The sequence below is a fragment of the Centropristis striata genome, chromosome 9, assembly GCF_030273125.1.
Source record: "Centropristis striata isolate RG_2023a ecotype Rhode Island chromosome 9, C.striata_1.0, whole genome shotgun sequence".
Lineage (NCBI taxonomy): Eukaryota > Metazoa > Chordata > Actinopteri > Perciformes > Serranidae > Centropristis > Centropristis striata.
Window position 1 is genome coordinate 7,768,651 of NC_081525.1, and position 72,089 is coordinate 7,840,739.

The 72,089-nt window shown below is 37.9% G+C and overlaps 2 protein-coding genes across 2 annotated transcripts; both read right to left on the reverse strand.

The window, feature by feature from the left end:
- Positions 1-12,461: 12,461 nt before the first annotated feature.
- On the reverse strand, positions 12,462-49,938 carry LOC131978196 (regulator of G-protein signaling 8-like). Its single transcript, XM_059341732.1, has 5 exons — positions 49,798-49,938; positions 25,181-25,291; positions 22,517-22,578; positions 16,153-16,319; positions 12,462-14,330 (listed from the first exon to the last, which is right to left on the reverse strand). The coding sequence occupies exons 2-5, from the start codon at positions 25,279-25,281 to the stop codon at positions 14,136-14,138; spliced, it is 525 nt and encodes a 174-aa protein (XP_059197715.1). The 5' UTR covers positions 25,282-25,291; positions 49,798-49,938; the 3' UTR covers positions 12,462-14,135.
- Positions 49,939-63,634: 13,696 nt separating this feature from the next.
- Positions 63,635-70,972, reverse strand: LOC131977806 (serine/threonine-protein kinase pim-2-like). Its single transcript, XM_059341249.1, has 8 exons — positions 70,866-70,972; positions 69,329-69,817; positions 67,409-67,503; positions 67,267-67,314; positions 66,939-67,160; positions 64,176-64,353; positions 63,909-64,082; positions 63,635-63,800 (listed from the first exon to the last, which is right to left on the reverse strand). The coding sequence occupies exons 1-8, from the start codon at positions 70,909-70,911 to the stop codon at positions 63,709-63,711; spliced, it is 1,344 nt and encodes a 447-aa protein (XP_059197232.1). The 5' UTR covers positions 70,912-70,972; the 3' UTR covers positions 63,635-63,708.
- Positions 70,973-72,089: the final 1,117 nt, after the last annotated feature.

The window sequence follows — 72,089 nt, forward strand, 5'->3', positions numbered from 1 at the left end:
CTTTCAGGTTTGTTTGTTTTTTTCAGACCCCATGAACCAGACGAGACTTTTACCGGAGAGAGCTCCAGATAAAAGGTCACATCTCACTCAGAGCTGTGCTTTATCTCTGAGACAGAATCAAGGTTGGGGCCATTTTAGTACGTCTCAGGGCCCCACTTTACCTCAACCCACATCTATTCATATTATTTACAAATCCCTTTTACCTCATGCTACCTAACATTGTCCTTTTTTCATATCTTTCCTGTGCTTTTCATCTGTCCATTCAGCCAGTGAAGACCTTTTAGTTTCATTTAGGCTCAGCTGTGATGAAGGGAAAACTCATCTCCAGCTCAGCGTGCTCCTTTCAGAGTTCAGCTCCATCTGGGTTCCGCTGCAGAGATGAGAAATCAGAATTGGGATCATCCTCTCTTCGGGGGACGCTGTTATGCCACCCTCCATGACCTATTGTTGTCAAAAAGAACATGACAAATCAAATGAGGTCACCGATACCTCACTTTAATCCTCTTGTTGAAAGCAGAGCCCACCAAAAGAAAAAGATAAGGCAATAATCGTAAATTATTAGTTTGTGAATTACACCCCGAATGCGTGTTTCAGATCTGGTCTTCAAATGTGTGTATGAGCAATTTCTGAACTTTGTGGCATGCATCAATAGTTATGTATGTTGCATTTGTTCTTAGGTACGATGAAAATCTAACAGAGCCCCGGACCTTAACCCTTTATCAGACGAAGAACCGTATTTGGTAACTTCAGCGGATATCCAAAATAAAAAATAAAAATATTTTGAGTAAAAAGTTGCAAATTTGCTAGATTAAAGTGGCAGATCTACAAGAAAAAAAGTAGCAGATTTAAGAGATTTATAGTAGCAAATCTGCGTTGAAAAAAGTCACAGATTTATGAAAAAGAAGTGGGAAAAAAGCAACTTTTTTCGCAGATTCACCACTTCAAATCTCGTAAATCTGCGACTTTTTTTCGCACAGATTCGCTACTTTAAATCTCTTAAATCTGCGACTTTTTTTCTTGTAGATTTGCCACTCTAATCTAGTAAATTTGCAACTTTTTTCTCGACCCCATTTTGATATCCACTGAAGTTACCAAATATAGTTCTTTGCCTGATAAATGGTTAAAGCTATGCACAAGCTATATGCACAAATCCAATTTACATTTTGTGATGTGAAATCAATCGTCTCTTGATGGATTTAATCAGAATATTGAATCAGAATTGGGTCAAATTAGGTTTTCAGTTGAACAAATAGTTTCCAACAGGATGACCATCTTGCTCCTTGTGTTCCTATTGATGAAGAATACACAGCTAAAAGAACAATTGTGCTCTGGAGGACAATGCAGCTCTCCACATGCTCCAACAAAGGCTGCACTCCTTTGTTTCCCCATGAAGCATTAACCAGCTGTTAAACTTGCTTAGCTTTGTGATGCCAATCGCAAATCACTTCCACAATACAAAGTGTACACTTTAGGCTGAACAAACACCCCGAGCAGCTGTTCAGATGACACACTTGAAATTAACTGAACAAGTTGTCTTATGCCTGAACTTCCAGTGCCCTGCCAGGCTCCTGATGCATGTGTGCACCATCACTGTGCAGTCAATAAAACTAAATGGAGACAAATGTGGCAAGCTTCCCTGCAACCTTGGTGTGGCTTTATGCCCGAGGAAGTGTTGAAAGCACAGCAGAAGCTATCGTTTTCCAGCAACAGCCACGCGTTTGTTTGTGTTCATGGCCTATATGTGCACAAGAAGAGAAGGTGAACTAGGGAAAACCCAACATCCGAGTCTCAGGTCAGTGCCACAGGAAGTGTTTTAATGTTTCCCGGCATTACATCTTCTTCTTTGTTTGTTTGTTTTTTACAGAAGGTCCTTGAGAGCGGTGACTCAGTAGAGAGCGGAAGGGGACGGCTGAAAGCCCATTCAAACAAATAACTGAATGGAAACACTCAGACAGAAAGATGACTTGCTGGAAAAGTCTTGTCAGTATATCTGCACTATAGTAGAAATGTTCATTATTCAAATAGAGAAACCAAACAACAAGGACGGAGGATTTGGTGCAGATTGTGCAGAATTAATTGATTTTGTTGGATTATGAGTGAAACAGTCATAATGACTAACACTGAGGGGGTCCAGACTCATAACACAGGATCACTGACTGGATCAAGCATGTCTCAGTAGACTATGACCATGACTATGTTTTTAGACATATTAAAAAAGATAAAAAATTTAATTATTAGGCCTTGAGGATGATGTAGCTTTGGTCAGAGTCAGGCTCTCTGTTTTTAATCTATAAGCCTAGCCAATAGCTCTATGAATCATGTAAACCTCAGCAATAAAGGGGAACAAATGCATTTATTCTGTTGATTTTATATGAAAAATAGGTCATGCTGTTCCATAAACGTAATGATTCGTAAACACAGACAGCAGATAATGTTCTATAACTGCAGTTTCTGGGAATATGACATGTCATGATACAGCAACACCTTTAAATGAGGACAGACCATGTTTGCCTGGATTGCTAATAGGGCTAAACTGTCACATGTTCTCAGTGCATATATTTGCACCATGCCTGTAAACTCATCATCTGGTTCTGTCCTATGAAAAAAAAAATGCAGGAAAATGTTTCCATTATGATACTTCAATCCTTCCATTTTCTTTTGCTTATCTCTGGCTGGGTTTGGGGTCTTGTGGGGTCTTGTGGGCAGAAGACAAAGCAAGGTATTCCAGACGTCCCTCTCCCCAGCAATGTTTTCCAGCTCTTCCTGGGGAGGCCCAAAGTGAGATACCAGTTGGATGTGCCTGGAACTAAAGCAGCTTTAGTCCAAACTCCCTCTGGATGTCAGAGCTCCTCACCCTGTCTCTAAAGCCTGATTTCCACCGGGCGCGTTACTGCAGCGTCACGTCAGCGTCGCGTATGACGTTGCAAATAGGTAACACTCTAATCAATGAGAGCATTTTCACCGGGCATGCTGCGTAACGTTACAGCAGCGTCGCGTCATCGTCTCTACGCGAGCATTAGGTAGGACTTCTGTTTCTCCGCGAGACGCTGCCAAATCGCGTGAATCTCAACAGAGCAGATCGCACCAGACAGGAAGTCCGACTCAGAATCAGCGTAAAACACTTCCACCCCTTTCAAAATAAAACACAATACGCAGTTCATGCAGCCTAAAACTACTTCACATCAACATTATGTTATGACCGGGGCACCAGATCAGCAATCAATCAATCAAAGGGTCTCAGAGGATCGGCGACACGGACGACAAGAGACTGATTGTTGAAGTGGAACATCATACAATCATTTATGACATAAGATATTGTTTCTATAAGGATAGATGGTCAGATCAACATATCTTTCACCTCAGAGAAGCAAAGTAAGTTGGTTTTTGTTGTTGTTGTTTACTTTATACACACAGTTTATCCATAGACTGTATAAATAGAGTTTAAAGTTTATCATGGGATCTTGCGGTCTCCCGTATGGTCAGGATTATTGCGTGATCTCGTTATCTCGCGTGTATACGACCGGCTCGCTAAGCTGACGTGCTGCTGCTGTAACGCGTCCGGTGGAAATCCCCAGTAAGGGCGTTTTCACACCTGAAAGTCCATACCAAGGTCCGAACCAAGGGCTATGTTCTGGTACATTGTATACATTTGGTCCTGTTGGTTTTGGTTTCACACTGCAAAAGGAATAACAAACTTTACAAGACAATTCTACTGGACATGTCATCTCCCTGTGTACTTCCGCGGCTCATTTTGTTTTGGCTACGCTGCGTTGTTAGGCCGGCCGGCATCTTACGTCAGTGTTACTTCCTTAACGTGTTTACAAAAAATGAATCCAGCGAGCCACCTTTTACCTGTGCTTATACTTTTGCTGGTCTTTTGCTACCAGCAGCACCAGCTTAATGAGCGATATGTGAGAGTGCTTGGTGTTCGCAAGATGAGCCTCCTCATCATGCCAAAACCGTATCGCCGTCGACAGGAGAGGAGGAGAAAACGGCTCGCAATCCTGCCAGTTATGGCAAAGTCTTTTCCTGTACCGTAATTCGAGAGCAGAAGAAGAAAAAAACTTCCTGTCATTGATACGAAGGTCCAAACTATAAAAAAAGTGGTTTTCACACTGCAAAAGGTTCGGACGTTGGTTCGTTTGGTCCGGGCCGAGACCACCTCTTTTGGTCGGACCAAACTTTGGTCCTTTGGTCGCGGCACCTTTCACACCTGGAATTTAGGTTCGGATCAAACTGAAAAGTCCTTAAGTCCGGATCAAACGAGATAGGTGTGAAAGCGCCCTAAGGCTGAGCCTTGAATCTGCGATCTCATTCTTTCAATCACTACCCGAAGCTCAGGACCATCGGTGAGGGTCAATCAAGAGCTTCTTCACCAAAACTGTTCGGTACACGCCCCTATCACTGCTACTTTAATAATGCAACTCAGCTGTGAAAAACATCCAAATATTTACTGAAATATCATAAAAAAACTGGGTTCATATGATCTAGTCTGGAGGATTTAAATTTAGTTTCAGGAATTTTTTTCTCGGTCTCAACCACTTGAAAATCCAGTAACACTTTACAATAACCATCTAAGTGATGTTTATAGATGGTTTATAAACCAATTATTAACCATTTACAAAATGCTATACATATTTAATCTTTAAATGTTTTCAAACATTTTCTTAAAGGTATATGAATCATTTAAAAATCATTAAGATACTTAATATGGTGTTTAAAAATGTTAAAATGAGTGCAACTAAAACTATTAATAAACTATTGATTATAATTTATTGGTTTGTTAATGGTAAAGGAACTATAAACTTACATTAATATACCATCTTTTTTGTCATTTATAGATGATGTAGTTAGTTAAACATTAATAAATGATGAATTTACCATTCTAAATGAGCTATATACGGTTTATAAATGACGATTAAACATTAATAAACTATCTGTTTGCCATTTATAAATGATGGTTATTGTACAGTGTCACGAAAATCCTCTGAAATAATTGATCAAAATTCAAAAATTTAAAAAAAGATACGGTAACACTTTACAATAACCATCATTTATAGATGGTAAATAGACCATTTATAAATGGTAAACAGATTTATTTACATTTATAAACCGTATATAGGCCATTTAGAATGGTGAATAGAAAATGTAATAATGTTAAACTATAATTTATAAATGCCAAATAGATTACTTTACCATAAACAAACATAATTATTAGTTTATTAATAGCTTTACACTCATTATAACATTTTTAACACCATATTAAGTATGTAAATTATTTCATTTCTTTCTTTTCAAGAATTTTCTTATGCCTTTAAAAAATAGCTTGAAAACATTTAAAGATTATGCATATGCTATATCGAATATGCATAGAATTTTGTAAATGGTTAATAATAATTGGTTTATAAACCATCTATAAACATCACTTAGATGGTTATTGTAAAGTGTTCCCAAAGATACATGGCAGTTTTGATCGGGATGCCAATTATTGCATAATTCGAGAACTGTGGTCCATCCAGATAAATATAAGTTGTATTTATAGCTCGGACAAAAAGTGTTATAATTCCTGCTGTCTCTGTCCCGAGCCTCTCAGCATTTGTCAAGTGGTCGTGTTTGGTCTCTGTGGGAGTGAGTCTGGCAGTGTGCACAGAGCAGCCTCAGGTTGCTCATCTGTCTGAACATCCTCTGGGGAGGAGAGGAGCAGCCTGCCGCGGGCCCGGCCAGATGCTCACTGTGGCCGTTAAACAATAACCACTGGAGTGTTCTTCCCCCTCAGCAACACTATGATCCCGAAATACTCCCAGGAGACTGTTTAGACGGAGGTCCGCCCATCCTGCAATATGCAAACTGTCCTGGCATTTAAAGTGATTATCTGTTAAATAATCTATGCATTTTCTGCTGTTTTTGCACTTATCACTTTATGTTCCAGCATTGTCTTGAATTCTGTTAGCTTTTCCTTTTGCATTCCATTGTCTGTCTGTTCAGTTATGCAAGATGTGTGTAGTCACACCACCTGCTACTTACTCTTGTTACTTCTCAAGTTTCATAAATTGCACTGATGGTACTGTCTGCACTACTTCCATTCACAGTCTCAATTATACCTCAGGCAGTACAGAGGAAGTCACACGAGCACATACAGTACCAGGTGGTATGGTTATGAAACAAAACGTCTGTTTGAAATAACTTTGCTTTGAACTAAATGCTATCATTAGCATGCTAACATGCTCATATTCACAATCTTGGCTTTGAGCATGGTCACATTTGCTAATTAGACAGTACAGTGAGATTGATGGGGATTTTGTTAATTTTGCAGGTGTTTTGCAATAAACCAAAGTATAGGTGAATAGAAATATTGAGCTACTAATGGCTTGAGATTTTAAAAAAAAGTTATTATGGTTCACTGTCTGAGAACCATGTACTATACTGTATGTCTTCAGCAGATTTTGCTCCATTAACCCTTTATCGGGCGAAGAACAATATTTGGTATCTTCAGTGGATATCAAAATGGGGTCTCCATGTCTCTCTGTGAGGTTGTAGAACCACATGGATTTCTTCCAGCTAATCAGCAAAGATCAGATTCTCAATATTTTTTAGAAAAAAGTTGCAAATTTACTAGATTAAAGTGGCAAATCTACAAGAAAAAATGTTGCAGCTTTAAAAGATTTAAAGTGGCAAATCTGCACGAAAAAAGTCACAGATTTACGAGAAAAAAGTGCAAAAAAAGCAACTTTTTTCTCGCGAATTCACCACTTTGAATCTCATAAATCTGCACATTTTTTCTCGTAAATTTGCCACTTTAATCTCGCAAACTTTTTTCTCAAAATATTACCCCCCTCCACCAGGTCCGTATGTTTTTTTTTTTTCATTCATTCTGGCTGTATGTAATATCCTCCAATATTCTCTAGGGTTGAAATTTGGAATTTGCAAGTATTTCAATGAGTGCCCTATTAAGGGTTAAGAACATTTAAATAGAAGACATTTCATTAAAAAGGACCATTTTGACCTGCTGGTGGTGTTAAATTAAGTCATCAAGTGAGGAACATGCATTTTTTGTTGAGTTTTTGACATGAATAGTCAAAAACTCAAAAAGTCGTATTCGATTCAAAAACAGTTGGGACGCTGTGTATACTAAGTATTTACAATAACATTAAACATTTATGTTTATCACCAAAAGTGTTGCTGCTGGTCAGACGTTAGGATTCATCCTTCTGACCAAAACTTTGCCCTACATTCATATTTATCATAATATTGTCACCAAGCTCAGTGGCACTTCCACCTTCAGATACCGTTACTTTGTCATGGTTTTCGTTGCGTGATACTGACACACTAAACTACATTGCTGGCCGTATCATTGACTGTATTTCAACCGTTTCTCACTCGCTCCAAAGAGGGTGAAAGGCTTGCTCAGGGTGGGCGGGTGACGAGGTGGATGGGTCAAACAAACCCTGGACTTTGACCCATGAGATCAGTGTTCATGTCCTGTGTGTCAGTGAGTCACTGTTGTTATATGGAGTGAGTTCTGTATGCACACAGCCGGCGGAAGTCTGATTGAAAAAAGAAAAAAAGGACTTTCATCAACTTTTTGATATCATCTCTGAAAACTTTGAAACTAAAATGATGGGAGGCACTGTTTACAGCTGCAGGATCTTGGAAAACAAAACAAATATGTAACATGTATAGACATTAGGCGCTCTCTTTGTGGGTTTTTACACAGTTTGACATTGTGTCATTGACCGACACACAAATCCTATAATATCTTGTTGGTACAAAAAGTGAAAGAATATTGATGTAAACAACTTCCAAAAGTAGGTCACACAATAAAGATTAGTATGTAATGTTATCATAAAAATGCACTTCAAACACTTAATTTAATTTAACTCCATCCAATAATTTGCTGTGTTATTTCAGACTTAACCACAGTCCATTTCCAGACATCAGAGATAATTTCAAATTGTATTATAACATAAAAGCAGCTATTCACTATCCACCTTATCAGACAAACAAAGCCATATCGTCCACTGCAAAACCAACAACTGGTTTTATCAGTGATCATCACGTGTTATATTTAGAAAAACAACCCAGTGGTAGAAAACATGTTTCGCTCTGAGCAATTAGCTACGATCTCATCTATCTATGAGCTGATGTCTTCGTTATCACTACCTCATCTTCTGAACATTATGACGTGTGTGTGTGTGTGTGTGTGTTCATCATTTCCTTTGTACATATTTATATACAGTATTTGGTGGAGCCTGCCACTAACACTGGTAACTAGGCACATATTTTTTTAGAACGGACAGTGGTATCTTTATACGTGATCATTTAAATTATAGTCTATCCACAGCAATATCAAATATTACTGGGTATTTTATTTGGTTCTGGGCAACATACCAAAAAGATGAACAAAACCCAAAAATCACTAAATTAATTGGTAACGCTTTATACTAAATTAATTGGTAACGCTTTATATTAAGGTCCTTGTAATAACCATTAAGTAACAAGTAATAAGGCCCTTGTAAGTCCTTACAAGATGCTTATTAACATTACTGTGTGTTTATAAGCCTATATAAGTGTTAATAATGGCATTATAATACAGCTAATAGCAGGCTATAAGAGAGGTATAATAAGAACATTAATAAAAGCCTCATGAGTATCTTATAATTGTTCATTATAGCATTACAAACACCCATAACCCACCCATTATGTCTTTGCCATGCCTTTATTAATCTTTTGTTTGCTTATTGATATTAAAATATACTTTATTGCTCATCTATTATAAGTTAACTATGCACTTGTTAACAGTTAACTATGCTTTTTGCAGCTAAAGGGATCTAAAGCGAGAACAATGCCTTATTGCTTGTTAATTAATGGTTATTACAAGGACCTTAATATAAAGCGTTACCAATTAATTATATACCTTTTAAAAGTGTGTGTGTGTGTGTGTGTGTGTGTGTGTGTGTGTGTGTGTGTCGTGAGGTGTGTATTGGCAATCAGCGGTGTGTAATGAGAGATGCGAGGTTATCTGGCTGAGCTGAAACAGATTTCCCAGTCATGAATAAAATACAACCGTGATGTTCTCTCTAACAAAAGCACGTCCAGCTGTTAACAGACTGAAACTTGTAGGTGGTCCTTTACAGCACAGATCTCGCCCCGGAGAAATCACTGATAATGATTAACCTGGCGATAAATGGCTTTGTTTTTTTTTCCTGCCGTACTCCTGCGGCGGGGTTGCGAAACGTCGGGCCCAGACAACAACAGGACTGATATCTGACTCTTGTAAACATCACATACACACAGTATGAATGTACCTGCAGCCTTGGAGATCATAACAAACATCAGTTATGTCAATACCAGGCAGCAGCAGCAGCAGTTACTATTGTTCTCACAGACTGTTGTGACTGTTGTGACTAAAAAGAAGATTGACAATCCAATCCTATGGGAATTTAGTTTCACAAAACCTTAGGGTACGGAGATACATGGAAAACAATAATATACTAATTATACTGAATTGCAGTAATTAAAAAAAACAACCCAAGTAACACTTTACAATAACCATCATTTATTAATGGTAAACAGATAGTTTATTAATGTTTAATCATCATTTATAAACCATATATAGGCCATTTAGAATGGTAAATACATATTTTTATTAATGTTTAACTAACTAAATCATTTATAAATGGCAAATAGATGGTATATTAATGTAAGTTTATAGTTACTTTACCATTAACAAACCAATAAATTATAATTAATAGTTTATTAATAATTTTAGTTGCACTCATTATAACATTTTTAACACCATTTTAATTATGTTAATGATTTTGAAATGATTCATATACCTTTAAGAAATTGGTTGAAAACATTTAAAGATTAAATATGTGTAGCACTTTGTAAATGGTTAATAATTGGTCTATAAACCATCTATAAACATTACTTAGCTGGTTATTGTAAAGTGTTACCAAAACCCATTGTATTAGTGTACATATTATTTCGTATTATTTGGGAAAAAATAACATTTAACATGAGAACACGTGGATAAGGATTATTTAGAAATGCTTCTGTGGGAACAAATGACATATGAGATCATACAGTTTGGCTTTTTGGGGGCAGAAGAACTTACTGAGCTGATAGATGTAGAGACAACATTTGGAAATAGATGTTTTTTTTTACTGTGTGGCACGTCGAGACAACACAGGGAAACTGTTGCATCCATTTAAAGTCTTGCCTCTGGCCATCACTAGGTCTCCACCATCTTCTGGGAAAATATTTAGTCTTCAGCTGCAAGATGTTCCACTTGATAAGTAATCAATTTTAGCTAGTTGTTAACTGTGTCTGCCATTTTTTTCTGGGCAGGGATTTTATCAGTTTGTGTGCTGAGATTACAGTAAATGTGCTGTAAAACAAAAACAGTGACCAAGGCTGAAACACTCCAGAGCTGCAGCGTTGGCTGATGATTCTCTGAAGGTTAATCACTGCATACAAGCCCTCAGACATTACATAAACTATCTTAATTCAGTGTTGACAACATATTGACAAATTGAGGATTATTTTTACATCTTGCATCATCACAGTCACGTGAGACTGCAGCAGCCCAACACCCATACACTGTTCGAGCACGGACAATCAAATTTGTGTTGTTGTTTTTCCCGCACTGCTTCTGTTGTTTGTCTCAGAGGCGAACAGGACGAGCAATCAACTGTCCTGCTCATCCTCCCCATGATCTATAGTCATGGCAGCGCTGCACCATGGGCATTGTGTTTACTATTGATTAAGAGAGTTACAGAGAGAGAGAGAGAGAGAGAGAGAGAGAGAGAGAGAGAGAGAGAGAGAGAGAGACAAACAAAGCATAGAAAGATGAAGAGATTGAGCTGAACTGAAGCCATTACCAAAGTTTCACATTATTCGCTGTCAATTAGAAAACACCAGGGTTTTTATTGGTGTCCTGGAAGATTTCAATGTCCCGGACAAATGGAAGAAATTTTGATCAATTTTATCCATGTTTGAACTTAGTTGGAAGGCAGGATATACAAAAAATGACATCACCAAGGCATAAATTTTATTAGAAAGTAGGCTACTTTTGCTTATATTTCAAATGAAATAAGTCCTGATAATTGAGTGTATAATAACATTATTCACACTCAAAATGCATGGAAGAAAGATGGAGTCCATTTATAAGATGGGTGGTGGGATGCTGATCACTCCAGACCTGTGATGCATATATTTAGGTTTGATGCATATGTTTAAGTTTTAAAAATGCAGTAGAATAAGAACTATTTGAAAGCAAACAAATCATAACCTATTGCTGGCTCATCTCATTTTACATCTTCTTCGCAGTGTCGTGTGAGCTTTGAGGGAAGTATTTTCACTAGAAATTTTGACCCGAAAGATTGAAATATGCAGGACTTTAACAGATCTTCCTGGTGAAAAATTTGCACTAACTGGATAATGGAAACCCTGAAAAACATGTTGTGAGTCAGTTGAAGAAAAAAAGTTGTGATGGTGAAACATTTAAAAGTGCTTTGGTTAAACTCAGTAACAGCAACTGGGTCATTATAAAAAATAAGCCATTTTAACTTTTTAATCTCATTGTGGAAATACTAGGTTTGCACAGGAAAGCATCTCTGACTCTCCCGCTGTTTATAAAGCTGTGAATGTGTTTCCCTTTCAGTTGCATTTACCCATTATGTGAATTTACAACTGCAACGCACCAAGGCAGCATCAGCATTGATAACTGACCCCAACAACATTACCTCCACAATGCTTTCTGACTCACTGATGTCCACTCACATCGCTGTACACTCCTATGACCACAGATAAGTTGTCATCATTTTGTGTGATGGCTGCATCTGCGGTTTACTGGCCCAGATATGCTTTTGTTGTGTCTGCCGAGCTGTGTACTGTCCCACATTTACCGTGCCGACAAATGCATCACAGACAAGAGCAAAGTCAATGGATATGCAATGTCACAGCAGGTGATTTCATCCCAGCCGTGCCCCAGATATCAGATAGGAGAGTTTTCTCGTGAGCAGCCATGAATGCTCGATTGTTCTGTTTTTAGTTTTCCATTCTTTACTTTGTGTGAGTCACTGTTGTTGGACCTGCAACATCTGACCTTGAATGTGACAAAATGTGAAGTTTTTGAAGTTCTCTTCCATCTCCACAATGTATGACATTGTTTCTCATCAACAAGCTATTTTCATTGCATTTCTTGCTTGCTTTATTCCAATAGAAATCAAAACCAGACATTCAAATCCTAAATCTCTTCTCCAAAAATGATAAATCAGCCCAGATTGAGGACTGGATTTTCATTCATTAGGGTTTTTTTTTCTTCTTCTTGTCTGGTTTTATAAAAAAGGGCACTGGAATTGAGGTCAATCCGTCAGTCTGATCAGTGGATGAATGCATTTTTATAGCTCTTAATACCCTTTTTGCATTATGAGAATGAAGTCACACAGTGACCAAAATATAGATGCAACTTTATTTTTCAATCGCAAAATATAGAGGGAGGTTACATTCATGTGGAACACAGTAACATACCATACAGAGTGATATGTTGTTCAGCCGGTTTTGTTGCATTTCCAACAAGTCGGCCATTACAGTACACATGCAATAAAGAAAATATTTGTCTCCCCTGAAATCTTTTCAATTAGCTTATTTAAAAGGAGTGCAAATGCTGAGGGAGCACATTTCAAACACGTTGTAGACTTATTTTTTTTTTGCAGTCATTTTCATAACATACCGTACAATATCTAAATAGTTATTCTGAGTATTGCATCATGCTGAAAATCATTTGGGAAACACATTTTTCAACTTGGAACAGATTCTATATGGGGATCGGGCCGTCGCTTTCAATTCACTACTAGTAGGAAGCCAATGTTACATATGCAGTCACTGAATTACATTCTTGCCAATTTGTTATGTAATAAACTGCAATTTCCCATTTTGGTGAGGTATATTAATTACTTTGGTGAGCTCTTCTTAACTTTAGGCAAGTTATGAGTCATTTTGAATTAAATGTTAATCAGTATTCGAAAGAAAGTGATTACATTTAGTGATGCTACAGTAATTTAGTTCCATCCTAATTGAATAGATATGAATGATAATAAATTACTACAGGATCCTGTCTGGAAATGATTTATTGGTCCTGTATAGTCTGAATTGAAAGCATTAATTAACCCAACCCTTCAGTTTACTCCACATTAAATGTCACATAGAATACCTGCAAGAGTTTACAATACACAGGATTATGTAGCTATATCAATATCTAAGTGCAATCTAGTTTGGCACAGTTTCAGATGTTAAGTGTTCACTCACTTTATTGTTCGTCGTAAACACACAAACTACCACAACAGGTGTAGTCACCTGCTTACGACAGCGTCTATTTCACAAAGAACTGAAGGTAAGTACAGGCAGTGCTGGGCGATAAAACTGTAATGATATTTATCCCAATACTTTTCTTTCTTAATGACGGAATAAAATCAACTTGGCTGAGAACACCGTGTTCTACAAGCACTGGCTGTGTGGATCCCAACAGCTCAATGCAGTTTACCCTTTAAGCTAGCCAATTGCACTTCTTTGAAAATGATGGTAAGGTGCAAACAGTTTGCACCTCAGTTGTTATTTCATTCATTTTATGTCTAATCTCTATAAACCAATTCTGTGTATCCATGCAGAATCTGTAGGCAAAGGGACACAATATTGGTATTTGACTGCAAGTCAAAAATAAATATTCTAGTAGTTTTAGTTAGTTGAATTTTAAACGTTATTTGTTTCAATAGTGTTTTGCTGTCATGATATGTGTGTTGTCTGATGTCTCAAATATGTATATCGTTATAAATATCATTATTGAATGATATGCTAATCTTTTATTGTGAAAATTCTTAAACATATCGCCCAGCACTAGGTGGAGGTAAAACAATTAGCTTATCCTCATTAAATCTCCTCCTTGGTAACACACAGTGCAGTCCACCAAGACACGTCTTCTCTAGAGGGATTGCATGCATGGAGCTGGTGTAGACAGAGGAAATAGTCAAGCATGTCGCCCCATCCTTGCAGATTCACAGTATTCAGAGATGTCAAAGGGTTAATGAGTGATTTACAGTGTAGGTCCAGTTTTATGTTGTCTTCATCAGCTTCTGTCAAACAGACCTCCGCTGGGCTTGTGCATGCGTCCTGTTGACGATATCCTGGTACATCTTGGACCTGAGGAATCTTGGGTAGGAGTCTTTCTCCATGAGGCTGTAGACTTTAGCTTGGACTTCGTTGAGGCTGGTGGGGGACGGATCCTCCAGGCGCTGCTTGGTCCTTTCCCTGGTGCGGTAGTCGATGTTTACCTGCCAGGATAAGGAGAGCAAATAGAAATCTTTAAAGGTCCGGTCACTTATCAAGTCATTATTATTGATACACATGTCAACATGTGTTCTGTGTGTTTTATGCCATTTGACACCAATCATTCCATAACCTCAACCAAGTAGTTTCTGCTGACTAAACCTAACCAACCATTACACTAGCTGAACAGAAAAAAGCGAATTTGGTTAATTTGGGAAGGCAATGACAGATACCCTCTAATACACTTTTTATTTTATTTTATTTTTTACCAATAATGTAATAAAGTATAACATTAATGGGAGGTTATTACATTATCAAGTTAGCCTTCATTTCGCAAGTCCTGATAATGTAATAATTCCCCAATATTGTAATAATTTAACAGCAGACCACCCATTACTTGGGTTCAAGTGGTGATACTGTGTAGGCAACTCTAGCTCAAGAGCTCTAGCGCCACCAACAGGTCAAAGTTGAATGTTTATTAACTTTTGACCCGTTCATCCGTTTTCACAAACGAGGTATCCATGACGACACACGAATGCATTCAACAGCTTCTTGAAATCTAAAGGTGCTTGGTGTTATACTTTATTACATTATTGGTAAAACGTGTATTACATTATTGGGAAATGCACTTTATTACATTATCGGGAAGTTATTACATTATCAGGTTTTATTATATTTTCAATGGACTCAAGTGCAGATTTTTATTACATTTTCGGGAATTTATTACATTATCAGATTCTACAACCCTTTTTTTTGCGATTTAGTTCAGTCAGTAAAATTAAACAAAATGCAAACTGGAAGGTGGTTCATCACATCAGCCAATAGATGTGCTACGATCAGGCAGTTCTGATCAAATGTTTCACAACTATCAATGTTTGGAGTAACAGAGAGTGAAAATATGACTTGAAACCCATAAGACCACACAGGCCAGTTGTTTCTACCTTTTAATATGCCCCACTGGAGCATTTAGTAAATGAATGACCCTACCGATGGCTATGTACAGTAGTGTTCAATATAATATCAGTCCAATGTGACTAACCAGATTAATCCAGGGTTTTTAGTATATTTTTATTGCTACATGTCAAACAAGGTACCAGTAGGTGCAGTAGATTCTCAGAATACCAACAAGACCCAGCATTTGTGATATGCACGCTCTTAAGGCTGTGAAATTGGGCAATAAGTTGCAATTAATTAATCTGGTTAGTCATATTGGACTGCTATTATTTTTTAACAGTACTGTATGTCCATTTTGAAATAGTTGCAGTTTGGCTAGGTTTAAGCACCAAAACTACTTGGTGAAGTTTAGAAAAAGATCATGGTTTTGGTTAATATAAGTACATTTGTTACATAATTTCAACTAACTAAGTTACATATGGGCTGAATGTTGAGTATGTTTTGCAGGTGTCACATGAGCACCTCTCTTTTACAACTCCTGTATTTGTTTGACCCATAAATCCACTCCCTCCCTACACAGAATTTGTCACTCTTTATCCTGTTTTGCTCCTGTCATAATTACTACGGCGGCTAGAGGCTCTAACAGTAAACAAACATGGGTCATAACAGGCTGCTTTTACAATTTACAGGCTAGTTATTTTTGGCAAGGAAATTTAAAATTTCCTAAAAAAGGTGATGTCATTTTTTAACAGAGAAAAACAAATACAAACCAAATAAGCTTATGTCCCATAGGTTAAGTGACTTTTTTGGTAAACATTGGAATGGAAATAAGGAAACAAATGCACACAAAAGTACAAGGGAATAAAAAGGGAACACCATTTTTTTTGTGTGAGTTGACAATAAAAGCAAGAAGACATAAACAATGGTAATGACCTCTCTGGGTGCCTGAATATCAATGAACTCCTGAAAGATCTTGTTCGCTTTTGATACAAGTTTGGTTGAGCTTTTGATTTTCTTGTACTCTTCACAGGCCATCCAAAACTCAATATTCTCATCACTGAACTCTGTCTTCAGAAATGTCCGGAAGGCAGCCAGCCCATCTGGAAAGGACACATGAATCAGACGGTAAGAGAAGGAGGTAAACACAACAAAAGCACTCCAAAAACATGATTAGTGCAGCAGCGTGGCACCTATTTCTGTACAGCAGGATGCAGGATGTTTTGTTTTTGTTGATCATGTGATAATACCCTTCACCCTATGTTGATATTTTCTGTGTGCTTATAGACTCTTATTCCCAGAAGCGGGAAATGGCTTTCACGATTAGAACACAAACACAACAGAACAAAAATACTCCCACAAAAGGATCGTTTTTTTGCTGTCTTCATCAGTCAAGATAAGTGATCAATTTATGTGCCCCATTGATGATAACACAGAGGAAGGGCATGTGTTTTTGCGGGCCCATGTCACTTTGACATGTTATTTCCACCCTTCTCATTTCTGCTGTTTATCTAATAAAGTGGGATGGAGCAGAGGGGATGGTCCATCTGTGCATATTCAACAACATTACTCACACAAAGGGGACAAGGTGACACACAAACACACACCCTGAGCTGCTGTTGGAAGAAATCCCCAAATACCCATGGCAACGCAAGTGGAAAGCAAGCATCACAGACAACAGGGAATCTGCAAGCTTTTACAGTCTTCCCTCTCATCTAGTTTAACTTTTTGGAAAGCGTATTAAAGGATTTTCTTCCACACACTTTGGAAGAAGCTCTCAGAGAGCACATACCTTTGCTGAGGATGCAAACTTTTCTACTTTAGTTATGTAGTATTTCGCATCCAGCTTTACAAAGAATTTAGATTACAAGTATTGTATTTCTTTGAAGTTCAACCATTTTCCCACAAACTACTGAATGTCCTATAAATATTAATTGCCACTCAAAATGTAATAATTTACACCATTTTAAAAATGAAAAATTTAATGTTTTGGTGTGGATCTAGTCAAAGAATGAGATGAAAACAGACTGAAAAAAATGAAAGGATGCATTGCAATTTGCAAATATTTAGACTTGTACATTGTTTTAGGCTTTGGCTGTGGTCAAATATTATAATAAGTATTTTCCTAACTACTTTTCCTTGACATTGATGACAAAATGTCACGGGGTCAAGGAAAGATTTGAATGAGGAAAATTAAAAGACGACTGTAAAAAAAGATAAACAAAAGCTAATCAATAAAATTGAGGCAACAGATTGCACGCAATATTATTAATTAAATCTAACCAAGTTACAAGTTGAGTTAATAATAACTTAACAGGAAGTGCCTGTCAATTAAAAACGGACTAATTCTATTGTGTTGGATTCATTCAAAATCCTCTTGATTTAGAATTACATACACATAAAGATTATATTTAATGTGATCAAAATAAGTAGATTCTATATCAAACATTTTTATATTAAAGTTACTTAAACAACTGCCTCAAAATCACGGATGCATTTATATGTTTTTGAAGATTGACAATTTAAAGCAAACACTTCGCCCCATACGTTCTTATTATGTTGTTTCATGCAGGCTATAGAAACATGGACAACCCAGTGGAATAATATAAATTCATCGCCCACATTGGACTTGAAAGGAATTTAGGCAACCAGTCACAAAAGTGAAATGCAAATATATAATTTTATCACCATGAATCCCAATGGGAAAAAAAACTTTAACTTCATTCAAGATTTGGCCTAAAAATCTATTACTGTAAATATTAAACATTTTCAAACATGCTGGAATAAAAATATCATCTGGCTAAAACATATCTTGTCCCATTATTTTTGAAAGATAGACATAAAAAGACATAATTAAAGATATTCAAACAATAAACTTACTGTACCTTCAACACATCTGAGTCATTTAATTCAGTTCTCAGGAAGGAAAAATAGTATTTGGTCACAGCCTTTTTATTCTAGCATTCTCTCCTCTGCCCGTTGGCACACTGCTGTTTTTTGGTGCATTAATAAGAGGAAAAGCATGACACAAACAGCAGGATGTGAATTGTGCTGCTTGTGTCTTAATCCAACAAACTACAAACAAAATGGGGACCTAAAGCACCAGTAGTTAAAACCCCACAGGCAATGTGGTTCATAAAAATGAATGATTTGACACCAGAGCAGGCCCAAAAGCAAAGACAAAGGCTGGTAAAGTTTTAACGCAGCTTTCATTTGGAAAGGAGAGGAGCTGAAGGTGTTCTGCAGGAAGAGATTACACTGAGGCAGTCTCTTTTTGCATTTTTTTTCCTGCCATGCAATTTTTCCCCCATCATGCTCTCACTAAAAAAAAAATGGAGGAGAAGCAGCTTTTGGCTCCAGCTGCTCTAGTGAGTCTAGTGGTTTGTGGTGAAAAAAAAAGGGTTTCTGTTTTTGTGACATGAAAGGTTGACTATTTTACAGTAAAAATAGATATAAGGAATAAAGGAAAGGACAATTTAGAAATGAATTTATGATATAGGCTACATTTATGTCCTATTTAATTATAATTTGTTTAATTGAATAATTATATCAGCTCTATCAACTGTCATTTAGTTAATCATTTTATATATTATTTATTTATGTATACATTTATTTATACATTTTAACTGGGTCTCCTTACTGTTCTCTTAACTAAGAAACAGCGCCCCACCAAAATCCCGCTTGTGACCCAAAATATATGACATTACTATATTTTTATTTAAGACTGAGCTTACTAACATGATTGTGATGTTACTTTTTCCTGTCTATGTCGCCGGTTCACCAAAAACATAAGAGCGTTTTACTGCCCGGTCTCTAACCAGGGACCTTTCATGTGCTCATCTATCTACTGCAACTTACGATCATATCAAACACTTTTGATATGATCCAAACCCAAGACTACGAAAAGACTGATATGAAACAGTGCAGATTACTACCTTAAACTTAACGATGGAGATGAAGGAAGCACACCTCGACTCCAGTAAAACTCATAGATTTACTAAAGACTTTCAGTGTTTAGTCTGGGACTGTGAAAATCTTTTGGTGTAAGCCGTAGCATAAGCAGGAACCCAAGCTGAGAAACTCTAAGGCCACGCTTATACATAGCAGTGTATTAAGAGAAACGAATATTTCCCCCTCCGTTTTCAAAAATAACATCGTGCACACAACATAATTTTCAAAAAAGTTGTCATTTACATCAACCCGCATAAATACGCCGTTGAGCGCCATTATTAGTATGCCAAACCTATTTTATGGGCGGTAGTGTAGGGAGAAGGGTAAAGCCATGCAAGCCAATCAGAATCCTCAGACTCAACAACAACGAATAATACGAGCGACTTCCTGTTCCTTTCAAAACAACTAATATGGCGCGAGGTTCGTTCGTGTGGACAGATAGAATGAGCGTGAGAACCTAAAACCCCATTTACGAATACTTTATTTTTGGATAGGGCCAGTGCACATTAATGAACATCGATAAACATCTTTGTAAATATGCCGGATTATAGCATGGCTGCTGGTTTGCATCCAAAGTCCCTAAAAAATTAAAAATAAATACAAATATAAAAGACAGCAAGTACATAGGTAAGATACAAATAGAGGAGACAACACAACACAACACAACACAACACAACACATACCAGACCCAGACAGGATATAACTATGCAATAAAAAGTAATGTTCAAGTCGTCTCAAGTCCAGTTAGTGGTCACACTTTTGATGTGATTTGAGCCATTTCTCCCAGTTGACATGACAACCGGAGTTTTCCAAACTCTCCACTTTGCCCGGAGTTTTTAGAAATAATCGATTTCTGTGATAAAAACGGGGTTTTCGTGTAAATGCATGGAAATATCTGCGCTTTCCTTCGTGTAAACGGGGCCTAAGTGTGTGTGTGCAGCAAGCGAGCTAATGAAGTGACAGCAGGCTGCACAGAAACTCCCGCTGAAATACACCCGAGCAATTAGGAGCAGCCGGGAGTTGTTCGGACAATGCACTACAGCTGTGCTGAGACAATCACCGCATACTCTTGCAGCAGCGCTGGGACCTGCAAGTTGAATGTTGCTGAGCTTAAAACACTCCTGCTATGCTAAATTATTCTGGATAACAACCTAAACTCATAACTAATAAAATAATGTCGTGAAGCATGGTCTCTGGCAACCTCACACAATGTTCCTGTACTAACAAAAGATGTAACCGTCGTCAGTGAGCACAGGTCAGCCCCCAGCAAACACATAATTTGCTTTACACGCTGAAGAATGACACCAGAATGCAGTCAGGACGACCCTATCCATCCTTTTAAATGAAATTAAGGCTGAGGTGAATGCCTTATCCTATCAAGGGAACATTCAGTACTTCCTATTGCTTTGGCATTACTTATGTAACATGTGTGATTGTGTGTGTGTGTTCAAGTACATGTTGTGGTTCTCCTCTCTTAATGCTTGGTCAATTGAAACAGGATACGCAGGTGTATCACACTCTCTCCGCCTGGGGAGGGCTATTTTCTTGGCTCTGTAACAACATTTATGTTTTCCATGGGTGACATTTGCACTCCAGTAGTTCTGTGTCTAACAGAGGTGTTATGTCACAACCTTCTGAACAGATAATGTTCATGTGAGCACAGGGTGTACAGCTTTATCAGTCTCTAATCCTTTTGTGAAAGCACAGCGTTTAAGTGATCACTGTAATGACTTTGAGGACAGACCTGTGTGAAAAGTGGTGCAGTGGGGTAGTTGTGCAAGCGCAGACCAAAGCTTTGGACATAAATGTGATTGAGGACAAAATCTGGGAGTTTTTTTTTGTTGTTTATCTTTTTTGCTTAAGATGGGATCAGAACTGAAAGTAATTGAAATATTTCGGGGGGAAAATGAATGTGACAACGATTGAGTCATTTCCACATGCAAAAACCTACATTTTATTTTACTTATACTTACTAACTTATTTACTTATTTATAAGACTCGGAGCAAGTGGATCAGAATAAAAAAATATTAATTTATTAAAAACTCTGTGAGAAAAAATATTCTCAAAAAATATTATGTTTGATCAAGCATCAAACATCCAATGGCTCTAGCTCTGTTTTTATAATGCTGTAAGTTAATTTTATTTGAGTTTTGAACTTGCAAAAGCAAGAAACAAAGCGAGAAATATAAAGACTTCACAATGAGGAATCCTCCCTTTCCTTATTTTTTACTGTTTCCTGACATTTTATATTCAAAATAATTACATCAATTAAGTGACAAAATAATAGGCGAATTGATTGATTGATTGATTGATTGATTAAAAATATATGAAGTTAGTTGATGCCCTAGCCAAACATGTATTGGAACCAAGACTGACTCTGATAATGGAACAGTGAGGCATACATGCACTTTGTTTTTGCATTAACACCCTTTTCATTTGGCAGGAAGGTGTTTGTATGTGCTTGATGCATGTACATGTGTGAATACTAATAGAGCAATCGACACAAATAAAAAGGTCAACATATCAAAACATTTGACACTGACACAGTTGCTGTATCTAGACTGAATCAACTTTATCTCATCATAAGTGTAGAAATAAATGCTCCAAACATCACATAATTGGACATAAGTTCCTTGTTTTGTCTCTGTGCTCAGTGCACCTATCTGCTACTTAGTGTTCTGCACCTGTTGAGTAATGGTTTCTGTCACTGCTAATGACATTGTTTTTTTTAGTTTACAACAAGAAATGTTTTCATATCAGTCATACCTAAAATACCTAAAAAAGAGGCACTCTAAGAGGCACTTTATTTCTTTTCTTTCTGGGACTCATTATATATTAGATATAAAGGAGTGTGTGTGTGTGTGTGTGTGTGTGTGTGTGTGTGTGTGTGTGCGTGCGCGCGTGCGTGCGTGTGCATGTGTGAATTTCTGCTGATTTGAATGAAATGGACGTGCTTTGAACTACTTGTGTTTAATGAATCTGTCAGCTCAGTAATTTCAGTGTCACTGTTGCTACGTCACATTGCTAATAAACACACAACCTGTTTGTGCAGATTGATGTGTGTGAGTGTGTCTGTGCCGGTGTGTGCTTGGTCCATGGGGAAGGTCACAGACAAGTGTGTGACTCATTATGCAGTAAGGAGTCCTCCCAATGGAGAAATGAGACCCTTACATAAGATGAGCTCGGAGGGGGAAATGGACTTTGCTTGTGCTGAGCGTAAAATAGAAACTATCACAGAAACAGGAAAAGACTATGTAACTGCAACATTAAAATTGCTTTGATTTCGTTGATGCTGCCGGTACATGACTGGCAGCGGGGACTGTAAAAAAATAGAACATGTTTACTTACATTTGTGCGAGAGGAGATGATCAAAAGATTCTGACCACCGAACAACCTCATCCGTTGATACTCTGATGGGAGAGAGACAAAGGAAACTGCATGAGTAAGATGCTCAGCAACCACTGTGCTTTCATGCATTTTTAACACAGGATGCTTCTGTATGTATTATTGAGGCCCAGTGGAGTTTGATGTATGATTTATCCTCTGCCTGCAGCCGCTCTTCCGCTCAAGGCTGTAAAGTAATTGTAAGATCTGGTTCCATTTGCAGAATGATCACAGGAGGAAGAAGAGAAGATGAAAGATTAACAACAGCTGACCTTTCATACACATTTTAATGCTCTTTTATAAAGTGTTGAAAATATGATGGGATAACAGTGTTTTTGAGATTAAAGGGACACATTAACAATATTGTAACCCAACTTTGTAGATGGTACACTGTAAAGAATTTACTGTGATTTTTACAGTTACTTATTGGCAGCAATTAACAAGTAACTTACTGTAATTATTATTTACAGTAGAACTACTGTATTTTTATTTACAGTACTGTTTTATACTGTAAAATAAAAACATTAAACACAGATTTTAGTTTCATTTACAATACGGGTTTCTTTACTGTAAAATAAAACAAAATTAAACACAGATTTTTTTAGTTGTGTTTACAGTACTGAATTGTTCCTGTAAGAATAAAAAAACAGTTAAACATTGTGATTTTTAATGGTACTGTATATGGCAATACAGCACAGTAAACAATGCTGTAAATTTGATTATAATTTCATCATTACTTTTAATAGAAATAACTAGTAATTGCAAGTAATTACTCGATACATTAAAGAAAATAATATTAATATATTTACTGTTTTACAATTGATTTCCATACTGTTTTTTGTAAAAAAAAAACCTTTACTTTAAGTTAATTGTTTCAATGTATTTTATTTTATTTTAATGTTTTAACTACTGTGATTTTGTCGCAAGGACCGATTTTTATTGTAAATTATACAGCACTATATTGTTTCTACGCTCATTTGATAAATGAGGGCCCCTGAGAGAAATGTTTCTATATTGGCAAACATTTGCAAAGTCCTTGTTAACTGTCAATCTTGCAGAACATGCAAACTCAGAGCACAGAACACAGAAGAGACCCTCTTGCTGTGAGGCTAGAGTGTTAACCACTGCACCACCGTGTAGCCCTAGAGTAAAATTGTATTGTGCTAATCTTTGTTGGAATAAACCAAATAAAGTTGAATTACTGATCTATGCTACTGCATGTTGGCTGCCAGTAGTACAATATATTAGACTGAAAATCCATTCAAATCTGAAAGATGACTAAAGAAAATCACCCCTTACTCCCAACACTTTGCCACAGCCCTGTGTCGACAGTGATGCTCTAGGCACCTTTTAGTGTATGTACAGCAAGATACAAATAGTAAATATTCAACGGTGAGAGTAAAAGTAATAAAATAGCACAATGATCCTGTCAGGGCGGGCTGATATTGGAGGTGGATGGGTCAAACAAAACCCAGAGTTATACCCGAGAAACTGGTGTTCAATGTCTGTGTGAAACCAAGAGTCAGTGTTGTTACCAACACTGCAAAAAAAGCCAACTTGTATTTTTTGGCCTATAACAGTGATTTAAGTTGGTAAAACTTGAAATATAAATTATTGACATTCAGGGCAATAATGTAAGTTAGCACAACAAAGGAAGCCAGTTGTATGCTCAAAAACAAGTTTGTGAGTTGTTGTTACTTATATCTTTAAGTTGGGGTTCATAACAAGGGACAATAGTTCTGCTAACTCTTATTTCTTTGTTGTGAAATGCGGGAAATCGGAGAAATTTGGTCATTAGCGAAAGCTAGCGGCTAACTGATGCTACTGGCTAACTGATGCAAGCGGCTAACTGATGCTAGCGGCTAACTGATGCTAGCGGCGCTGCTTGTTACAGCTATAAGAGTAGCCGTTAGTGTATCAATGCTAACTCAAAATTGTGGTCGCAACATTAGCTGACATTTCATAGCAGCGTTACAATCGTGCCAATTCAGCACATTGCAGAAGTAAGGATTAAAAGTTACTACAATGCAAAATTATAAGTTCAAAAATCTGAATTCAGAGTTGAGCAAGCTCAAAAACAAAACTTAAAATATTTAGTTTAATTGTCCAACTTAAAGTTTTATCGAAGTTTGTTGCCCTGAAATTTTGAGTTCACCCAACTTTTCTTTTTTTGCAGTGTGGAGTCAACCTGCATCCAGTAGTTAAATATTGAAGTCGTTCTGCAAGCCTTCTGGAACCTTTACCAAGTGATTTTATTGCCTAATGTTAACAGTTTCCTGTAAACATGGAAGTTAATTTTGTCTAAGAGCTATGCATTTATCTAGCTGCAAGTGACACTGTACCCGACATGTCCAAAACCTATGCAAACAGGTTCCCTGTGCATCTGTGTTGCACGCTGAGGGCCTTGACAAAGCCTCTGAATCTCACAAGTTAGTATGACAATGCATTGCCAGATCAGCTTCTTCAAGAGTTAGAACATTTCACATAAAGTCCTTTCATAATGTGGCCTTGAGAAGGCCAAGTGTGGTGTCTAGACAGTTATTTAACACAACAGAAGCTTGGGTTTCAGTTTGTTAGAACTGTTATAGTCCTACAGAATGGGAACAGGATTTTTTTTGGCACACTCACTTCAGACACCTGGCAGTGGTTTCGTGGGCAGGAGGAAGGAACTCGGAGAAGTCGCTGTAGGAGTCCGATTTGTGGGACAGGCAGCCTAGTCTGGTCTTCATGGTGCTGATTCTGCTGAAGAAAACAGACAATGCTTAATGATTTCATATCGTTTTATATCTCCACATTGAGATTTGACAAAGAAAACATAACATCCATGCATGCATATTCACATGTGGTTTCATTTGTCACTGTAACATCTTTTTTTATGTACTTGTCACAATGGGAACAATGGGTGGAATGGGAAAAAAAAGACTAAAAGCCAGTTCCAAATATATACTGTAGAGCTGAATGCAGCCCAAACGCAGCTGTGACCATCGGCAAGAAACCGCATCTATAAAACTGTCAGTGTATTTTAACTGATTTGAACTTTTAAGGAGGCTAATTGTACTGTAGTGAGCAGTGGTTTTAGTCTATTTTTCATTGTTGGCCTTGAATGCAACCCCTTGAAAGTAGTATATACACTGTAAAACTTTTTACTGTTAAATTACACTAAATTACTGGCAGCAGTTTCGCCAGTAAGTGACTGTAAAATGTACAGTACCTCTACTGTATTATAGAAATATAGGTCTGTTTACTGACAAACTGTCTCCTAAAAAGTAAAAAAATAGCGAGGCGTTTAAATGTTTAACTCTAAATTATGTTACAACTAATCAATTTAAACTCAATATTAAGACAAAAAAGAAATAAAATAAAACTTGTCTTCTTTTCGAAAATAATGGCTTTATTTCCCAGCTGAAAACAGTAAATTCCTGTAAAAACATAATTTTGACCGTTGGAATGCCTGAGCAATCATGATAACTCCCAGAATGCATTGTTTTCACAGCAATATACTGTACAATCATAATACAGCAAGTTACTGTTAGAATTTGACTGTAAATTTACAGCAAAGTCTTACAGTGTACGTATATTCCCCAGTTGGCGTTGTTGGGTCAGTTAGATTATATGCCAACCATTAGTGCTCCTTGCCACAGTGGTTTAGCTTCGTGTAGTTGGGTTGCCCCTCTAGATATTTAGCCTATGGAGAAGTTAAATGTTGTTGGGAGACCTGATGAATACACCAACTGACTTGACTGGATGTAGACAACAGGTGCAACTTCATATGCAAAAAGTTAAGTTGGTATGCCTCATTCAGCAGGGAGCTTCAAACATCCCTAATAACAGAATTCACATCATGATAAGGTTTTTTTGTTTAGTGCGGTTTGCAGAGTTTAAGAGAGTTTTTTTCTTTTTCATGATTTATGTCATAACTGTGTTCTTGAGTTGTTCCCACTTCTAGACATGATTGTGCTGTTTTCAGCTGCAGGACTTATATATTTTACATATTGCAGTCAAATACAAGCCAAAGTGAGTAAAAAATTTAAAAAGAGTTAAGAAAAAAAACGACACATTTCATGGCTAAGACGGAGTTCTGAGGCAGCACAGTCTCTGACACGATCCAGCTTCATGAACTCACTGTATGCTCTGATTTATCTCTATAGATGTTAGAGGCTTCACTGTTTAGTTATTTTATTTATCATCAAACTAGGTATTGTGCTTGTGTAAATAATAGAATAAATAATTAAAAATGGCTGCAGAGAATGCACTTTTTTCACATCTTTAAGGTGGCCCTTGATTTTTTCGCTTTTTTAAAACATCTCTCAAACTGACATTTAAAGGCACGGAAATTAACCATATCCCATCTCTCATCGGTCTGTCCCATCTTATTTGTAAACTGCTGCTGTCATCTCTCAATGTTCTCCCTCTGGGAGTCATGGGTCCCTCCAGATGGGGCACCGTCATAAAGATGTTTCGTCAAAGGCCAAACATTTGTATAAAAGTGGGTCTTTTTTTCACAGGGAACATTGTTGAAAAGAAATGATTGGAGAAACAAACTTACAGTAATGCGTTCAGGTAAAATCCATCCCTGAATGTTCGGGGGCCATGACAGAGGAAATTGATGTGATGCATGAATGAATGTTTGCTGTTTCCCTCATACTTTTACAATTAACGTGTGTGTAAATGTCTCCAACAATTTCTCTTCCTCAGAAATCCATCATAAAGGTACTACTTGGCATATTTTGGGATAATCTCATTTAACCCTCCTGTTATATTGACCCATTTCAAAGTTTACAAATAATAAATAAAAAAAATAGTTACATTTTTTTTGGGGATGAAACTTCTTCTGCTTGGCTTAATAAGTGTAATCAACATATAAAATGAAAATGATTAATTTCACATATTTGGACCCGGAACAGCAGAGGTGTGTTGTATTACTTCACATGTGTCACTCCATTAAAGGAAAATCAATAATGTAAAATAAAAAAAATAAAAAAAATCAATGTAAAACTATTGTATTTTATATGTAGGTTTTTTTTATGAAAACGAGTGAATTATCTTCATTGAACCTGATCTGTCACAGTCAGCCCCTCCTCTGCCTGCTCCAGCTTCCCACCTGGTGGTGGCCCCGCCCCCCTAATCACACACCTGTGTCTCATCACCTCATTGACTCTGTATTTAAACCCTTTGTGTCCCTTTCCCCAGTGCCAGATTGTTAGTGAACCATATGTCCTACTCTCCAGCGTTTTCCTAGTGTGCTTTTTGGTTTTGACCCTTGCCTGTTTTTGGACTCTGCCTTTGCCTTAACCGTTTGGATTGTTTGCCTGCCTTGCTTGACTGAACTCCTGTGTACCGAACCATTGCATGTGATTAAAGACTGGTTACCTCCTGTTTTTGCCTCCCGAGTGCTACATTTGAGTCCTGTAAGATGGTGTAGCATTTTCTGGGGTTTGCCAACTTTTACAGAAAGTTCATTAGAATCTTTAGCACTGTCGCAGCACCCTTGCATGCACTAACCTCTCCCCATGCCAAGTTTCTGTGGACCCCCCAGGCCGAAGCAGCCTTTCAACAGCTAAAGGACAGGTTTACTTCGGCTCCTGTTCTCACCCTTCCAGACCCTCATCGCCAGTGCATTGTGGAAGTGGACGCCTCGGATCTGGGGATTGGGGCAGTCCTCTCCCAGCGGTCACCTTCTGATGGTAAGCTCCATCCATGTGCCTTTCTCTCCCAGAAACTTTCCCCAGCGGAGAGGAATTATGATGTGGGAGATCGGGAGCTATTGGCCGTGAAGGTGGCTTTGGTGGAGTGGCGGCACTGGCTGGGGGGAGCTGATCAGCTGTTTCTGGTGTGGACTGATCACAAGAACCTTGAGTATATCAACTCCAGGCAAGCCAGGTGGGCTCTGTTCTTCAACAGATTCAACTTCACCCTATCGTACCGCCCTGGCTCCAACAATACTAAGCCTGATGCCCTTTCCGGGATCTTTGATCCTGACTCCTGCCCCAAGAATCCCTCCACTATTCTCCCATCCTCCTGTGTGGTAGGAGCTGTCTCTTGGGCTATTGAAAACTGAGTGAAGGAAGCTTCTGTCAACACCCCTGCTCCGGCAGGGTGTCCACAAAATCGCCTTTTTGTGCCTGTCTCCTTACGTCCACAGGTGATCCACTGGGCTCACACCTCACGGGTCGCCTGCCATCCAGGAACCGCTCAGACTGTTTTTATCATCAAGCAGTTCTTCTGGTGGTTGGCGATGGAGAAGGAGGTGGGAGAATACGTGGCTGCCTGCCCTGTCTGTGCGAGGAACAAGGTCTCCCAGCAACCTTGAGCAGGTCTGTTGCAACCTCTCCCGGTGCCCCATCGTCCCTGGTCGGACATCTCCTTGGACTTTGTCACAGGTTTGCCTCCATCTAATGGTAACACCACCATTCTCACCATTGTGGATAGGTTTTCCAAAATTGCGCACTTTGTGCCTCTCCCTAAGTTGCCCTCTGCCAAGGAAGCGGCAGAGGCTCTATTGTATCATGTCTGTCGTCTTCATGGTTTCCCCAAGGATGTGGTGACGGATCGTAGTCCGCAGTCAGCAGTTCGTGGCTCGGTTCTGGAAGGCCTTCTGCACCCTAGTAGGAGCCACTGTTAGCTTGTCATCTGGGTTCCACCCTCAGTCTAATGGACAGACGGAGAGACTGAATCAGGAGCTGGAGACAGGTCTTCGCAGCCTCGTCTCCCAGAACCAGGAGTCATGGAGCAAGCACCTCATTTGGGTTGAGTATGCACACAACACACTCGCAACAGTTACTCTTCTGGTCTGTCTCCATTCCAGTGTGCATACGAGTACCAGCCTCCATTGTTCCCGGCGTCTGAGGTAGAGGTGGGGGTACCTTCGGCCCAGGCACTCATTCGGCGCTGCAGGAAGATCTGGAGTGGGGCTCGCCACATACTGCTCCGTAGCGCTGCTCGGAGCAAGAAAGCAGCTGATCGACGTCAGATGCCAGCTCCTTCACATCAACCAGGAGATCGGGTTTGGCTGTCGACTCAGGACCTGCCCATGAGAGTGGAGAGCCGTAAGCTGGCTCCTCGGTTTGTGGGACCCTTCCCTGTCTCCAAGGTCATCAACCCTGCTGCAGTTCACCTTCGCCTCCCCAGGTCCATGAGGGTCCATCCCACATGCACCATGTGTGGAGTCCGCCTCGGTCTCCCCGGGTCCTGGTGGTCTCTGTGATGGCGTCCTCTATGGCCGTGGGCTCTGCCACCTCTCAGTGTGGATGCTCCCACAGGTTGCTTTTTCCTCATCTGGATCCTCGGTGCCTTGCCATGTCTCTACACTGTCAATCAATATGTGCTGTGTGTGAGTCTGAGTGTGTTTGTGTGCGTGCATAACTAAATGCGTGTGTGCATGTTTGTGTATGTATACTTACAGATGTGTATGTGGGGGAGGGAGGGGTGGGTTTTGTCATTTTTATTGTTTGTTTTTTCTTATTTTTTGTAAAGCACTTTGTGTTGCATTTTTATGTATGAAAAGCGCTATATAAATAAAGTTTGATTTGATTTGATTTGATGATTCCACGTCAGCCGCCTGAAACCAGCTAAGCTGAGTCCTCTGGTCCCAGCCTCCAGACCCCCACCTCTACAGACCCCCACCTACCCCCAGGGTCGTCGAAGGGGGCCCTGTTTACTCAGTTACGGTTGTTGGCGGTTTGGAAAAGGGGCCGGGGATACCAGTACCTTATGGACCAGGAGGGTTATGGCCCAGAGGAGAGGTCATGGATTCCGGCCAGCTATATAGTCAACCTGCCCTCATCCAAGACTTCCATCAACGCTATCAGGATCTCCCTGGGATGTCCGGTGCTTTTTGGTTTTGACCCTTGCCTGTTTTTGGACTCTGCCTTTGCCTTAACCGTTTGGATTGTTTGCCTGCCTTGCTTGACTGAACTCCCATATACTGAACCATTGCTTGTGATTAAGGACTGGTTACCTCCTGTTTCTGCCTCACGAGTGCTACATTTGAGTCCTGTATCTGTGCTGTGTAACATGATCTGTGAGAGGTAAAGAACCACTGCACTGAATATTGATTGGAATGGTTAGTAATGGAGTTAATCATGAAATATAAACAATGTTTAGTGGTACTTTTTGGTTTCTGACACTTTTGGATAATTAAACATGCCCCAGGTCAAACTGACGCACGAACATTATTGCTGTTCCTAAGAAACGAACATAACAGGAGGATTAAACATAAAGCTTCAGCCAGTTGGCTTTGCACAAGACTGGTGCTGGTAGGCAGCTTCCACCTTTTATCTTTGTTTAATTAGACTTAACATGAAAATGTCATCTTACTTTGGAGACATGCTACATTTACATGGTGTCTGGCTTTTATACTGTATGCAACATTTATTTAATCATCTCATTGAGATCAAGATCAAGATGTGACTACAGCAGAGAAAAAGACAAACAAACATGGCTAGACAAAACAAATAGACATGCAGAACATAAGTAGATAAAGAGAAGAACATGACATACAGTACAAAAACACATGCAGACATAACAGAAGCACATACAGCTACACAGACAATCCAGGCACATAGATGTTAAATTAAACATTTAGAATCAACCAGTGGGATGATGCATTTAAGTGTTATATTATGCTCATAGTAGCTTTTGCAGAAGACCTTTAGAAATAGAATGTACTGTAGTTCTTATTGTTGTTTCTCTCTGAGTACACTATTTGTTATATTTATTGGTTTTGAACATAAAAGCACAATGATCAACTGCATTAAGTTATTTAGGGTTGAGTGAGCAGCATGATAATAAAGAATCTCCACAGAGAGACATGAAGATTAAACATACAATACAATTATTCTTTGACCTCAATGCACAAACACAATCTGCTTTGTGACTGATTGTTATATGAAAGTGTCCAGGGTAATCTTATACATGATGTGCTTAACTAAAACAGTATATATGTATGTTCTTTTCATGCATCCACCCTTGATTCATAGTATTTGTCCTTTCATCTTAAGTATTTTTCATTAGTACTGCTGCAGTGGATTGTTTTGATGCTTGGACCTTGAATTGGGAACATTGCATGAAATGTTCTGTTCATTAGCCACTGAAAGCCATTTGCTGGAATAAATGGACTTCATCAAATTTCATTCCGTGTCCTCTATCTACCTCTGATAAATTGTTTTGAGGGATTATAATATATGTGTGTGTGTGTGTGTGTGTGTGTGCACTAATATCAGGTTTCTGATATGTCTTTAGTGGAAGTCTGCTTTTTATCAAGTGTGAGTGCCAGAGACGTAAATAAGGAACACAAGTTTAAATAAAAACCCTCTGAACCACAAAAGGTGGGATTGAAAAGTATGTTTTCTTTTAACTTTCTGGTAATCCTTGAACAGATCATAGGTTACGAAAAGTCTCTGTTCGAAAAAGTAACCAAAATCAAGCTTAAAATTGGGATATTTATGTTGAAATGATGTTATTTTACAAAAAAAATAAGCATTTTGGAATAACCAGAACCTGTTAAAAACATTAAATTCTGCTCCTCAGAGACACTATGAAGCCATGATTGATTCTGCTGAAACGAACGGTTACGTGACAAATGTTCACTGAAAATCTGTTTACACAGAGCAGAGAGGAGAGGTTGGAAGTGGAGGTTGTAAAAATCCAAATGGACACTGTTTTGTAAAAATGTAATATGCATGACACTTGTGGGCACTTTTCTAATTAAAAAAGAATAATTCATCAGATAAATTTAACTTGCATTTTTTTCCTTTTCATGATTCATGCCATAACTGTGTTTTTCTGCACAAAGACATTCTTGAGTTGTTCCCACTTCTAGACATGATTGTGCTGATTTCAGCTGCAGGACATATATATTTTACATATTGCAATCAAATACTAGGCCAAAGTGAGAAAAATGTAAAAAGACTTTAGAAAAAAAACCATAAACACTCTCTATTGAGGAGCATTTGGCAGAATTAAGGCTCTTTTAGAAACTGTTCTACCCAGCCAAGAATAAATCGGACTAAGTAAAACACTGAAGGTCTCGCAGCTTGTTTCACAGGCACTTCACAGAAGATGTTGTGTGCCCCAGAAACAGCCATGTTATGTATCAGATGTTATATATAAACCAGATGCAGTGAACTGGAAGGGTAGTTTGCGTGCCATCTATGTGAGTCATAATCTCAAGGTGCACCTCATTCGTTAATGTATTGCTATTTTTTCAGTGAGGACTGAAAAAATAATGAGCAGAGATATTTCCAGCGTGGTAGACTATGTATAGACTGCATTTAAAGTTCACCAGTAGAGGTCGAGTTTTACGTCAGTTTTCTCCACAGACTTGTGGAAAGCTATTAAAAAAGTGCTGTTAGGACCACTTTCTCACACAATGACGGCAGGAATGTCAACACCTCGAAGACTTACACTGATACTTATAAACAACACATCGCTGTTCTTAAAGCCAGGCTACAACATATATAACAATTAAGAGGAAATGCACACACAATGACATAGAATTACACAATTCTAATGAGTTCATCCTCTGAGGAGCATGCATTTCCCATGAAAATGACATGGCAGATGATGAGGGGGGCTCAAATAAAAAGAACAAAAAAAAAAAAAAACTTTTAACCCTTACTATACCATGACAATTAGGCAATGAAAAGGATCTTGTATAAATACTTCAGAATCATTCATTCATGGCTGTTTGGCCAGTATATGCAACAATATCTCAGTCTGTAGCAAAGTGATGGATGGACAGACCAGCTGACTAATACAGCATGTTATTGGATGTGATGATGTCTCAATATTTGATAAATCAATCAGATAGACCATATAAAAGAAGTGGACGTAGTCACTGTGACATCTGCCGACTTGGTTATTTGGACCAGCGTATGCGCAGAATGGATTTGGCAGCCGGAAGGACACTATGTTATTTGCTAATGCTAGCTAGCCTGGTTAGCAATGTGTTAATGTAATTCAAAATGAATAACGGCATCCATAGAATGCCTTTTAGTTCAACTGAGCAATAACTTGACTTTGAACTTTGACCCTTTAACAGTCTGTTTCAAAAACAACTCGGCTTGTCAGTCACAAATTAGCCACGCCCTCAAGCATACCTTGCTTTATTGTTTATTGCTTATTACTCTAGATGGGACCATTATTTAGAAAATGAACATTATGTTGTGTTAAGAAGACTTGAACCTAGCGATTGAGACCATAATCTCAAGAAGAAGAAAATGTTTACTGTGGTGATTTAGTCATAAGCAGGATCATTCTCATGAACTTTCATACAAACTGACTTATTTTTTTTACAACCAGTGGAGTCGCCCCCTGCTGGCCATTACACAGAATGCAGGTAAAAGGCATTTCTACATTGACTTCTCTTCTCAAACTTGGAGGTTGCTTCTTTATCAATTAGCATTTCTTATTCAGCACCACAACATTCAGATGTCATTTCCCTTTCTTTTTTTTTTGCTTGCTGAATCAAGGCTTAAAACTTTTGCCACAACACGAATATCCTTTTTCATTCAATTCCGGCCTTTTTAAACATTTTCTCTTATTTTTACTCCTTTAAACACATAATTTAGTATTACCATATTTTTTTTGTATGCTTTAATTTTCTCCTAGTACCTTTTATTTCTTACATTTAAATCACGTTGAATTTCTGTGTTGCTTGCTCTGCCTCTGGCTTCATCTTGATAAAATTCAACCACTGAGTTATGATTTTTAAGCTCCTCTTCCTTCAGACTGTGCCATTGTGAAGACACTTCATGAACTGGATAATTAGATGGAGCGATAATTAAGTAAAAATAAGAGGTTTCAATTTCACACATATTTTATATGCATCAACACACGATCAGGCTGCAATGAGTGTTTGAATTTCATGTAAACATCTGGCCCTGAATTCCTATGTGGCATAAACAAATGAGAGTTCAAATAGTAAATATTGTTGCACCAGACAGCATCTTTAATATATTAATATTGTAAGTGGAAACCACCCTTTAACAATTAATTCTGATTGAATTTGCACCACATGCATCTTTTATCAGAGATAGGTCATGAAGTGAAGTTGATGAGCAGAGACGTGGACATATTGATAAATCTTGTGCAATACTGTCAATAACACAACATCAGATCCCTCCCTCCTCCTGTAACGCCCTCCCTCTCCTCGTCTCTCTTGACAAATCTGTATCTCTCCGGCCGATGTGAGCTGCATTCTTTGTCTGCAGTGTGGTGCAGACACGTGCCGCTGCTGAGCTATTTATAAAAATCCCTGACAAATCCATGTAGTCAGGAGGAAGCGGTGCATGATCTATTCAGCCATGCAGCAAGGCCTGCTCCTGGAGGAAAGAGGCTAAAAACAGCAACAGCACTCTAATGTCTCGCATACACACAAGTACGCAGCATGAATGTTAAAGTACAAGCAACATCCGCTAGACCTCCAATGTTTATGATGCCTGTTGGGGTTTGGTGGAATAAGAAGTTAGAATCTAGATCATGGAAGCTGTGTGTGTGTGTGTGTGTGTGTGTGTGTGCGTGTGCGTGTGTGTGCATGAACATCTTTGATGTTACCTAACTTTCTGCAATGCAGGTTTTCAGATTTCCCTCCATGTCCTCATTTCTGGATGGTAACAGAAGACACCAAGCCGTTCTATAACTATATGTATTATTAGCTGACATGCAGTGCTGTATAACAACAAATAGATTAGATGCATCTACACAAAGGAAAATCAAATTAACATGCTGTGCAATATCTTCTGCTTGAAAATTGCAGAAAATTTCCTTGATGCCAGTAGGTGGTCAGTATTGACTAATAGATGTATAGTTTACTAAACATAGAGCATGATGATGTATGCATGGATGCTGAAGTGCACATCTCTCTCCTGACGCTTACATTGACGTTGAGGGCCACGTGTCTTATGACATCTCTCAAGCTAAAAGAACAACATCTTAGGGACTGGACACATCCTTGCTCTCATTCCTGCTGAGTGCAAGTAAAAATAGCAACTTGTCAAGCTGAATTTTGGGACATTTTTTGTTGAGTCCAATTATAGCAGATCACATATTTTGTCCTAAATCTTGTCTGCTCTTGCAATATATGTCATCCAGGTTTTATATAGCACTGCATTCTCTAGATACACGGACCACAACAACCTATGACAATCTTTCCTGCAAAATACAATAGCAATTACCAAACTTATAAACAAGTATATTCCTATTTCAACATATTTATGAATTTTTTCCAAACTATTCCTATAGATTTCATTGTAAAACTTTTTAGAAATGTCTGTGAATGATCTGACTGATATTCTAGCCCTTTCTAATATCTAATTTCTCGCCATTCACTTATCACTAGCTGTCTCTCACATATCCATTAATTGATTCTAATTCATGAACTTGTTAATTCATTTACTCACTCACTGTCAGCCTCTCGGCCCCCTCCCTCCACTTTTTCACACTCTTTAAAAGTGGATCATTTGCTTGTCTTATCTCTGCAGAACCCTCGAGCTGTGTTGGTTGAGTTGCTTCTATAACACTGTGTTTCCTTGTTGCTCTGATTTATTTTAAGAGAATACAGGGTTAAAAATAGTCAACTAAATGCTGCTAAAGAAATCATTAAGGCTGTGGTCAAAAATGCATACTCGTTAAAAAAATTAAACATGCAGTGCCTTCCAAATATTTCAAATTTGGAAATATGACAATAGAGATGAAATGATATTCTGTTATTTCAATGTAAATAGGAAGCAGCAGCAGCAGCAACAACACGGTTGAGAAGATGTATTGCATGAGTGTACTTCAGTACAAAAAAAAAATTAAAAAAAATAAAAAATAAAACAAACAATCTGCTGGCAATGGAAGTTCCTCAAGGTAAATCAGAGGAGTTTTAAAAAAGTTGGCAAAGGCAGAAAATCACAGAACGAGAGCGCAGAAACCAGTGCAAATATTAGCATGTATTTCTCCTTATGACAGGGTTCACGTGTGATTCATCAAACGTTCGTATCTCTCCAATCACAGCTTAAGAATGATCAGACGTTGATGAATGTGGCGGCTGAAAATCAGTGTCATTTAAATACCCTAATATATATAATATATATATAATATATACACGATTCAGATGGCGTGCCCCTATATTACCACACCAAAGGATGCAATACTGCTGAAAAGAGGATTTTTTTCCCCATTTCTTTGTTTAACTCATCATTATTAGCAAAGTGCACCGCTACAACTAAATAGAAAAAGACATTTTACAGAAATACCCAGCAACGGGGAATTATGAAATAAAAAGTATATACTCAAACAAGTTCAGTGAATATTTTACATTTGGAGCACAGATTTAAAAGTTTTCACAGCTTTTTGGTTGCAGTCGGGAGGTAAACAATGTTTTAAAGTAAGTTTTAATCCCAAAAGAAGAGGAATTTCTCAGAGGTACAAAGTGAAACTTTGACGTCCAACAGCTGCAACAAAACAAACTGGTTTTGTTTGGCAGCATAAAAAGTGAAAAGGAAGGAAACCAGTGCTGCTGTCAGCAGAGTAGCAGTCGACCATTCAACTCCCAGTGAGGTTTGAATATTTCATTTATACATTGTGATATATAAAGCCTAATATCCTATGTACACAAGCTGAGAGCACACTTGAGATCTGATCGTATTTGATCGACATAGTGAGAGAAAACCTCAATAAATGCAAAAGATTATCACAGCTGAGGTTATTGCTGAACAGGCGAGAATGGTTAAATCCCAAAATAGGCCTACTGGATTTCTCTCAAGTTCTGAATGTTCCAAGATATAATCATATTCATCATCTATTTTCGACTCTCTATTCATTACAGGACACAGCTTTAGCTGTATCCAGGCTAATTAAGATGCACTGTGACTCAGATGACAAGTTATCCAGGGTGACTGAACAGCAATTCAGTCTTGGCAAGTCCCGGCATGTTTCTTTCCTGTCTGCAGCCAAGCTGTCAGATTTGAGACCTGAGTCACAAGAGCACAACTGTGGCCTTGCACTTGTGTGTTTTCATTTGTGTATTTGTGTGCACACTGCCCTGAGAGCGGAAGCCTGGCTGACCGCAGAAGTGTGTGTCAGACCATCTGATGTGTTATCACCATTAGAAAGAACAGAGCCAAAATCAGCCACGATTTCTGCTTCTATTTCTGTACTCGCAGATGTCTGCAGTGCCCAGCTGTGCACAGGTATAAGGGCAGGTCAGGACAGGATCTGCACAGCCTGGTAGCACCAAATGGCAAATGAATACACATGCAGATTTCTTAAGTCATTTTGTATGTTATCACAACATTTTTTGGTAACGCTTTATAATAAGGTCCTTAATAACCATTAATTAACAAGTAATAAGGCATTGTTCTCGCTTTAGATCCGGTAGTTGCAAAAAGCATAGTTAACTTATAGTTAACTTATAATAGATGAGCAATAAAGTATATTTTAATATCAATAAGCAAACAAAATAAGATTAAAAAAGGCATGGCAAAGACATAATGGGTGGGTCATGGGTGTTTGTAATGCCGTTATTAACACTTATATAAGCTTATAAACACACAATAATGTTAATAAGCATCTTGTAAGGACTTACAAGGGCCTTATTACTTGTTAATTAATGGTTATTACAAGGACCTTCATATAAAGCGTTACCCATTTTTTTTGCTTTTAATGCCATTTCATTACATTTAGTGTGCACTGACTTTAAATATGTCATGGAGAAGTTATCTGGAAGTCATTTAACATAGTATAAAGAGCGTGAAAGTCCGCATAGGTAAGAAGGGCAGGGTGGTTGGAAACTGCCCAGAAGACTACGATCCTGTGCAAACTTTAATTTCATTTACGTGACAAATTTATTTATTTTTTACCTGGCACAGCAGCAAGGTAACCTTTTTGTTTGCATAAATGCCAGTGGAGTTGGGAGTGTGAGCGTTGCATTAATTTGCATGCAAAAAGCTTAAACTGCAGAGGTATAACATGCAAAATTGTCCTTAAATGTTAAATGAAGCATGCTATCTAACACTATATATACACCATCACATGAAACCATGTTGATCCACAGCACACCCTGATCCTGAAATATTTTCAGCTACAAACACCATTTCTTCAATTATGAGCGTTTTCTGACACAATAAGAGATCCTTTTTTAAACTGGTTTATGGATGTTGTGTGTATTCTCTCTATGCCAGAGGACAGCGGTGACTGCTGTTTACAGTAAACAGAGTCTTTTTATGCCAAGGCCAGCTCAGAAAATGCTTCTGGGAATACACAGTGTAGAGGGAAAATGCATTTCCCACACATAAACTGATATTTATAATTAAAAAAAAAGGAGTCACTGGGTGCATTTCCATTTGACAATTTCACACAATTTTCTTTGACTTATTTCTTGAAATTCAGTTTTTTCTTTTGCAGTGCACACACTTATTTCTAAAAAACAAACCAAACCTAATACTTTTTGTGATAAATATCAAGTATCCATCAGTTTTTTTTTTATTTCATTATGATTCTTCTTTGCCATTGTGAAGCAGTTTCTAAAATCTGTTTAGGTAACAGTGATTTAAACTGAAGATTGATTATCTTTTCGATGTTTAATATTAATGATTGAGTTGTGCCACTGCTGGCTCACAGGTACTAATGAATTAATAAATAGGTGCTATAAATATAGCCACAGATGTGAATAGTAGTCACAGGTACAATCATTGCAAAAGATCCTTGCCAAGATTTTGTACAATTACACTCCTCTGCTGTTCTTTTTTTATATACAGCATGAGTGGTGGGGCAGGTATATCTATTAATATGCAAACAGGATTTTAACAACATTTCTGCACAAAGAGTTTCGTAAAAACAAAATATATATCTTAATAATTTTGGTGCATATAATGCTTGTTTACAGGACAGTTTATCTGCACGTGTGTATAGTCTTTTGTTACTTCTGAGTTTTATCCATTTAACCCCTGTTTGTAAAGAGCTCTTGGTATAACCACACTATGAAAAACTATTAGGCCTACAGAGTTTTTCTTGTTTTTTCTACATTAAGTGTAAATGCCATAACAAAAATGAATTAGTTCTATCACAAAAATTAAACATAAAATAAAGTTGAAATCTGTAAATTAACTTACTTGGACATTATAGATATTCTTGTTAAATTACAGAGAATTCTATGTAAAAATACAAAAAATACACATCATATTGCTGAATGTAAAATAAAGGCAACATTCTGCTTTCTTATCGTGAAACTTTAAATTTAATGTAAAAAAAAAAAATATATATATATATAAAAAGAAATTGTAAAAAGTCTGGCAGCAAAAGTTGCCAAACACTTTCTGTCATATCAAAGTAAAAACTTTCTATAGATATATATTTTTGAAAATACTGTATCTGTAAAATAACTTACAGCTGTTTACTGTTGTTTGTTGGTAATTGTTTGTCAACTTTTGCTGCCTTACTCACCGTTTTTTTTTTTACGCTGCAGGAAAGTTTAAAGTGTTTCTATTATTACATTTAACCCAATAACTAATGTCAATGACAGACAGCCATTGGATAAGGGATAAGGGTTTTATTTTGTAAAGCTGTGCAGTCCCTCACTCCTCTGAGGCCTCTTGCGATGGCACCTGAGCACATTGTTCACTTCCACTCTCTGATAGGTCAACCTGGGATAAAGCTTCCCATGGGGGTTTTCATCACATTACACCCGGGAACTATTTTCATCTTTTTTTTCTACTCAGAAAGGTACACTCATGTGTGGTTAGATTAATGTCACTGCCCCGCTGTGCATGCCCTGCTCCATCTATTTATTCCGTCTCCACTTAATCTATGTCCAGTTCACAAGCTTCAGCGGCTTATAATTTAATCTCCAAAAGAATAGAAATGCACTGTACGGGCCTTACAGGGACATGGCACATTATATATCTCTGCAGCTTGTTTGGCAACGTGGAAAAGAGGTGGTGGAAGAGGATAAATTTATGAACGGGGTAATATTTGTAGAGCAGATGGGCACTCATGTTCATTTGGATTAATGTAACTCTCCAACCTGCAGGTGTTCTTTTTTTTTGCTTCAGACTAACAAACATGTAAAAGCTTTTAATAACATTACTAAATGTTTTGACACAGTATTAAAATTCTGCTAATATGAAATATTATTAGACTTATGCAATTATATTTCATTGTGATTTCGATCCATCCGCCTATACCGATATTTTCTATATGGTCAATTACTGACTGCAGTTTGTCTCAGTACACATCGGGCAACAAGATCTCCAACCTAAACGACAGAATAGATCGTTAGTCAACACAATCCATAACGACACATATGAGCACCAAAATGAGTGACTCATAGTACTGTGGATTGTTCTAAAAATAGCATACACGACATAATATACACGTACTGTTCACGGTTGAAAAAAGCTGCACTTTCTGTGAATTAAGCTACAAAACCACTAAAATACTGGCAGCAGGGTTGCCAGCATTCTACTGTTAATTTTACAGTTCCTCTACTGTTATTTACTTTTCAGGATGTTACTGTGATAAAACCACATACTGAATTACAGAACAATCCTGCATTTCATTGATTTTTACAGCAGATTAAAACACAGTATAGTGCTGAAGCTAGTTGCAATATTGTTGCAGTATACAATGCAGTCATCTTTTGTAAATAGAGCATATTACAGTCTGAAAGCCAATTACGATGAATTAAGCGCTGTCTTCACAATAACCTCAGTAATTTTAATATACCATAATTTACCAATTTACCATTTAAGTAAAATACAGGCATTAAAAATGTGTACAAGAAGAGACTTAGTAGAAAATATCACATATCTATATATATATCATATCATATATTTTATGGGAAACGGCAAGCTACCTACAAAAATTGCCCAGAATGCATTGTTTTCTACGGTATACTACAATTTTAATGAAAAACAGTATATTACTGTCACAATTTGGCTGTTTTCTTACAGCAATTTGTTACAGTGTAGGTTTAAGGCACAAAAATTCCCGGTAAGGCGTTATAAAAGACAGTTTAAACAGGAAATACCACTGCTCTGAGTGTGACATCCAACATTTAACCCATAAGAACCCAGACCCATTTATCTTTAAATGAGAATTATGGAGGATATACCACAGACCAAGTGGACAACATAGAACACATTTATGATGTTTTTTCAAAAATACTACCCCTGAATGTCAAATATCTGAGATGTGACATATACGATACATGTGTTTATGGTATTTATGTTTATAATATTTATTTTAAAATGAAAACAATAGACAAATTTCTGCTTACAGAGACACAAATTTGCTTTTTTCTTTGCATCTCCATAACATTTATCAAAATTGTGACATTGGAGAAGACCAATTCAAATTCCTAGTATCTGTATACATGGCGAAATAAAGTTGAATTGAATCAATAGTGCTGTTTAACAAAAAAATATTTTTCTGATTTTTTTTTAAGTAGCATAATAATAATAATAATAATAATAATAAATCAATAATAAATAAAAACAAATAAACATGTGCCTTTTTCTTTGCATCTCCATAACATATATCAAAATTGTGACTTTAATTTGTTCAGGAAATTTGGTCAGAACAAGTTAAATGCAATAATGGACAAACTATTAACGAATTAGAGTTGTTAAATGGGTTTAAACTTAGCCTCGTGACAAAAAATAAGCTTTTTCAAATTAGCTACTTTTTCACAGTTCTGTTTCCAGTCACACCTACAAGTTCGAGAAGTCACTTCTTGACCACCACACCAGGGTGTTGAGTATGTGTCGCTTAGGGATTTAATGACTTAATGTGACGCATAATGCTGAATATGGGAGATTATAGAAGACTTAAAGTGTTACACGAGTGTCACCATGGGTTCTTATGGGTTAAACTCTAATGACTGTCAATCATTACTACTACGTCTGCAGGACGATGGCAGGGACAGTCTAAAATGTAAATGTGAGTCGTATTTTTCTGCATGTGCAAACGTCTTATATTGACGTTTTTGAGGGGAACCAAGTCTCGGCACCAGTATAAAGGAAAATTTCTTCAGTGGTTTGAAATTTTACAGAGAAGTGAAATTAAAACACTTGAATATAACAGTGCTAATGACAATGACTGCAAAGACTGGAAGCCATAACTTTAATAGTAAAATAAAATGATATGTTCATTTCATCATGTTCTGTTTGGGTTACACACACCCTTTGACCCAAGAGACTTGTGCCCATTTTATGTGATGTCAAAAAGTTTTTCATTTATATTAAGTCAGTGGGGGAAACTTTGGGTGACAACTTTGGAACACATTATTATTAATCATGAATCATTTTCGATAAACAAAGGACTGGTTTCTGCTAATGAAGATTAAATGAGGTTCTGCTCATTAACAATTGTCATCACTCTGGTGTGCATGGATGTGATAAGCTATGATGTGATGTTTTTCTGTTGTTGCAGGAAAAATATTTTGCATCACTTTTTAATTCAAAGTGCAAGTCAATTGCCTGATAAAGTAGAATTTTCTCCAATTTGTGATTAGTGTTGCATAGAAAATATCTATTAGCTTACTAATTTCTCCTTTGGAGCCATGTTGCAGGCTCATTAGATATGCTAGCTCACTAACCAGTCTGAATCCATCCTTAGCAAAAGCATCCTGACCAGCCGGTCAGCCACTGGGCAGATATGTCATTAGTAAGCAAATAGTTGGAGCAGCACTTATCCTGTTTTTTGCTACTTGGAGACATATTATGGACTCTTAAAGCAAATTAGGTTAACAAGCATTATGCATGCACAGAGAATAAAATGTGTCTGCTGACCTGCAAAGTCCAATATTCACTCTCCTTTTAGTTCTATTTATCTCTACAAACTGCTCAGCTGTTAAAAGCTCCACTTTGTTTGTAAGCCAGTTGCTTTGTCCATCTGCTGTTTGTTGCTGAGCAGGTAGCCTACAGTTGGTTTTTAATGTATTTTTACTGCTGCTAGAAGCAAGGTTGGGATAAAGAAGCAACATATTTGACATTGCATCATGTCTTTACATCACCAATGTTCAGTTACAGTAGTTACATCCCTTTATTTAACTTTTATTTTAATTTTTAAAATCCTATACCATGTACACCTTTGCACTAACCTTGGGGAAGTAGTTTTGGTACCTAAACCTAAAAAAAACTAACAGTGAACGGTTACATTTATCTATGAGGACATGTTGATTCCCCTGCTCTAGAGAACGGTGCTATATTTGGAAACACTCCTGTGGGCTGCATTTGAAAGTAGAAACAAATGACATGAGACTGTATGGTTTGGAGGTTTTGATACCTAAAAGCAAGTGGCAACCTCCCGTCCTGAGCTGTGGAGCCTATGCAGAAGTACCAAAAACTGGAATCCCTCAACTCGTCACTTGAGGATGGCTGCAGAAGGGAGCAAGATAGATTGACTCTCATGTTAAAATGTCCAATTTCACAGTAGAGATAACTTTGTTTAGAGCCTGGTTCAAAAGATGCCTATATTATCTAAAGCTGATTTCCCCTTCCGTAACAAAATTATGCATAATTGAGCAGGTCCCCGCTTTGAGTGACAGGTGATGTAGCTGTCCGTCACTAGTTGCTAGCTGTCTGTAGCTGCAAGCGCTGCAGCTAATTCACTACTACTTGTAGTGTACTACTACAAGTAGTAGAAGTAGAAGTAGTAGTACTACTGTACTACTACTTCTACTCAAACTACTTGTCTGATTGTCTACAGGCAAACATCTGGCTAATAACACCACCTGCTGTGTGGTGAGCTGTACCACTGCCACACAAGAACCCCATGCTCCAGTTTGTTTGGTGAGTGTAATTCTTGTTTTATTGTATTTATAAATGATCAATTATTAGCATTCACAGTAGTTTGTTAGCCAACTAATGCTGCTTCAATGCTAACGGGAGCGACTGAAAGAAAATATTATTATACTGGTATGGTGATTGCAGTCACAAGTTATACGGGCGTTATCATTTATTTTTTTATAATACTTGGAATCAGAAGGTGTCTGTCTGTTTGGAAAATGAAAAAAATCACTGTGTTAGTATGGTAACATTATGAAATGTGTTATTACCATAATGTCAGTGTAATTAAAAAAATATCACATTTCAGCATGGTTCAGAAATAACGGAGTTGGTTATTAAGGCTCAGACTGTAAAATATTTGGTAACGTAAAATTTGACAGCGCACGACCCCAGATTTAGCATAATTATCAAAGCAGACATTTTCATATTAAAACACTCCAGACTTTACTTGACACATAACGTTACGCTGCATTTCAGGGGGAACTGTGCAAAGCATGATAACGTTTACTAACAGGCTATATTGAGAGTAGTTAATACTGTTGCTGGATGAGTTAGGTTATCTTAAACAATAATAAATAATATATGAAAACTGAAATGAAAATTAAGTCTGTTGTAACACATATTTTGCTTAGTTTTCTATTTGTCTGTGTAAAGTTTTCCTCTGCAGGTGATGCAGACAGGGTGGACCACTGATGCTCAACATGAGAAGACACAACTGGACTCAAAAAAACATCAACAACTTATCAATATCTGAGGTTACATATTGATATTTTTCATGAATGCCAAATTTGACTTTTATTTGTTGCTCCCGCAGTGTTTAAATCACATTATTAAAAGCACCCACTAATCAGCTTCCTGATTGTATTCTCACTTTACTAAATTAGACATCTATCCTTTGGAAAAAAAAATTGAGCTGTTGGTTGGACTAACAGACACTCCAAGGAGTCGCTGTCCATTTTTTCATTGGTAAGTAACATACATTTTGTTTATGCTTCTTACTAGCCAAATTTAACATCCCAGTCAATGCTCCAGTTAATGCTAACATGGATTGGCAGCGGCAGTTTCCTCTTGCTCCTCCACAGTCCAAATATGGTCTTCTCCCCATTTCCCCAAAAAAGATGATTACACAACATGGCAACAATTGTAACGCTGAACTTGATGCCTCAAACGGGCCACAAAATGGGTGACGTCACAATCACTACGTCCATTATTTATACCGTCTATGCTTTGACCCAGTACACCAGAGTTTGTGTCTTGTGTGAAACGGAAAGTCAATGTTGTTAGACGTGACTTGACTTAAATACCTCACCATGAAACAACCTCACTTCCAGCAGTTATTTTTACCTTTTTCATTTTACTCATTTGACATTTTTTGTAATACTTAACCATGTACTTTTTTTATTCTAGTCTTCAACAAAGCTGTGGCTGTTTCCCAATGGCAACCATTACGTTTACATATGAGGACGTGTTGATCGACTGCCACTGGTAGGAATGCTAATTTTGGAAAAGCTCCAGTGGTTGCTATTTGAGGGTAGAAACAAACGACATATGTGATCATAGTGTGTGTGTGTGTGTGTGTGTGTGTTGGGGGGCAGCCTGTCCTGTCCTGTTGAATCTTGCTGCAATGTTTCTATTTATCTATTTTATATATTGCCTCTTTGCCTTGTTCTGTAATTTTACTTAATCAATATTTTTTTTTATACTCATTTATTATACATTATATGTATTGTTCTATCAACCTGCCCAGGGACTACAGGTGGAAAATAGCAATCTGCTAGAACCTGGCACAATGCATATTCTCTTGTTGTACAGGATTGATGTTTTATTGTGCGCTGTCCCTGTTTTGAAATAAATAAATTACAAATTACAAATTACAATAGTCTTTGGAGGACTTGTTGTTCGACACCCATCAGCTCACAGCTACTGTCACAATATGTGCATGCCTCTTTGTTTTTACTCTGTATTTAAAAAGTGTTATGCATATTTGCCTTCACCTCAGACAAATCTCAAATCTGACTGTGCTTGCAGCTCTTATCACCCTCACTCACCTCACAGCAGAGGGAAAGGGAGGGCAAACCACGTTTTCCAGTCTTTGGCCAAGAGTTTGACTCACAGCTATGTCAGATTAAACTCAAGTAGATCTGCCTGTCATTGATGGACAGGACTATTAAAAGCACATGTGTGCCAGGGGTTTTCAGGGCGCACCACTGACTTGCATTAGCTTCAGGAGAACATTTTGCCTGGTGATAAAATTAGAGCATGACATCTACTGTAGGCTTCATCCAAACATGATGGTATTTGACTGGACTGAGCTTCTGTCCATCCCTGCTAAATTTCTTGTTCGGGGTAGAGAATAATAATTAACTACTGACAAATTATTTGGGATCTGGGGCTGTAGTTGTGTTTTGCTTACAACCCAGTGCAGTTGTTTGTGTCTTGTTTAGATTTAATGTGTTAAAGTTCTTATTTATTGTTGTAGTTTTATTTATTTATGTAGGTTGGTTTTGTGATTTTGTTGTGATTTTTCTTTTTTTTGTTTTGTTTTACTGTTTTTGTCCATTGGACATTTATGTTGTGTTTTGTTTAAATTAATAAATAAAAAAATAATAATAATTAAAAAAAAAACAAAACAACAAAAAAAAAAAAACATAGTGCAGTCCGGAGGAGAAATATAGATGAACTTTAGATTTTTAATATTGATTGAATATATACAGTGGATTAGCAAATGCAACTAGTCACTCTCACCATCTTGTGTAAAAAAAAAAACCCTGTGATGCCACTGTACAATACTCAAGTGTTTCTTAAAGTCTGAGCATGTGCTTCGTTCTTTTCAGCTTTGCTGCTCTGTGCTACAGGCTGAGCATGTGTCTCCCATCGCTCATCCTGCCTTTACATAATCACTTTATTCCAGGTATTTATTTTGCATTGCAGAAAGCTTTTCCACTGCTAGGCGTCTCACTCTTTCTCCTGAAAGCAGTTCTCCTGAGAAGGATTTGAAATGTATTGTCATGCCTGTAGCCAGCATTCACTTACTACCTGTTTAGCTACAGTAGAGTACTCGCTCACTTGCTTGAATCACAACTTTTGGTAACACTTTATATTAAGGTCCTTATAATAACCATTAATTAGCAAGTAATAAGGCCCTTGTAAGTCCTTACAAGATGCTTATTAACATTATTGTGTGTTTATAAGCTTATATAAGTGTTAATAATGGCATTACAAACACCCATGACCCACCCATTATGTCTTTGCCATGCCTTTATTAATCTTATTTTGTTTGCTTATTGATATTAAAATATACTTTATTGCTCATCTATTATAAGTTAACTATGCTTTTTGCAACTACCTGATCTAAAGCGAGAACAATGCCTTATTACTTGTTAATTAATGGTTATTAAGGACCTTATTATAAAGCGTTACCCAACTTTTTCCCCCCTTTCTTTTGAACCAAGGTTTTGAGATAACTACATCTTAGATTTCTGCTGCCATCTGAATACAATGTCTGTGAATGGGATTTTGTTCAAGGTGCTCACAGCAATAAAAAAACAACAACTTAAAAATCAACAGCAAGTTGTCTTTTCAGAATTATTTTTCTTGTTATACTGGATAATCCACAGACCTGACTGTCTACAGTTTTCATTTGATCTACTTTTTATCAAACAAAACAGTGTCCTGTTAATTATCTTTACTGTATGTGAATGAAGGCTAAATCGCAAAACTTTGGCTTTCATAAAACTTGTATCATTTAAGTCGTGTACATAGGCTATCAAGTGCTCAACAAGCACAGATTGTTCCTAACTCTTATATGACCCAGACCCTTATACCTAAGTGTAACAGTCACAGTTTTAGATGTGTTAAACATTGAGAAATGCCTGTAGTTTGGTTAGCTTTAAGCAATAAAACTACTTGGTTATGTTCAGGAATAGATCATAGTTTGGGTTAAAATATGCATGTTTGTTACATAACTTAAATTATGGATGTAAAAATGTGAGTTAAAGCGACATTACCTGTAATTGGATGTGTTGTAAATATGAACAGCTCCCTATGCAGAGTTTGTCACTCTTTATACTACCTCACCTGTCATGTAAATATGCCAAACACTGCTACTCTGCAATACCAAATAACACGTGATGCTATCAGATTTAGCTTTCTTTTAAATTGATTTTTTGACATTTCGTGGTTAACAGCAGGGAAATGCAGAAGTTTGCAGAAGTTTGAATAAGTCCTCAACGCTTTTCCACTTTAAGTATATTTTATCTGCTCAATATCAGATGCTCTTCCTCCCTACACCTGTCTGTCCCCTCTGCCCGTCTCACCACCATGGGGAGCAGAGCATTCAGCCTATGGAATTCAGTACCACCCCAACTCAGAAACATTGACTCACTCCCCCATTTCAAATCACAACTCAAAACACATCTGTTTAAAACTGCCTATTCCCTCTGATGCCAATTGCCCTGTCCAATCTATTTTGTTGTATTGTTCTTAATGCTGTGTATTTTATTGTTGTTTCTTTTTCTATCTTTTTGTGCGGTGTCCTTGTGTGCCAAGAAAGGCGCCTTCCAAATAAAATGAATTATTTTTATTATTATTATTATTATTATTATTATTATTATTATTATTAATAAACTCTTGTTAATTAACATTATATTATAATGTTTAAGAAAATGACAAACTTGGTTAAAGAAATTTCTGGAGATAAACGTTGCTTTCTGTCTTACGAGAATTGGCAAGAAGATTGTTACCCTCCTTGCTGCCTAGCTTCGCTTAGCTTAGCACAAAGACTGGAAACGTGAAACACCTAGCCTGGCACAGTCGAAACGCCATAAAACCCTCCAACCAGTACCTCTAGTGCCTAATTAATATGAGATATAAAACGTATTATGGTCAATACCATGCAAAAGAAGGTTAAGCAGGAGTAGAAGGGTTCAAACGTGAAACATATCAGGGTCTTGGAAGGGTTTTTGATACACCTCATCCTGAGGTGCCACTTGTGTAGCCTTCAAAGTCCTACTCCATCTTTGATAGCTCTGATGATGAGTGACATTTAGTGGACTTAAAAAGCCCTCAGAGCTTTCAGCATCAAGGAGGGAGGGAAGGTGGGATGCTGTGAACTGATTTCCAATAGGGCTCACAGGAACTGGTATTGAAAGCATGCGTGAATAAGCAATCACTAAGGTAGAAATTTGGACATGCAGCCACACAGAGGGCACACAGACACTCATAAAATAAACTGGATATTATAAGAGCAATCTAGTCTGCAGCTTGTATTGTCCAATATCAGCCACACAGACGTCAAATCATTTCATCAACAGTGTTTTCACTGATGCAGCAATAAGCCTCCATTCAAAGCGGCAGATAATCAGCCCCATGAACCATTTAGAATGACAAAGACCCCATAATGCTTCAAGCTCTGTGTCCACAGCAGAATTACATAACACTTTGTCATCCAACAAATTAATATGGATCCTTTACCTGCTGTGTGCGAGAGATGCTGGACTCTTTCTCCCCTTCTTATTTATCAGTGTCTATCCCCACCGTGTGTTTTGGCAGATCGCAGCCTCCGTCTAGCCAATGCTGCTGTGTATTTGTATGAATCTGTACAGCTCGGAACTGAAGATATCTAGTGTTTCTGATGCCAGCGAGTGGGAGCTACACGCGGCATGCTCATTGGTGTGAAATCGTGGGGGAGAGAGCAGCCGAGATGGATAGAGGGAGAGGCAGAGGGGGTGGAATCAGAGGGAGACGGAGGGGGAAGAGAGCTTTGTTTGCACAGGGAAATCTCCAAGGACAACCCGAGCACATCTATGAAGTGGACAAGTGCTGTTCAGTGATGTTGTGGTTGAAAAGCTGGAAATGCAGGAGGGGGGGCTAGGGGTGGGTCTAGAGGTCCGGAAAAGGTTGAGACTCGATCTCAAAACCTCCAAATATTATTTGAATTTCACTGTTTTCTCATGTTTTACAGACTGGAAAGTTTGACAGTTTATTTGATGTTTTTAATCACGTAAATAATTATTAGAACATGTGACCGAACAAGACAAAAAGAAGAATGATGAGTGACTACAAAAGGACAATATGTCGAATATATTACTAGAAGGACACACAGATGCACCATGTTTGCATCTGTGCACAGAAAGACGTTACATAACACAGGATATGCATTGTTCACATGTAAATTGACACTCAGAAGGTAACCATGAAAATAATATTCTTTCTGGTTGTCAACAGTAATCAAATAGTTTATTTTATCCATCTGTAAGGTGATTTGCTATGTATTGCATACACAAACACACAGGAATTGCAATTGCACTTATTTGTTCACACCCAAAATCTTATGGAAGATGATGTGTTGCAAGCATTAGACCAGATAGAATGCAGAGAGAGTGCAGGACATTTATCTGATTGCAATCTGAAGAGGAAGATATGATCTGCAAGGAGCTGAGTGTGGAGGAGGCAGCTTGGCAGAGGACAGATAATTCTTGCCACTGAATAGACAACCGAGTGTTATATAAAATCACACACACGTGCACACACACACACACACACACACACACACACACACACACACACCAATGTGCACACGGACACACACACAAAGCCATGCAAAACCTCAGCCTACACACACACATGTTCTAAATCTCTGTCCTTCTGTCTCTCTTTCCTCCTCACTTTCAGACACGCACATTTACAGACTTTTAAAGGATTGTGTAAAGCAACAACTGTCATACAAAACACACACTTCTTTCTGTATTGCAATTAAACGTGAGTCTAAACATCATGTAAATGTGTTCATAAATAGAGAGTGGCTAAAAATTGCAGGCTCTGTTTGAAAAAAAAAAGAGATCAATGTGATTTCTCTTGATAATAAATAATAACATATATTGACTATAGGGACTGACTTATCTGCTTCATTTTCTAGAGCCATTGCTTTCCAGTGCAACACGTGCAAGTTGTGTGTCAAAGTTGTCTATTTTGATTGCATTTTTATACCAAAATCATTCACCAGCAGAGACTGAGGCTCTACAGCCTTGAGCCTCAACGGCTTTGAAGGGAGCTGGAAGGAACTTCATTTGTCATACCAGGCACATGTTTACACATGGGATGGAAATAAAAATACCATACCCAAGGACCCAGGGATAGAATAATTTGAAAATAATAAAAGAACCTAAGGGCATAGAGTGATATATGAAAAAGTACAAGCACTAAAAGCAGCAATGAGCATAAAAAATGAAATGTGCATTACAATGAAAAGTGTTATTCCTAGATGTGCAAAGCACATGCTGTATTAATGCAACAAAGTAGCATTGCAAATACCCGAAAGTGCAAATGACCATATGTGATGTGAAGGTGGGATTCAGTGTTCACGGGCTCTTAAGAATACAGTTTGTACAGGTTTTCTGTGTGTCCTCCAGCAGAAACTAGATACTCAAACTATGAGTGAGTCAAAGTTCTTTTCAAATACGAGGAAACGAGCCACAAAGGGAGAGTGATGAGAAATGTTCGCCCACACAGCTGACCAGGTATGTGTGGCCTTCATGGCGCTGCCGCTGTTTGTATCGTAGCTTTCAGACACTTCGTCTTTCACTCAGTCTCTCTGGATGACTCATCAGAAGACTACCGGAAGCAAAAACTGAACACGTCCTGACTTTATCCAGTAATTAGTCTTTCACATTGCCTGACATGCACAGTCTCTCAGCTCTGTTTGGCATTTTACACATTTCTTATGTAACTTTTTAGGATCTGAAGACTGAAACCATATGAAGAGAAATCTTATAAATTCTTCATTCATTCTTCATTGCTGATCAACCCCTCAACAGATACAATATTTTTTGGACTGGATCACTGTGTCTCATCATATAGACTCGCTAACGTGACAATAGATTCTAATTCTTGGTTGCTCATTATGGTAACAATTACACAATAAAAAGAAAAACATATAGTACCATAGATTCCAATAACCTGGTCATATTTTCAAATATTGCCATTTTTGTCTTCCTAGACCAGGGGTGGACTACAGAGCCACATGTGGCCCTTCGAGCCGTCTGCAGTGGCTCTCTGTGGCTGTGACCAAAGAATTATACGAAATTTATTTCCATTTTAAATTTCATTTAGGCCCAAAGCAAGTCGTATTCTTCAATTAAAAAAATGTATAGCCTATATACAGCATTAAAAAAAATGTTTGAGCGCTGTTGAACATTTCGGTCGACTAGAATGTGTATCATAGCTTACAAAAGTCTACAGCCAGGCGCCTTAAACTCTCAATTTTGCCAGCTTCAACACTGGTTTTGAGTTTCCCTCTCTAGGCTAGCTTTCGATTCCTAATCTCATGTGATATATCTTTGGTGTCCAGCCTCTCATTTGCACTTGTGTTCTCGCTTCATCTGACAAAATTGTATTAATAATTGCTCTTTAAGACCTATTAGTAATGTTGGTAGGCTAATTTATACTATATACAAGAATTATACAAGAATTGCGGCTCCATTCAGAACTTTTTTCTCTTTTTTTGGCCAACTATGGCTCTTTCGTTAGAAAAGGTTGCCCACCCCTGACCTAGACCAATTTTCCAAAGCTATAGTTCAGTTTGATCATATTTTAGAGATAAGCAGGTAATACCTTCTTATGTTAATAAGTTTCATTTGAGCATATTGAAGAGTTCTTGGAATTAAATGTTGACTTGACAAATGAACATTACCATTTAGGAAATAAACATATATATTTTAGAGTTTATAAAGCATTTAATTGATTTCTTTATAAAATGCCATAATTCCATTGGGGAAAAATATTATAAAGTTTGTAAAATTAAAAGTTTTTGATGTATATTTATCATTGCTTATGTAATGGCTTTGTACTCTCTCTCTCTTGTGCGTTGTGTAATTTTATGGTGAGACGAAGAGATCCAATTGGCATCCAGCCGTTTATTCTGGTACAGGAATCACAGTCAATCAGTTGCTCTCTCACACAAACATAACATCTGAAAAATATAAAATTAAAAGACAGTGCAGGTTAGCTAACTTGTAAATAAAAATAAAAGAAAAACACTGTCAACTTTCTACGAAAAAAAAGAAGGGCTCATCCGTAAGGGAGCTATAAAACAAACAAACACAACTTAAACCACCCATCTGCAGTGTAATTAAATTAATTAATATAAAAAAAGACGGAGCTCATAGCCCGTGAACCTACCATGGAGCCACAAGGTCCGAATGTAGCTGCCCCCCGGGGTGCGCGACTCTAAACCACAGGGGTGCTGCGTTCAATCACCATGGTTATTGAGAGAAGCGTTTTTTATACATGGCAAGTAGAATCAAATTTCTCATGAACTGATTAACTATGTTACACTTATAATATTAGTAATTGCTCTCATCAAATTTGACTTAACATGTCGCCCATTTGTTCAACTATAATAAGATATATATATAAAAGAGACAATTCTATACGACTTAATTAATCTCACAGGGACAACATTAACTCAATGTGATGTAACAGCTATATATTTTCTTTGCGGAGATGTTGTGTATTACAAGAAAACAGCAAAGCTGCCGCTCCTAATGCTAACGACTGACAAGCTTGTAGAATTTTAAACCTATTTGGTTTATTCAGCTTGGAGCTGTTATTTTATTTTGGGACTTCTAAAAATATGTCATATTATGGCTTCTTTTGACAACATCAATTTTCCACTGTCACACACACACACACACACACACACACACACACACACACAGTATTGTCTGGTAAATTTATTGGATACTAATTTTGGTGTCAAATCCCCCGCATCTATGTTCCAGCGTTTCGCTGCTTTTCATTATTATGGCTTACACAATGAAGCCATTATGGATTACACAAGGAGCCGGCTTACTGAACTGCTCAAATAGGTTCAGAGCATAATACCCCTGGTACACTAGGACATTCCAAAATGATTGTCTCTGGGTCTAAATATATTCACCCTGTTAGCCATGGCTGTTGTGTCTGCCTCCGTGATTATTTCAGGTTATCAGATTTAATTTTATGGCTTCGACATTAATCTCCCCTTCTTCACTCACAATAGTGTTTTGCACAAATGTCCTTCTGTGTGTACCATCTCATTTATATTAGTTTGATATCTTACTTAATGAGAGGTCAACATGCTTTGCATTAATTACTACCACCCTCACATGGCTGTGCTCGTTCTGCTGCACACAGCCAGACCCAGTTCTACAAAGGTGCAAATTCATGCATATCACCCATAGCTGTTTATATTATATATTATGGACCCTCAGTTTCAATTTGAATTCCAAATATCAAGCTCAACATTGTAGGCCTGAGCACATGGACTGCGTGGGCTTCTCTTCTGTTTTAGGTCATGTATGTGCAGCAGGCAGACATGTTATGAAACAGCTTTGCCAATAAGAGTTAAAGCATGATAGCGACGGCATTGGCAAACAAAAAGCTTTACTGCAGGAAATGTCTGAATGGTTTAAAGCATGGGTGCCAAACTCAAATACACAATGGGCCAAAATTTAAAACTTGAATAAAATCGCGGGCCAACATTGAACAAATAAACCTTCTAATATATACCAAACATGTTTTGCTTTAACATTAAATATGGAACCAGCAATGCTTATAAACATACAATATATAACTAAATAGTGCAGACATGCAAAATCAAATTTCAAATAAAAAACACATCACGTCATTAATTTATTAAATAAAAATTAAATAAAAATCGTATGCCTCTTTTCTGTTTGCATCCTTCTGATTTAAATATCAAAATAAACTTTTTCAACAGGTTAATAGATTTAAAAATAAAATAACAATAATAAATATTAGCGGTAAATGCGCCGTATAATACCGGGGGGTCAGCTTTTATAGTACAATAATAATATAATAATTTGGTATTGCCCCGCAGGCCAGAGTTTGACACCCCTGGTTTAAAGCATAAATGTGAACACACATCACTACTAAGCTGCACCCAAAGACAGATGAAGTATGATTTTACATTAGACAGTTAAACTTGATTTGTTGAAACAGAAAATGCTAAGAAACCGACCGATGACCAACTCTAGCAATAATTCTAATGTGTCTAACCGCATACACGGTCACATTTGAGTTATTATTTACACAAGAGCAGTTATACTGCAGCAGCCTGGTGATTGAATGACTTTACCTTGTTCACTTCAATGTCTCCACCACTCACAGAGGCCTCTCTGCTCTGATGTATGCTCTCTTTGCTCTGTGTGTATACGTCTATTTTTATAGAGGAGCTAATCCCCAACACAGAGAGCAGGGGAGATGTCGCAATGTGATAGTACACTACACCGGATTCGTGAAAATTCAAAGGAGCTTAAGAATACTAAGGTCTTTAATAATTTAGCCGCAGGGCCATGTGTCAGGGCATGTGGAGCGGATGGACCTCCGTGCAGAAAACTGTAGGACACGGGTTGTAATTAAGGCAGTGTGCATAACAAGGTTTCAACAAAGACAGAAGCAAAAAATGAACAAATAACGAGCTAAAGTGCAGGTGTAGAAAAGGGGTGGAGATGAGGTGGGCAGAGAGCTGATTGGCAGAGTGAAAGTAAGGGAGCAGAAAAGGACTAATGGGACAGATATAGGGTGCTTCTCAGTTCTCTTATTTTGCATCCCCGCTTCCCTCACTTGCGTCTTAGTCCCGCCCACCAGGGATGCATGGAGAGACGAAGGGGAAGCGGGGAGACGTTTTAAGAGACATGAGACGTCCTTCCCTCCGGAGCGTCACGTGAAGCGGCGTCCGTTTCTAATGAGGGCGGCTGCGGATCACAGCTGGATCAGCTGTCAGTCACTTTAACAGCACTAATAATAATAATAATAATAATAATAAGTTTTTTCTCTGTTTAACAAACACCTGCACATGAATAACAACCTGCATTCTGTATTCTGCTCAGGGGCATGGGAATGCCTTTATATTATTTAATTATTTTTATTATTATTTTCTTCTGTATACTATGATTGCATTGTAGGGGGCCAGTATGACCCGGGGGAGGTGGGTAATATTTCGAGAAAAAAGTGGCAAATCTACAAGAAAAAAGTAGCAGATTTATTATGGAGCCAGTGAGGCCCAGATGTTAGAGGGCTGCGCCTATGCTCACAAATCTGGAGTTACAGTAAGTAACTAATGTTCTATTTTGTATAGGCTTCGCCCTCTAAGAGCTATTGTTATTGGGTTAACCCTTTATCGGGCAAATAACTATATTTGGTAACTTCAAGTAATATTTTGAGAAAAAAGTTACAAATTCACTAGATTAAAGTGGCAAATCTACAAGAAAAAAAAATTGCAGATTTAAGAGATATAAAGTGGCAAATCTGTGTGAAAAAAGTTGCAGATTAACGAGAAAAAAGTGGGAAAAAAATATTTTTTTCTCCCAGATTCACCACTTTAAATCTCATAAATCTGCCCATTTTAGAGGCTGACAGTATGTAATATCCTCCAATATTCTCTAGGGTTGAAATTTGGAATTGCAAGTATTCCAATGAGTGCCCTATTAAGGGTTAGGGGCGAAGTAGGAAAACCTGCAAAACCTTTGAAAGCCTTGTCAAAAGTTATCTTTTACACTCTATACAGGACATGTTGGAGCCCTTACAGTTTGCCCTATAAGGCAAAGAGGGGAGTGGAGGATGCTGCTGCTTGTTCTGAGGCATCTGGAGGGAAACAGCTGTTTTAACTGCTTTTAATTGTATTCAGCCAAATGTTCTTGCGCACAGGCTTTTATCTAATCTTAACTTGGATTTTAGCACAGTGTGTTGGCTCACTGACTTTTTGAATCAGACTGATTCCCTCAGGGCTATGTTTTGTCCCCTCTCTTATTTGTCCTTTACACTAATGACTGTCAGAGTAACTATGCATCATGTCTGGTCCTTAAGTACGCAGATGACTCTGTTATTGTTAGTCTTCTGCAGGGTTCTGAACATGATCATGGCCCTGATGCATTTGTTAATTGGTGTGATTGGTCCTTCCTCCAGAAAAAACGTGGCCAAGACCAAAGACATGGTCATTGATTTTCAGAGGAAGCCCTGCTCTCCCACACCCTGTGATTAAAGGGGAGCCAGTGGCAGCAGTATAAACATCTGGGCACTGTCCTGGATGACAAGCTGGAATTTGATGCAAACATTGATGGTATATGTAAAAAGATGAACCAGCGTCTGTTCTTTTTAAGAAAGCTGCATTTTTTAATGTAGACAGGACTCTAATGAAATGTTTTATCCTGCTTTTATGAGTCTGTACTTTCCTTTAATGTTAGCAGTTGGTTTGAACATGTCAGTCTTAAAAACGAAAACAAATTGGAAAAACAAACTAGAATAGCCGCTGCCACCAGTATGAATGTGTGTGTGAATGGGTGAATGAGCGCATTCTGTAGTGTAAAACGCTTTGAGTGGTCGCAAAGCGACAAGAAAAGCGATATATAAGTGTAGCTCCATTTTCCATTTACTTTAGACAGCTAACATTTTGATCACATTGTCTGTCTTTAGAGTAGGGGAGTGCGATATGGCCCTAAAAGAATATCACAATATTTCAGGGTATTTTTGCAGTGCATTTACCATTTACCATCCTTTCCGTGGTTGCAACTAATTGTCTTACAGACTGTGATTTCTGATCGGATTAAGGTCCATGTACATGATTTCATTACTGGCTTAATAAATAGGATTTTACTCTCCTCTTTTCTGTTCTGCAAAAAAAACGAACTCTAACAATTCTTATAATCCATTTATCAGTGAGCGATAAGTGGGAACTGTGTTGTGTGCACTTTTGCATTTGTGTGTATGTTTTACTTGTATTTTTTTGTCTTTTGACTTATACTACTGTCTGTAAATCAAATTGCCCCGCTGGGACATTAAAGGTTTTTTTTTTTCTTTACCTTACCCTTTTACAACTATTTTTATACTCTCCTTAATCAGTCACCCTGCAGCAGGCTAAACTATTCTCACAGTGGACATTCTCTGAAAACAGAGAAATATTGACAGTGAGGATTGTCCTTTGAATTATCACTATCCCAGTTAGACACATGACCCATGTCCCAACATAGCCACAATCATCATGACAATAATTCTCAAAATAAGTTAATTTAAATCAGCCTCCTCTCCTTTCTTGGTCTGGTCCAGTGACATCACAGATTATGTCCTTCCTGCTAACACAAACAAACCCAGGATAAAATATGGTTGAATATTAACAAAACAAGTTAGATAAATGTGAAATGCTGCCATGACAAAATAGGGACAAATAGTGTGTTTTCACCCACTTTGTCACAATAATCCACAACCAATAAAACAAAAACCTTATGAAAACCGAAACATCAAAACCGAAACACGACATTCTGTACCCATTCCAAACAAAAAAAGGATTTTCTGAAAGCCACACATAGTACCTTTATGCATGGCGGCTATGGCTCAGTTGGTAGAGTGGGTTGCCCCCCAACCGAAGGGTTGGTGGTTCGATCCCTGACCGTCGCAGCCGAAGTATCCTTGAGCATGTAGGCTCAAGAAGGGACTTGGAGAATGAATTCCCAATGGTGGCAGGTGGCACCGTTTAGGGTAGTCTCTGCCACCAGTATGAATGTGTGTGTGAAAGGATGAATGAGTGCAGTCTGTAGTGTAAAGCAATTTGAGTGGTCGCAAAGCAACTAGAAAAGCGCTTTATAAGTGTAGCTCCATTTACCATTTACCATGGACAGATGGGCAGATACATTCAATGCATATAGATACATATGAAAACTGATGAGCTGACTTTCTGGGGCAGAGTGTGAAAGAGGGAGAGAAAGTGTTGCAGCTCCTGCCACGTTGTGATTAGGTTGGATGGAGCCCAGATGGATCATGTGTTTAGCAGAAACCCCTGTGTCACAGCCCCCCTGCTCCATGTCACGTACCGATGAATAATTTGTGTCAGCCCACGTGCCTGCCATGTGATAATGACAAATAACCTCCCCAGTCATTCTGGCATTTCATAGAAGGTTGTACAACTCCAGCAACCTAGATTAAGGGCATTTTGTGTTAGTAAGGGCACAGTGTCATGTTGTGACGTTAGATATTGAGAAGATGGAAGACCCATGTGTCAGAGTGATGCATGAAGCGGCACTCGACTAACACAAGTCAGCGTGCCCACACAGTGTTCGATCACTGTTTGATCAAGGAGTGAGGAGACTTCCCCCTGCAGCCCCAGCAGGATGTCAGTGTATTAATCACCTGGTAGCAGGTGTCTGTGCTTACATATCCTGAGGTGTTCAAGCAATGAAGACTGAATCATTTCAGTCCATTGTTTTACTTGAAAATTATATTAAGTGAATGTGGAATATGTGCAGAGGTAACCTTGTCACTCCCAGCAAAGGTGCACTGAGCAAAAATAATGTTAAAAGAAAAGTAGGAATCTGACTGAACCTTACCTACCTGAGGTCCGTGAAGAAGGGAAATGTTTTTCTTCAGAATTTAAGCAGGTTGTTATTTTTTTTAAGATGATTTTATTAGACAGTGACAGAGAGAATGGAAGGGGGAGACATGTAGCAAAGGTCCCCAGACCTGGCCTGAGGCCTGACTCGAACCAGGGTGTGCCAGAGCAAGGACTCGGCCTTAGTGGTATGTGCTCCACCAGAGAGCCGGTACGGGTTAGTTTCTTATTGCATCAACAGTGTATGGTATCTTGCTGCCATTGCTGTTTGGGTGTGTGTGAAAATGCATGAATAACAGGGAACATTTTAAAGTGATTTTGAATAAAAAGGAGCACCCCCTCATTTACAATGATGTTGAGTACAGAGAAAACACAAAACAGCACGGACAAAACACATGCAAAAACATTAAAAACAGTTGCAGTGAAAGGCAGAGTTATTGGTTATCATAGTTTTAAACTGGCCCATAGTTATAATTGTGTTGAGTTTGAGTGAATCTTAGCCGGATACAGTGGGATGTACACAAACTTGAATGAACCATAGTCTTAAAGTGAATATCTTAAAATCTTTCATTCAGTTCCTATTCTACAACCTGTGGTCAAAGGCCCCGAAGCAAACACAAACAGCATAAATATATCTGCAATATTTCTTTTTTCTTTTTTTTAAAAGTGAGTTTCTGTGGCACTTTTTATTTGTTCTCCCTTTTTCCTTTGCTTTTATTAAAACCTTTCTTTTAATCTTCCTATATGTTACTGTTACCTAAGTTGTTACTTAGCAACAGTTAACTGCATATTTTTTATATCCAAGTCTATTAAATGTATTTTATTCTATTGCTATTATTATTACTTTTTCTTTTATCTCTTTTCCCTTTGCTTTTATTTAAACAGACAGTTTTAATTGGAGTTCAGTGTGACAGTGTGTCAGTAGATGAAAGCACCTTGGCACAGCTAAATATCCATAAAACCAACAACAACCTGTGGCTTCATTTATTGAATAGTGTTGCGTTCATTAGTTCAATAGTTAAATATGGACACAGCCAGGCTCACTGGTTCTCTGTACGGGTCTTTGTGCTAAACTAACGTAACAAGCTACTTCAGCTTGATATTGAACACATGAATATAAATATCTGATTGGAATTAAAACTTTGCAGACAGTCAAAATTTTTGTCCAGTGCTACCACCGCGACCCGGCCCTGGATAAGCGGAGGAAAATGGATGGATGGATGGTTCACTTCAGCATAATACCTTTTGTCTGAACCTTCACATGGTTGGTCAACCATTTGCTAAATCATCAGGTTTCAAGATGAGATTCTGAAGTGAAGAAAGGTTTTATTTATTTACATATTTAAGCACAAATGATTAATACAATAATTAATACATTAATACAAAAACACAAAAATTAATACATTAATACAAAAACACAAAAATTAATACATTAATACAAAAACACAAAAATTAATAGTCTAGACGGATTTCAGAAAAAAAGGCCTTCTATAAGAAGTGAGGAGCATTTATGGGTACAAGTCGGGAAGTAGTCGGGAGTCAAAAAAAAAAATGGTTCCAAAGCGAAATTTTGAGCTTTTGACCTTCTAATTTGCATATCAAAATGGCCACCAAATTGCCCATCTTGCCCAGTCATTGGACCATTTTCCCCTAGTTTTTTTGTAAGTAGGCAATCAAGATGACATGCAAAATACCAACTTTTAAGGTGAAGGTCATTTTTTAAGGCTGACATAAATATTCAACCAATATCACTTTTAAATGTTCCCAGTGTATATATGATATGTGATGTATTCCATATTCCATAATATTCCCTTGAACAGTTCCACAGATCACATCTGACAGGACATTGGTCATCACCCTGACATGCACACATTGCAGTGCATACAACACTGGCGTGTTGTGCATTGTTTTTTACAGGCACACAGGATCATTTCCAGGCAACTTTCAGGTATTGGATTCTGTGACATAAGAATGGGCTGTAGTCCTGAATCGCCATGTTTCCATCCCATTTCCAAGGGTGAAGGAAGCTCAGGTTTGGCATAGTGAGCATTTCTCCAAACCATTGCCTGGTAGTGTACTCTCAGCAGATGGAAGTGGAGCGCATCGTTTGTCGGCGGCATTGCTTCTGGTTTACCTGCCCTCGAGAGAAGTATATGCCTTGCTGCATCAACAGAGTCTGTTTAATGCACATCATATATTCTGCAGACAAAAGCCTCTGAGTATCTTTGATTCTCCTCCGTGAGATCCGTGAGGATTCAGCACCAAGCCTTGTAGCATTTCATGCTATAACTTGTTGTGATACCACATCATATTTATTTATTTAGCGAATGCAAAGAACTTAAGCCAAGCAGTTGCCTCCTGGTCTGCTGTATAGAGGGTAACTAATCCTCCTTTCAGTCTTTGGAGAGGACAAACTTCTATGATGTGTTCCATGGTTTGCTCCTCTCCATAAGCACACAGTGGGGTAGGGCGACTGCCCCATTTGTGAAGGCTGGCCAAGCAGGGGCCATGTCCAGTCCTGAAGCGACTGACCACTGTCTCCTTGGGAGGTTGGTGCCAGGGACCTGTTGGTTGGGGTCTGGCACCAGATGTTTGCTTGGGACCTCCTTGGACTCCCATTCCATTTCCAAGCTGGTGAAATCAACTGGTGGGATGTTCTTCCAAATTGGTCGTCTAGATTCTAGACGACCAATTTGGAAGAACATCCCACCAGTTGATTTCACCATCCAATTGGCCTGGAAAATGGAATGGGAGTCCAAGGAGGTCCCGAACAAACATCTGGTGCAAGACCCCAACCAACAGGTCCCTGGCACCAACCTCCCAAGGAGACAGTGGTCAATCGCTTCAGGACTGGACATGGCCCCTGCTTGGCCAGCCTTCACAAATGGGGCAGTAGCCCTACCCCACTGTGTGCTTGTGGAGAGGAGCAAACCATGGAACACATCATAGAAGTTTGTCCTCTCCAAAGACTGAAAGGAGGATTAGTTACCCTCCATACAGCAGCTTAAGTTATTTGCATTCGCTAAATAAATAAATATGATGTGGTATCACAACAAGTTATAGCATGAAATGCTACGAGGCTTGGTGCTGAATCCTCATGGATCTCATGGAGGAAAATCAAAGATCCTCAGAGGCTTTTGTCTGCAGAACATATGATGTGCATTAAACAGACTCTGTTGATGCAGCAAGGCATATACTTCTCTCCAGGGCAGGTAAACCAGAAGCAATGCCGCCGACAGACGATGCGCTCCACTTCCATCTGCTGAGAGTACACTACCAGGCAATGGTTTGGAGAAATGCTCACTATGCCAAACCTGAGCTTCCTTCCCCCTTGGAAATGGGATGGAAACATGGCGATTCAGGACTACAGCCCATTCTTATGTCACAGAATCCAATACCTGAAAGTTGCCTGGAAATGATCCTGTGTGCCTGTAAAAAACAATGCACAACACGCCAGTGCAAATGCCGAAAATCGGGGCTGTTATGCACTGCAATGTGTGCATGTCAAGGTGATGACCAATGTCCTTGTTTAAATGTGGAGTTGTGGTCCTCAAGCAAGATGTGTGAACTGTTCAAGGGAATATTATGGAATACATCACATATCATATATACAATGGGAACATTTAAAAGTGATTTTGATTGAATAATCAGCCTTAAAAAATGACACAAATAATGCTTAATTTCACCTTAAAAGTTGGTATTTTGCATATATATATATACATAATACTTAAATTCCTCATCTTGATTGCCTACTTACAAAAAAACTAGGGGAAAATGGTCCAACGACTGAGCAAGATGGGCAATTTGGCGGCCATTTTGATATGCAAATTAGAAGGTCAATATGAATATGATGTAAAATATGTAAAGTAGGTTGGCTCCCGACTTGTAACCATAAATTCTCCTCACTTTCACTTTTTGGACAATTCCGTCTAGACTATAAGACAAAAGGATGGAGTTCATTGGAGTCAGTTGGCTCAGCCCAATGGGTGGTCGGTTGTGCAGGATTAGGAGAACCAGGGGTGCAGCAGAATCTGCTCTAGAGTGCCGTGCTCCTGAGGGTTCACAGCCAAACACACCTCCAACAAGTCCTGGCAGTCTGAGAAGAAAGCAGAGTTTAAGCTGCAGTTCTTTGGAAAATGGAAGGAAGGAAATAACTTTTCGCACTATAAGTACCACAACTCAGGACGGTATTGAGGCTTCTTACCTTTGGACAGCTCAGTGTTTATGGTCATTTTCTTTTGAAGGATCTCCAAGGTGGTGAAACTTTTGTCGCTGTACACCAGTTCATAGAGCAGAGCGCCCAGCTGCCAGACTGTGCTGGGTTCCGCCTCGTATGTGCCAAGCCGGTAAAACTCTGGAGGGATGTAGGCAATGGTTCCTACAATACACAGAGAGAAACATATCATGAGTAAGATTGACTGATCAGTCCAGAGATCAATTGATGGATGAAGAGCAGAGGCCAGCAGCGTACCAGAGGAGGAGCGGTACGGTAACTTCTTCACCAAGCAGCCACATCCAAAGTCTATGATTCTCACACGAGGGACATCCGAGCTTAAATCAACGAGGACATTGTCTGCTTTAATGTCCCCATGGAAGACTCCAAGAGAGTGCATGTTAACTGCTGCTTCCACCAGCTGCTTCATGATGTTCTGAGACAGAGATAAAGAGAAACCGATGAGTTGGAGCAGAGCAGAGAAGGAAGTGTAAGGAGACACTTAAACCATTATGAGACAGTTTTGCAGCTTTCACACAAAAACGTTAGTGATTGAGTTTGGTTTAGGGCTGCACGATTTGGGGAAAAAAAACCCATTATCATTATTTTGCACGTCATGGCTGTGTGCATCTTCGATTAGTGTCCTCTGGAAACACTTTCCATTGTGTATGAGCTTCTTGCAGTGCTTTTTCTAACCTGGCGTTAATGGTGTAGTGGGTTATAAAGTTGGTTATTTTTTTCTAAATGCTACACATAAAGATGTTTCTTAATTTGCTAATTTTTTGTCTATTTGCTGCGTGCTGAGCTCTCAGGGCCGACATACATTTTTCATTTTAGGAACCCTTTATAAAGGTGGATTACTATTAAGTGGTAACCAAATAGGCTAAGTTTGGTATGCACTGCATTGACGCCATTTCTAATGAGTACACTGTGCAAATACAGAAAAATCTGCATTCAACTTTTACACAAAACAAATACACACATGTAGTCTGGTGCGAATGATCCGCTAGATTGGAGCTAGTGTCAACAACTAGCGAATTTCGGGTCTTATTAATTTCTGCATTGGGTAGTTAATGTCATCTACATTATCATCTTCAGAGCATTCGAGACATATTGTCTTTTATTTAAAGGTTGAGGTTGTTGTTATGGTGTTTGTCGTACAAAATATGGATGTTGAGAAATAAAATCAATACTCTGGTGTGCACCAAAACAACCGGTCCGAGACCTCTTGCAGAGAGGGTCGCGGTCCGTTTCCAAACGGACCCTACTGCGGTTCTATTCCACTGTGAACATAAGCCGATCAGAATCCGACCCAGTAAAAGGAAATGAACCAAAAAGCAGTGGATTGTGGGCCACCTGTGTCGCGGAATTTACTCAGATAATATTATAAAGATGAAATTTGTGTCATTCAGTTTCACTCTGGCTACCACTGAGCTAAAGCTAATTTGTCATTGCAGAATTATCATAATTGCTCAAAATAACTTAATATGTACACTACCGGTCAAAAGTTTTAGAACACACCAACTTTTCCAGAATTGAATTGAAAATTATGCAGTTTAATGTCTCAGTGTACTCTGAAATTAATGCACATTTGCAACATTTAAAATTCTTTATTGAGCATGATAGTGTTTTGAAAGTAAAAAAAAAAGATTCAAAATCACATATTATGTTGGACTAAAGGACTAAAAAAAGACACAAAATGACCAAAAAAAGACACAAAATGACTTACAAAGACATGAGAAGAATTAAAAAATGGACAAAATAGCCCAAGACTCCATAGAGTTAAGTTGTTAACCCATTTCTTGTTCCCTGAAAAAAGCCTACTTGTATAATTCTGAAATGTACATTATTTTTCAGTTTTGGTTAACTTTACCTTTTTTTATTTACCTCTGGCAGTTCACCACTTACCTTTGTACCCTTTCAAGCTGTTCATTTGACTTGAACTGCTTGAATTTGTATTTGAAAGAGTTGTAGGAGCATCATAACCTCTGATTATACAGCTGTCTGATTGCAGCTCGTTGTAAATAATAGATCAACACATTATTGACGACCCCGAGCCTCAACAGGAGCTCCTTCTGAGCGTTTCTCTCCAAATTAGTTTGGTCGGAACACCAGAGCAGATTAAGGCCAGTAAAATTAAACACACTCAGTTTGCGCTAGGTTCCACGTTGCTTTGTTTAAATTTTTCACCGCCAACTTTTCAGCCAATAAAAAATAATAGTGTGAGTAGATTTCCAGCTCTCCACCTTCATACACGGCCCTCTTTAAATCTTTTTTTGTTATTTGGTCCGCTTATATTTCTGCACTTTGAAAGCAAACCAGACTAAATACAACACGAACCAAATGTAGCAAATTTCACTCTGATTGGGACCAAGGTTATAATAGTTTTGGAATTTTCATTAGTTTTAGTTTAAATTTCATTGTGAATTTTTGTTGTCAAATTCAGTTTGTTTTAATAAGTTTTTAGAGTGAGTTTGCTAGTTTTAATTAGTTTTTATTTTTTTGGAAAATGCTTAGTTTTAGTTTAGTTTTTATTAGTTTTAGTTTTTTGTAATGGGGTATTTGTTGGGTGCCAGATTAAAAAAAGTCACAATAAAGCTTTTATTTCCTTTGTCTGATCCATCTCAGCCCCAATAAGTTTATTAAGTCATAAAACCAGATGGATGAAATAGATTTCATATCAACCAAAAAGGTTTACATATGAAAAAAAAGTTGACAAAGACGAAAAACGAACTTTAGTTAGTTTTGTAACCACACAATACAGTTTCAGTAAGTTATCGTTTTTTAAAAAACTCTCGTTTTTATTTTTATTTCAGTTAACGAAACTGTTTTTTCAATTCTAGTTTTCATTATTTCGTTAGTCTTCGTTAACTATAATAACCTTGATTGGGACGAACCAAACGGACTCGGGTCTTAAAACTCTCCTCTGACACTGACAAAATTCAAAATGATCTCAGTGCAGCTTTAAGGTCACCTCTTGCACACATAGACACAAAAACAAGCTCCAGCCAGCTCCAGTACCTTTGTCTGGTCTTCCCCCAGGAACCCATTGTTGTTATCGAGGTAGGTCAGCAGGTCGTCACAGGGGACTGGTCTCTCCATGACAAGCAGGACCTCCGGGCCCAGATCATACCAGTCTAATAATGTCACGGCAGCATGTTTCCCCAGTGACTCCGGTCCACCTGCCACTCTCAGCATGAGAAGCACCTCCAATGGCACCATGTGCGTCTTTCCATTTAAAACCTACAAACAACACAATGTTTCAGTATAGATGTGGGTGTTTGTGGATGTTTTTCTAGCAAAGTTCAACATTGATTTTGGTGCTGAGACATCAGATCAAATCACTCACCACTGGTCGAGTCCGCACAAGAGCTTCAGGGATGTGTTTGATCGCCACCTACAGGACACAATCACCACAACTTTAGTTGGTGCAGGGAGAGACGGCTGTGTGTGCATGTGTGATGTGAGAATACCATATATTTATTACTTACTGGTAAATTGTCAGATTTTCTTTCTCCAGCATAAACCGTTCCGAAGCCGCCTTCTCCGAGCTGGTGAAGCTGCAGGTACTTGGCCTCAAAATTTTCTTCAAACACAAACACAGATTCATGTTTTAATATTTTTAAACAAAAGATGAGCTTGATGGTTGAAATCAGTTATTGTTAACCTGTGGTTCAGTAAAGTCTTCTTCTAGTTTTTCCCCCATTATAGCTGACAAAACTCACTTAAAAATCACAAACTTTTGCTTGTTTTGTATTAGTTTTCTTCAGTCACAGAGGCAATACTTTGATATTTGGGGAAATACAGTTAATTGCTTTTTAGCCAAAAAATTGTACGGTAAATATAAAACTATATATATTTAAAGCTCAATCAAGAACTAATTGAAATATACTTTTAAAAAAACATTGCAAAGTCAATATCTCTTTTTAATTTAATAATTTAAAATATAGAAGGGATCCTATTCATTTTTATTTTGTCTCATTATTATACTTATTTACTTCTTTTTCTTCTTTTTCTTTTTTTTTTTAAAAACATGACCTAATACCACCAGTAGCAGGTTAACTAGCTGAAGACTAAAAGCAGGGGGGAAGCACCAGCACATCTAAAGCTCACTTAATAACACTTTATATCTTGTTTGTTTTAGCTGTTTACCTGTAGTTGCTGCAGTGTTGACGCATTTTTGAAGCATGAATGATTTTTTAAGCATAAATGTGATTGCCAGAGTAAATAGCAAGTGTTATAAACACTACAAATGACCTACACCACAGTCATATGACTTCAACAACAACACTGTATGCGTAGACAATAGAGGTGGGGGAAATATCCATACTGCATAGTATCGCAATATTTTGCGTGGCAACATTATTCATGGCCGCCATGTATTGATATTTAGCGGACGAGCCATCAGTATTTTCGCCATATCTTTTGATATACTGGAGATACTGGTTTCATAAGAAACTAGAATATCTAAGGAATCTATAGGCACCATGTGTCAGGATACCGTATATATTTTGCGTGGCAATATTATGTCGATTCATGGCCGCCAAGTATCGATATTCAGGAATATACTGGATTTACTGGTATCATATGAAACTAGAAGATCTAGGGAATCTATAGGCACCATGTGTCAGGATATCCTGTCGTAATAAAGCTGCAAAGTTAGGCTTTTTTTATGTTTCAAAGTCGAGTTCGTTAAAGTACATACATGTTTGATATCAGTTCAGTTCAGTTTGACTGAATACTTTGTTGGTCAGTCTGTGGGTTTGACTCTCATTGTGGAGAAATAAAAAGACTGAAGTGAGATGAATAGACTGAGAATTTTCTCTTATTTGACAAAACAAATCTTGATTGAATTTAATTTTGTATACACAAAATGCAGTTAAACAGTTAAATCGCAATATATTGTATTGCAATACTCACCATATCGCAAAATGCTTAAAATCGTAATAATATCATATAGTGACTCAATTATTGGGATAAAATATGTATGTTTACGTATATGTTTGGACGGGTTGATGGTCCTTTCATTGTCCTAGTACTTGTTACTCTGTTCAATAACAATAAAGTTGAATCTCATCAAAATGGTATTGTGGGGCCTCTGGTAATTCACACCTCTAGTAGACGATGACCTTTTTATATCCCCAACAAACCTCTGTATCTCAGTTAGTCACCAACCAGAGACTCCCTTATCGGCTTATATTCTGTTGTAGAAGAAAATCTCTCAAGCTTGTTCTAACCATAGACCTTATTTCAGGCAACAAAATAAAAACTAATCGAATGAAATTGAATCTAGATGAGGGACCCAGAAGTGCAAAATTGCTGACTCAGTTCTGGGTGTTAGGAGTCCTACCACACACAGTATAGTATGCTCACACACTCTCCTCTCATTCTCTTTCACACTGTCAGTGTACCTCCGCTGGTCCTGATGGAGCAGGATGGCGTCTCATCGTTCTGCCGGGAGGTTGAAGGGCTGCAGGAGCTCGGGGAGACTTCATTGGGAGACTCTGGGAGACTGGCTGACACCTTGGTAGGTTCACCAGCGTTGGTGTCGTAGTTTCCAGTTCTCTGCCTCTTACAGGGCGTCTCTCTTTCGGTGCTGGCTTTTCTCTTGGTCCCTTTAGCTGTCACAACCTCCACTGGCACCTCAGCGGGTTCACTGATGCCGGAGTCGTTTTCGTGACCCCTCTGCTTTTTTCCGGGGCTTTGTTCTGCTGTTGGGGCCTTTTCATTGGACTCTCTGGCTGTCGCAGTCTCCACTGTCACCTCAGGGGGTTCGATGGCACACCTCTGCCTCTTTCTGGGTGACTCTGAGTGATTTATGCTGGCCTTGCGTTTTTTACGTGTCACCCTACAGTCGTCCCCAATGCAGTAGTTGGGTTCAGTAGGGCTGCCACTGCTCTCTACACATGAAATAAACCCAGATAACTGGTTCATATTGCATGATTCTGCAAAACTCTGTATTGTAAGTTCAACATTGTTTTGTACATTTTTACTTTTTACTCACTACACTAAATTTATTTCACAGCTCTAGTTAGCCGCCTCGTACTCAGCTGTGACATTTAAACTCTGCTGAAATCTACAGGTGCATTTCAATAAATTAGAATATGATGGAAAAGTCATTTCCAGTAGTTCAAGTCAAATAGCCCCAACCAAGTATTGAGTCATATAGACGGACATACTTTTTAGAGGCCAACATTTCCATATTAAACATACTTTTTAAAAATGGTCTTTTGTAATATTACATTTTTTTTGAGACATTGAATTTTTAGATCCTCATTAAATGTAAGCCATAATCATTATAATTAGAAGAAATTAAATAAATTAAGACATAAAATGTTTCATTCTGTGTGTAAGGGATCTATATATTACGTGTTATTTCCAATTTTTGAATTGAATTGCTGACATAAATGAACGTTTCTATGATATTCTCATTTATTGAGATGCACCTGTACATTTAATTGTGATATTTTTACTGTTCTGTAATATGTAGAATAATACTTAGCCATTAAGCCTACTGACTACCTTCATTTGTTCAGTACATTTGGCTTATAAATACTTTATTACTTTTACTTGAGTCCAATCTTGTAACACTGGACTTGTAATAGTGTTTTTGAAGAGTAGTTCTGATACTTTTAAGTGATTACTAACTCTTATTTAGCACACAGCCTACCTGCAAAATAATATTATCACACTGCAACTAAAGTCCAGCTGATAAAGTCCCTATGTAGAGTCTTTCAAAAATGATTTATCAAAACAAGTGAAAAAAGTGACTACGAAGTCACAATTTAACTCGTTTAAAGAACCTTCTGTTTGTATGTTGAGAATATAGAGTATGTAAGAATAAACCAGGTATATATACATACTTAAATCAATATCAACAAAGTTCACGTCTCTTCAAGAAGACAGGAACTTTCTGTCTACAGTTATTTAACAGGATTTCACACTCACTTGAACCATTCTCTGAGTCCAGAGAATAAAGAGTCTTTTCATCCATGTTGCTTTGTAAGCGCTCGGTACAAATATTTGAGAAAATATTTCACTGTGAGTATCAAGAAGTTGTGTGTCTCTCTGCTGATAATATGTGAGTGTGAGTGAATTATCATCTCTCTGAGAGTTCTGAGGTTCTGTGTTCTGATTTTTGAAAATCAAGGTTCTATTCCGTGACAATACCAATGGAACACAGGCTGAAATAACTAGAGTGGCCAAAATAACTGCTAAAAACACAAAATAGTCCAAAAGCTAAATCAAAAACAATAAAAAGAGACTAATAATGATTATCTCTGGATTGTTTGGGCACTGTAAGCACAACATCATAATGGTGAATGTGTTAGCGAGTTTTTTTTAACACACATCAGATAGTTATGGTCCAACATTAGCTTTTATTTGTAGCCGTTTCTCTATTCACCTGATGAATATAAGTAATATTCTCTCAAATTTAAGTGCCGATTTAGTCTCCACCAACTGAAAAGTACTTTTCACTTTATTTAATAAACTATTTACACTTTTATATAAAGACACATTTGACCTCAAGGTCACAAATCGGCTTCTAGGGATGGGTGTTTGTAAGAAACCTGCCAACTCGAGAATCTATCGCATTAAGGATAAATTAATCGCTATGTTTTTATCCATACTCCTTATAAATACTGCATACTTGGGGAAAATCAAAGATAAATATACTGTCCTATGCAAACGCCTGTTTTGATAACGACCCTTATTATTTTCAAAGAACGAAAAGGGACTTCCTGTTGATCGTTGAACTAATGTTAACTCTTGTGAGGTTAAACTGTAAAGATGACTTCAAGGAGTTCAAAGTTTTATGTTTTAGCCCCTGAAGAGGCATCAGGTTAGTTTTCACAGTTATTTTGCGTATTTAAATGTGTTTTGTGTTTAACCCTTGTGTAATGTTCATATTGTTGTTACTCAGCCAGCGTTTGTGGGTCTGATGGACCCGTTGCATTTTGTGGCTTTTAATGCCTCAAATTCAAACACTTTTATGTTAAAATACTGAACAGATGTTTACCTTATCCCAATTACAAGCAGTATAAACAATATATATGGTTAATATTTGCCCTTTACCTTTGTTAGGTCACATTTATAACTTATTATTTAAACCATAATAAAGAAAATCAATTAAAATCAAGATATGAGTGGAAACAAATTTACAAGTGAAGC

Excerpts from the sequence above, each read along its gene's own strand:
- LOC131978196 (XM_059341732.1), bottom strand. The coding sequence starts at position 25,281 with ATGAAGACCAGACTAGGCTGCCTGTCCCACAAATCGGACTCCTACAGC. Across the intron at positions 16,320-22,516 it reads TCATCTCCTCTCGCACAAAT|ATGGGCTGGCTGCCTTCCGG; the intron begins GTAAGTAAACAT and ends TGTCCTTTCCAG. Across the intron at positions 14,331-16,152 it reads ATATTCAGGCACCCAGAGAG|GTAAACATCGACTACCGCAC; the intron begins GTCATTACCATT and ends TTATCCTGGCAG.
- LOC131977806 (XM_059341249.1), bottom strand. The coding sequence starts at position 70,911 with ATGGATGAAAAGACTCTTTATTCTCTGGACTCAGAGAATGGTTCAA. Across the intron at positions 67,161-67,266 it reads TTGTGCGGACTCGACCAGTG|GTTTTAAATGGAAAGACGCA; the intron begins GTGAGTGATTTG and ends TGTTGTTTGTAG. Across the intron at positions 64,354-66,938 it reads TGGGGGAAGACCAGACAAAG|AACATCATGAAGCAGCTGGT; the intron begins GTACTGGAGCTG and ends TCTCTGTCTCAG.